This window comes from Pristiophorus japonicus, chromosome 16, assembly GCF_044704955.1.
Source record: "Pristiophorus japonicus isolate sPriJap1 chromosome 16, sPriJap1.hap1, whole genome shotgun sequence".
Lineage (NCBI taxonomy): Eukaryota > Metazoa > Chordata > Chondrichthyes > Pristiophoridae > Pristiophorus > Pristiophorus japonicus.
The window spans coordinates 42,877,972-42,950,060 of record NC_091992.1 but is presented as its reverse complement, the minus strand read 5'-3'; the positions used below and the strand labels follow the sequence as shown (position 1 = coordinate 42,950,060).

At 47.0% G+C, this 72,089-nt stretch overlaps 1 protein-coding gene across 1 annotated transcript; it reads right to left on the bottom strand.

Moving 5' to 3' along the window:
- Positions 1–41,786: 41,786 nt before the first annotated feature.
- On the bottom strand, positions 41,787–70,333 carry LOC139226466 (claudin-4-like). Its single transcript, XM_070857256.1, has 4 exons — positions 69,747–70,333; positions 58,973–58,987; positions 50,505–50,520; positions 41,787–42,122 (listed from the first exon to the last, which is right to left on the bottom strand). The coding sequence occupies exons 1-4, from the start codon at positions 70,331–70,333 to the stop codon at positions 41,787–41,789; spliced, it is 954 nt and encodes a 317-aa protein (XP_070713357.1).
- Positions 70,334–72,089: the final 1,756 nt, after the last annotated feature.

Sequence of the window (72,089 nt, the reverse complement as noted above, 5' to 3'; positions counted from 1 at the left end):
CAGACCTGAAACATTAACTGTTTCTCTCCACAGATGCTGCCTGACCTGCTGAGATTTCCAGCATTTTCTGTTTTTATATTATGTAACCTTGGAGGGGTGGGGAGGAGCGAGGTAAACGGGGTCTCTTTGTAATAGAGATGTCTCCAAGATGACACATCTCACAATAGTGGTAATCCGTATGTATTCCAGGGCACTTTTGTTTATTGACCAGCTAGTCTAACTCACTAATGTGACCTGTAGGGATAGGCCTGTCACTGGGATTCTTCGCACTTAGCTCCAGGCAATCATGCAAGCCCATGCTTTAATAGCTAATAGCTAGTGTGGTTCTAGCTGAACAAGCAGCAGAATGTTGAAGTTGAAGTTGAATTTAGCTGGTGGATGATTTAATGTTTCGGGTGTGGCTCCTTTGTTAAAACTGGAGCAAATTACAAATGAACAGCTTTGCCAGTTTCTTCTGCTGCCATTTCTACCCACTTCATCCCCCATTTCATTCAGCTATCCACATCTTTTTGTCTTGTAAATGTCTTTAATTACTCATTATGCCTCCAACTGTCTCATGCTAATAATCATTCCTGCCATTTAATCTTCTCTTGTTTTTCACTGAAACACAACAGATCATTCTATTTTTTTCTGGCGTGTGTTTCCCCTCCCTTACCTTTGTTCTGTTCCTTTTTAAATGCTGATAATATTCTCCAGTTTTGATGAAGGGCCCACAAAGCATTAACTCATGTGTTCCTTTCACAGATGCTGTCTGACCTGCTGACTGTTTCCAGCATTTCGTGCTTTCAGATATTCAGCTTTTGCTGCTTTTAAAAAACTTTTTGTTTGATTTTATTCAGCTAATTTTACTTCAAGGCCACGATGCTTAACATCCTTTCCCATTAACTTTAGAACAAAGTATCAAGACAGGCAGAAAAACCTTAACAGCTACATCTCCCTCACCCACAGTAATCCACAACATAAAAGAAAATCTGACACTCGACCTGACCCACCCTTCCCCCAACAAACAAATGAAAGAGCAGATTTCCAGTCAGAATTAGCAAAAGACCGACCTGTACAAATACAAGGAAAAACTGATTGCTCGCAATCTGAAATTTAAAAAAACAGTGCTGGAAATACAGAACATGTCATGTATCTTACATTATTATATATAACTGTATCCTAACATGCTATACATGATTGTAATAAGATATGACCTGTAACCACCAGCATACCTTACCACCAGGGGTGCACTTGCAAGAAACAGGTATATAAGGACAGGTCTCAGGCAAGTGCAGTACTCCAGAGCTGTGCAATAAAGGTGCAGGTCCAGAGTGACCTTGACTTCACTACATGCCTCGTGTGAATCTGTACTGAGGGGACAGGACTTTACAGTGGCGACGAGTTACGGGATTACAGAATCCACAGAATGGCGAACAACGGATCAGATGAAAAGCACAATGCGGGAGACAATTGGGAGGACTTTATAGAAAGGCTCCAGCAAAGCTTTGTAACCAAAGACTGGTTAGGCGACGATAAGGCAGACAAGAGAAGAGCCCATCTCTTGACCAGCTGTGGCTCGAAAACATACGCTTTAATGAAGGATCTGTTGGCACCTGAGAAACCAGCAAGCAAGTCGTTTGAAGAATTGAGCACACTGGTAAGAGACCACCTGAAGCCAGCGAGCAGCCGACACATGGCCAGACACAGGTTCGACAACTACAGATGCTGTGTGGGCCAGAGCATACCCGACTTTGTGGCGGAACTTCGGAGGTTGGCTAGTTTATGTGAGTTCTCCGATGAACTGAGGAGAGAAATGCTGAGAGACTTTTTCATTGAAGGAATAGGCCACGCAGGCATATTCCGAAAGCTCATAGAGACCAAGAACCTGACCTTAGAGGCAGCAGCACTGGTTGCACAGACATTTTTGGTCAGGGAAGAAGAAACGAGGATGATTTACAATGCAGGTACGACAATTAACGAAATATCGGAACAAGAAGTTCATAGCACTAAACAAGCTGCTACCCCCACACACAGACAAAACCGGGAGAACAGGCTCTCGACAGCAGGCAGAAGCCATCAAGGGCCACAGGAATGGCCGTTCACACCTCATCAACCCACAATGTGAGCAATCAACTACAAACTGAGAGAAGCTCAAGAGAGATCAGCCAGACGCAGCTCATTCTTTGGGAACACTTTGAACAATGGAACAGGTCTGTGCTGGAGGTGTGGGGGTGGGCACTCGTCAAGGGGATGTCGATTTCAGCAGGCTGTTTGCAGAAATTGAAAATACAGGGCATTTGGCCCGCATGTGCAAAAAGAACTGGCAGCTCGGCTGGTATATGAATCGGATGGGTCAGAAAGCGGACCAGAAGACGATGGGGACAGTACCCGGGACACTGATGTACAGCGGGTCAACACGATCAATGGCCGCTGCTCCTACAACAGGATGCCTCCTATAATGATGAGGGTCTTACTCAACGGGATATCTGTCAACATGGAGCTGGATACGGGAGCGAGTCAATCTCTCATGGACGCTCAACAATTTGAACCACTGTGGCCGCATAAAAGAGACAGACCAAAACTCACAAGGGTCGACACCAAACTAAGGACCTATACCAAAGAAATCGTACCAGTCCTCGGCAGTGCCATGCTCTCTGTCACACAAAAGGGACAGTGAACCGACTTCCCCTGTGGATTGTCCCCGGAGACCCCCTAGCACTGCTGGGGAGAAGCTGGCTGGCAAAACTAAACTGGAAATGGGATGATGTCCATGCCATGTCATTAGAGGAACGGACCTCCTGCTCAACAGTTATAAAGCGATTTGAACATCTCTTTCAGCCAGGTGTGGGCACTTTCAAAGGGGCCAAAGTCAAAATCTACCTCACACAGGATGCTAGACCAGTCCATCACAAGGCCAGAGCTGTACCCTATGTGATGAGGGAAAAGATTGAACACGAACTAGACAGGCTTCTGCGGGAAGGCATTATATCACCTGTGGAATTTAGCGACTGGGCAAGTCCCATCGTCCCAGTCATGAAGCCTGATGGATCCGTACGAATCTGTGGGGACTACAAATCTACCATAAACAGAGTCTCCCTACAGGACCAGTACTCGCTGCCCAGAGCGGAGGACTTATTTGCCACATTGGCTGGAGGTAAACTTTTCTCAAAATTAGACCTCACATCTGCGTATATGATGCAAGAATTGACCGAGGAATCCAAGCTACTCACCACCATCAACACACATCGAGGCCTTTTCATGTACAATCGATGCCCATTCGGCATCAGGTCAGCAGCTGTCATATTCCAGTGTAACATGGAGAGTCTGCTCAAGTCCATCCCGGGGACGGTTGTATTTCAAGACGACATACTTATCACGGGCAGGGACACCGACTCCCAACTCCGTAATTTGGAGGAAGTACTAAAGCGGTTGGATTGGGTAGGCCTACGAGTCAAGAAATCCAAGTGCCTGTTTCTCGCACCCGAGGTTGAATTTTTGGGCAGAAGGATTACCGCTGATGGAATCCGCCCAACAGAGTCCAAAACAGAAGCAATTCGCCTGGCACCCAGGCCCCGGAATGTCTCAGAACTGCGCACCTTTCTCGGGCTACTCAATTACTTTGGGAACTTTATGCAGAACTTAAGCACGCTGCTGGAGCCTCTCCACGTGCTACTCAGGAAGGGGTGCGATTGGTTTTGGGGGGACGCCCAGGAACGCATCTTCAATAAGGCACGCAACCTTCTGTGTTCCAACAGTGTTTTGACTTTCTTTGACCCAGGTAAAAAGCTAGTTCTCACATGCGATGCGTCAACGAATGGGGTCGGGTGCGTTTTGCAACATGTCAATAGTGCAGGCAAATTACAACCCATAGCTTATGCCTCCAGGTCACTTTCGCGGGCGGAGCACGGGTACGGAATGGTAGAGAAGGAGGCGCTCGCGTGCGTGTACGGTGTCAAAAAGATACACCAATACCTTTTCGGGGCCAAGTTCGCGTTAGAAACCAACGACAAGCCCCTCACGTCCCTCCTATCCGAGAGCAAGGCACGCAATAAATGCCAACGCCTCGGCACGAATTCAACGCTGGGCACTCATGTTGGCGTCCTACGACTATACCATAAGGCACAGACCAGGCACAGACAACTGTGCCGACGGGGTCAGCAGGCTACCCCTGGCGACCACAGAAGGGTCTGACGAACAGGACTGTGAGATAGTCATGGCAATCAATGCCTTTGAGTCCACAGGTTTGCCCATGACGGCTCGCGAAATCAGAGCCTGGACGGCCAGTGACCCCACGTTATCCTTAGCAAAAAGATGTGTCCTAACCGGTGACTGGGCAGAGGCTCGCGATGTCTGCCCCGAGGAATTAAAACCTTTCACAGGCACCTGCATGAGCTATCACTACAAGCAGACTACCTGATGTGGGGCAGCCGAGTAGTCATGTCTCTGCGAGGCAGAGAGGCATTTGTCCGGGAGCTCCACCACGAGCACCCGGGGATCGTTCTCATGAAGGCCATAGCCAGATCCCATGTCTGGTGGCCTGGTATTGATGCGGACTTGGAGCTCTGCGTCCGAAGGTGCACCATTTGTGCCCAACTCAGCAATGCCCCCAGGGAGGTTCCACTGAGCCCCTGGTCCTGGCCTACCAAACCGTGGTCGCAGGTGCACGTAGACTATGCGGGCCCATTCATGGGAAAAATGTTCTTCGTAGTTGTAGATGCATTTTCAAAGTGGATCGAATGCACCATTTTAAACTCTAGCACAACCTCCGCCACTGTGGAGAGCCTCGCAACCATGTTTGCAACGCACGGAATCCCTGACATATTGGTCAGTGACAATGGTCCGTGCTTCACCAGCGCAGAATTCCAAGACTTTATAATTGACCACGGCATAAATCACGCCAAGACGGCACCATTCAAGCCGGCCTCCAATGGCCAGGCGGAGAGAGCAGTGCAAATCATTAAACAAGGCATGCTTAAAATCCAAGGTCCCACGCTGCAGGGTCGCCTGTCGCGACTGCTGCTGGCATACAGATCTCGTCTGACTGACTGGGATCCCCCCCGCGCAACTTTTGATGAAAAGGATTTTAAAAACAAGGCTCTCATTAATCCTCCCAGACATGCACGAAATCGTTGAGGCAAAGCGCCATAAGCTGACTGAGTACCATGACAGAAATTCGAGGGGGAGATGGAATGAGATAGGGGACAAAGTGTTGGTACTAAACTATGGCAGGGGTCACAAATGGCTTGCAGGGACAGTAACGGGCAAGGAAGGAAACAGGCTACTGGTAGTACAAATGGACAATGGCAAAACCTGCCGGAGACATATAGACCAAGTCAAAAGCAGACTTACCAACAACACTGCGGAACCAGAGGCAGACTACAATGTGGAACTCGCACCACACCTGGTGGACAGACAGAGGGAACAACCTGAGGAAAGGGCAATCTCAACAGACAGCCCAGGTGAGTCAACAACAATCACACCAATCGAAACAGACAGCCCAGGCGAGATACCAGCAACCACACCCAAAGAAAAACAGACACCAAGGCAAACAACTGAACCACAACTCAGACGCTCCACGCGAGAGCGTAGACCACCTGAGAGACTAAACCTATAAAGACAATAAGACCTTGGGGAAGGGTGATGTTATGTATCTTACATTATTATATATAACTGTATCCTAACATGCTATACATGACTGTAATAAGATATGACCTGTAACCACCAGCATACCTTACCACCAGGGGTGCACTTGCAAGAGACAGGTATATAAGGACAGGTCTCAGGCAAGTGTAGCATTCCAGAGCTGTGAAATAAAGGTGCAGATCCAGAGTGACCTTGACTTCACTACATGCCTCCTGTGAATCTGTACTGAGGGGACAGGACTTTATAGAACAGGTCTTGGACAGAACAAGGAACTGGAAGATAAACAAACCCCTTTATAGAAAGGCAGCAGGACCGGTATTAGGGATTGAGTACAATGTTATTTTACCCATCCTCCTGTCCCTTGGGTTTGTCTGTTTTATAAAAGGGCTTGGTTATCTTTCAGATTCCACTCTGATTAAAGTTCTACACCCAAAAATATTAACCTTCTCTGATGCTGATGGCCCTGATTATATTTCTAGTATTTTCTCTTTTTATTTCCCACACAGATTATGTACCAGCTTCGGGAGAGCATTTTCCATGTTCCACTCTGCCTCTCTTACAGTTAGTCACCAGAATAAGCATATTGGACTCCCCTATAATAACAGAGAACCAGAATCCAAACATGCAGACTGGTTCCATGAGTTTACTTTATTTGAAGAGGTGCACAACCATATGATAGATTCCTGTGTCTTCCTGAAATATTAAATTGTCGACACTATATATAGCAGATGACAAAGGAAGAACAATACGTCTGCAGTCAGCTATAGTTTTGCATATAAAAGCAGCTTGTGTAGTGTAATAAGGTTGATCTGTGTACACCAGACAATGCCTCTCTGGGGCTCCTCTTTTAGTTGCATGACAAAAGCAGAGTTTTGTTTTTACATATACCATATGATGTTGCTCACTTTAACTTTGCCCATGGCTTGATTGTTCAAATGTAGTCAACAATGTCTCCTTCTTCTTAGGCAGTCCCCCAGAGTCAAGGGTGACTTGCTTCCACACTAAAATGAGTTCTAAGGTGACTGATGAGACCAATGCGAAATCTACAGTCTCTGTCGCAGGTGGGGAAGATGGTGGTTGGTGGGAAGGGTGGGTGGAATGCTTAATTTGTCGTACGCTGCTTTGAGGGTGTCCTTGAAGCATTCTATCCATCCTCCTGGGGCTCGCCTGTCATGACGTAGCTAGGAGTAGAGTGCTTGTTTCAGGACTCTAGTATCGGGCATGCAGACAATGTGGCCCACCCACCGGAGCTGATTGAGCGTGGTCAATGCCTCGATGCTGGGGATGTTGGTCTGATGTTGGTGCGCCTATCCTGCCAGATTTGCAGGATTTTGCAGAGGCAACGTTGGTGGTACTTCTCCAGTGCTTTGTGGTGCCTGCTGTACATAGTCCATGTCTCTGAGGCATATAGGAGGGTGGGTATCACTACAGTTCTGTAGACCATGAGCTTGGTGCCAGGTTTGAGATCCTGGTCTTCAAACACTCTTTTCCTCAGGCGGCCGAAGGCTGCACTGGCACACTGAAGGCAGTGTTGGACATCTTCATCGATGTCGGCCCTTGCTGATAGTAGGCTCCCAAGGTATGGGAAGTGGTCCACATTATTCAAGGTCTCGTCATGGATCTTGATAATCGGGGAGCAGTACTGTGCGGCGAGGGCAGGTTGGTAGAGAACCTTTGTCTTACTGATGTTTAATGTGAGGCCCAGGCTCTCATACGCTTCAGTGATGGTTTGGAGCGGGAGACTTGAAAAGAAGCGCCCGAGCCCAGCATGAGAACTGAGCCAATACAGACAATAGAAATCCTATGTTCAGCCACAGTATGCTATGAGCTGGGTCATCTTCAGCAGAGCAGTAATAAGGAAAGAACTTGGATTTTTATGGTGCCTTATTATCCTCGGGTCATTCCAAAATGCTTCACAACCAATGGATTACGTGCAATCACTGTTGTTTTGTAGGTAAATGCAACACCCAATTTGTGCATCGCACATTCCCACAAATAACAAATTAATGGATGGCCAGTTAGCTGTTTTGATCGGTGTTAGTTGGGGGAGCAATGTTGGCCAGGAGAATTCCCTGCTCACCTTCAAGAAAAAAAGATAGACTTGGATTTATATAGCGCTGTTCACGATCACCAGATGTCTCAAAGCGCTTTACAGCTAATGAGGTACTTTTGGCGTGTAGTCACTGTTGTAATGTAGGAAACATTAGTAGTGTCAGCAGGCAGAGAGGGCCTCTGTTTAATGCTTCATTCAACCATGCACTGCGCTCTAGATGCTACAGTAAAGCATCAACTGAAATTATGCGTTGAGCTTTGTATTGAGACTAGAATTTACAACTGTATGACTCAAAGGTAAAAGTGCTATCATAGCAGTACCCGTGGTGAGGTAGGGAGAAAATGCAACTCCTGATTGTTATCTAGTAACCCTTGCTGGAAAGTGCTCCTGTGTGAATATCTGGCAAGAACAAAATGTTCCCCTTGGATAAAGAGCCTCCTCTCACTGACTGTCTAGGCTCAGAGGTGAAGTATCTGGGCTAGAAATAAAGCCTGCCCCATTCTGCTAGAATGTCTAGCTGTGAACAGGTATACCCCTACTAGCCTCACTGCAAACCCTATCCTTCAGAAAACTGTAAACAAAATATAGCCAGAATCCCATTATACCGCTGACAGTGGCAGTCTGGAGGGAACTTTGCATTGAACTGAAGGTGATATTGGGCCTGAGCTGGAACCTTCCACTCCTGCCTATCACAAAATCCTTAACCATCTCCCGTAATGACTTCTTATGCCACATACAATCATCTGTAGTATGCCATCCACATCTTATCAAATGGTTTTGAAATAGCTAAGGATGAAGTTGAAAAAAAGACTAATGCTCAAGGGGAGAAATTGGGCTGTGTAGCGCCCATTTGTTAGGTGCTGCACAGCCTCCTAACAGTCGAAAATGGCATTACTCCTGGGGTGGTAGGGAAGCTCTGTAACTGTGGGGAATATTACAATTTGTTCTTGCCAGATATTCACACAGGAGCACTTTCCAGCAATGGTTATTAGATAACAATCAGGAGTTGCATTTTCTCCCGACCCTTCCAGGAGAACTGCTATTTTCGAATGTTCGCACACTTCCGACAGGAAATGCATCGGACGCATCTTGCTAAAGGGGTTGGCCATAACAACAGCTGGTAGCAAGCAGAGCAGGCAGATTATGAGAGAGAGGTTTTAAGGAGCGTTTTAAATGAGGATAGATCCTTGGGGACACCAGAGGTAATGGTGCAGGTATGGGAAAAGAAGCTATTGCAGGTGATTCTCTGGCTACGACTTGATAGATAAGAATCGAACCAGCTGAGTGCAATCCCACTCATCTGGACGACGGTGGAGAGGTGTTGATGAGGATGGTGTTGGTCAACCGTGTCAAAGGTTACAAACAGGTCGAGAAGGACGAGGAGTGATAGCTTACCTTTGTCACAATCACATAGGATGTCATTTGTGACTTTAATAAGAGCTGCTTTGGTATTGCGTCAGGGATGGAAATCTGATTGGAGGGATTCAAACATGGAGCTCCGGGAAAAGTGGGCACAGATTTGGGAGGCGAGAACACGTTCAATGATTTTGGAGCGGAAAGGGAGGTTGGAGATGGGGTGGTAGTTTGCAAGGACGGCAGGGTCAAGGGATGGTTTTTGAGGACAGGGGTGATGACGGCAGATTTGAAGGAAAAGGGGACAATACCTGAGGAGAGAGAATCATTAACAATATCAGCTAATAAGGGAGCCAGGAAGGGTTGGTTAGATGTTTAGTGGGAATAGGATCAAGGGAGCAGGAGGTGGGTCTCATGGGTAAGATGAGCTCAGAGAGGGAGATAGGAGAGAAACTAAAGAAAGATGCGAGTTGCGGACTATGACGGCGAAACCTCAGAGGAAGCTTGACCTGGTCGGCTAAAGGAAGGGAGGGCAGTGGCAGAGGCAGCTGAACGGATGATTTCATTCTTAGTGACAAAGTCGTCCATGAGCTCCTTGCACTTGTTGATGGAGTTGAGGGTGAAGGAGAAAGTGGAGAGAGATTTAAGAAGATGTTTTGCAGTAGAGAAAAGAAGCCAGGGGTTATCTTTGCATTCCAGGATGATCCTCGAATAGTGAGCAGTTTTGGCAGACATAAACAGGACCCGATAATGCTTTATGTGGTCCAGACAGATCTGACGGTGAATAGCTAAACCTGTTGTCAAACTGTTCAAAGCTGCGTCCCTTGGGCTTCAGGGAGCGGAGATGAGGGCCGTACCAGGGGTAATGGCTAGGATGAGAGTAATGATTTTAAAGGGGACTAGGGCATCAAAGGTGGAGGTGAGAATATGGTTGAGCAGATCGTAGCTACAGAAATGTGGTGAATGGAGGGCCAAAGGCTGGATAGTTGGAATTTTGTAAGTGAATTGGGAGAGAGTTTTTTCCAGGGGCGGAAGTCGGGTTGGGATGGGGCCCGAAATTCAGTACCGCTGGAAAGCTGGTGCTCCCTCCACCTTATTGTGGCCATTAGCGCCAATATTTTTTCATGGCTGGGCCACCCCATATTCAGCTCCAAAAGTGAACAAATGTGTACCAGCGCTAATGAACCCTTCCAATGTGGATTTTTCAGCAGTGTGGCAGTCTGAATTTGAGCGTTATCACCACTGAGAAATTCAGCATGCAGGTAAGGGTTTCTAAGGAGCCAGTTGCCCCCTTGCCTTTTTAAAGGCCAGAATTTGCAGCAAGGCCCTGAGCGGGGAGGAGGTTGGAAGGATGGCTGGTGTAAGAGGTGCAAGGAGAGCCAACAGGTTCACTGATATGGAGCTGGAGATACATAGACGGTGTGGAGGGCAGAAGAAGAATACTGCTTCCTGAGGTGGAGAGACCTGGCAGATAGATAGTACATAATGCATGGAGGGAGATTGCAAGGGAGGTGTCAGGCACCTCCATCTATATGAGGACACACCCTGCCAGAAGGGTGCTGGCCAGTCTGCACCCATCCTTTCCAAAGTGGAGATGTGTCGACGCCTCCTAGTTCTGGGGCGATGGGGATCCACCACCTCTTCCTGCGCCTCCTCCTCCTGCTGCGCCTCCTCTTCCTCCTCCTCAGGTAGTATGCTGGCTCGACCTCCCGTGACTGTCCCCTCATGATGGCCAGGTTGTGCAGCATGCAGCAGACCCATCATCATCATCATAGGCGGTCCCTCGAACGAGAATGACTTGCTTCTACATGAGTTCACAGATGTTTCAATGAAGGACCTGATGTTCCAGTCCTGAACTCCAATTGAGGGGGTGGAAGATGCCTGTGCATGGATTTTTTTAACATGTGGTGACCGTTGCACATCAACCACCACACGGGCTTGACAGAGCTCGGTCTTGGTCCAGTAGCAAGGATTATCCAAGATGACTGGAGACCAGTTCTGCTGCACGGATCAAGCGCGCGCACATATCGCAGTGTGGGCAGGCCCGTGCTGCCCCTGGGACTTTGGCTCTTCTGGGCCCCATACCCTCATTCGCCACACCTCCGCCATGATCTCTCACCGCTCCTCCGCCACAAACATTCGCCACACCTCCGCACTAAACATTTGCCAAACCTCCACCATGATCAGCCATCATATCTCAGGCACGATCCCTCATCGCTCCTCCGCCCTGATCACTCATCGCAAGTCCGCCACGACCTTCCCGCTCCTCTGCTGGACCAGAGCCCCGCTGATGTTCCTGCCCATTCTCCAAACGGCAACCTGGGTCCTGATGACGTCACCCAGTCACCCACCTCGAAGCCGGCGCACGTTTGTGTCAGCTCGCGCTGGAAGTTGCAGTGGCATGCTCCAGCTCTTTTTGAAGCCCCGACCGGACAGGTCGGGGCGGCCCACTATGTCCTAGGGCCTGGCACTCCAGCTCTATCTATAGCCCCGACCTGCGGAGATGTTTTCACACAGGTCGGGGTGGCCCACGACGATTATGGAGACCTGTTGAGGAGAGTACTGCAAGGTGCCACCAGAGCGGTCCAGGCACTGGAATCTCTGCTTAAGGATGCCTATGCACTGTTCGTTGATGCACCTGAAGGCACAATGCTCTGGTGCTGTCCTGGGGTTCCGCAGAGGAGTGAGCAGCCAAGTGGACGGGATATCCCTTGTCCCCAAGCAGCCAACTGCAATCCTGATTCGGGCCGGTGAAGACAGCGGGCACACTGGTCTTGTCATGTATACTACATGTTTACTGCTTGTACTATTACATGATGTACCACCAGAGGCCACTGCAGTGGGAGACTTGTAGGTTACCTGTACAGGTATGCCAGACCTAGTATAAAAGGCATGCCACCATGTGTGATCCTCACTCTAGAGTTACAAATAAAGAACTAAGGTCACTACAGTTCAAGTACAACACATTGCCTCGTGGAGTCATTATCAGAGCATCTAAAGACATAACAATTGGTGACGAGATTACGGACTTTCACGCGAAAATGGCTAACCTTGGTACATTGCAGCAGTTCGCCGATGGAGAGGCTTGACCATTTCTTCACAGCAAACGACCTGGCATGCGACAATCTGACCACACTGGCTGATAAGCGCAGAGCTATCCTGCTAACCAGTTGTGGGCCCACTGTCTATGGCCTCGTCAGGGACTTGCTGGCACCAGCGAAGACAATGACCAAGACGTCCGAGGAGCTTGTAATGTTGATCCAAGAACAACTCAAGCCCAAAAAGAGCATCCTCACAGCCAGACATCGGTTTTATACCCACCAATGGCCCGAAGGCCAGGAAATCGCGAAATATGCTGCAGGCCTCAGGAGGCTGGCGGCCAACGTGTGATTTCGGCGACCACCTCACCGAAGCGCTGCGGGATATCTTTGTCATTGGAATCGGCCACAAGGGCCGCCTTCACAAGCTGCTATCTGCGGATACCACAGTCACACTGCAGAAGGCCATCACCGTGAGCCAGCCATTCATGATCTCGACCTGCGGCTCCAGGCGGATGACACATCCTCAGCACTCAAACCCGACAAGTACTGTACACAGAATGGCGCCTTTTAGAAGCTGGACTGTAGAACGTGAATCTCCTCAGGGGAGAGAGAACAGGCCCCCGAGTCCCTTAACTCAGAATCCGCCGAGGGGAGATAATCCAGTAGCACCATGCTGGCGTTGTGGAGGAAATCACAGGACTCACCAGTGCCGTTTTAAAGACTATGTGTGTAAAGGGACACCTCCAGCGAATGTGTAAAAGAAATATGACTCATTGTGTTGATGAAGAGTCTGCAGATGGCCATGAATCCAACGCGGATTATGAAGCGATAGTCAGAGAGGCAGCTCCAACCCACGGTGAGGTGTATGGCATGTTTACCTGCACCACCGAATGTTCCCCGTTGAGGATGGAAGTTGAAATAAATGGTGTTCCAGTCTTCATGGAAGTGGACACGTGGATGGAAGAAAGATGGCGCCCAAACCACGAGGTGATGCGCTGAAGAAAAAGATGGCGGCGGCCAGACCACGAGATGCAGGGCTGATGGAGTAACACGTGGTACCCAGCGAAGAAGAGGATTGGGGTAAAGATAGCAAGGCTTCCTTAAAGGAGACCAGCAACCCATCACACTTAAAGGGACAGTTCCACATTCTGAATCAATGTAATAGCAACTGTGAGTTAGATGTAAAACGTGTAATTGATGATCAGAGTTATGTACATGCAATAAGCAAAAAAAAGTTGTGCGATTGCGATCGGAGCTACAGTTTATTTACAATGAGTAATGAAACGTTGTGCAATTTAGGATTTAAACTGCATTCAGTTAATGCAGCGGGCAAACACCCATCGGGAGCACACAGGTCCAGCGAGCGGAATATGGCTCGGGGAGGGAAAAGTACCCGACCGCAGCAGTCGATCGATTTTTTTCAATCGACCGCCTATACTCCACGGTAGTCATCCCTTTGGGGACGGTAAATTTCGGGCCCATGGTGGGAGTGCAGAACGATATAAGTAAGTGATCAGAGATGGCCTTATCTGTGATTGTCACGATGGGAGTAGTGAGGCCACAGGAGATGGCAAGGTCAAGGGGATGGCTGTGAATATGGGCTGGGGAGTTTATATGGAGGAAGAGATTAAAAGAGGATAGGAGGGCAGTGAACTCAGAGGAAAGTAAGTGTGATGAATTGTGATGGAGGTTGAAATCACCAAGGGTCAGATGTCACTCGTTGCAGAGGCTGAGAAACGAAAACAGTGACGATATCTCAGTGAGAACATTTTTATGGTATTTGGGTGGGCAGTGGAGAAAGAGGATTTTAAGTGAGAGGCAAGAGAAGTGGAACAAGGTGAGGTGTCCAAAGGATGAGAAAGTACCAGAGGAGTGGGGGGACAGGCCAAAATGTGACTTGGTGATAAGATCCACACCGCCACCACGGCATTCTGGGTGGGGCAAGTGGTGGAAGGTATAGTCAGGAGTGGAGGCTTCATTTAGGGGGAAGGTGTCTTCACCCCTCAGCCAGGTTTCCGTCAAGGCCATGATGTTGATACAATCATCCACAATGAGCTCAAGGATGGCCAGGTCCTTGTTCACAATGAACGATATTCTAGAGGGAGATGCAGAGAGGGGCAGTGATAGCGGTCTTCTGGCAGAGGCCACAGGGTCAGCATTGGGAGGAGTGAGTTGAACAGGAAGGAGTTTAGCAAGACTAGCCCCGAGCGGGAGCGCTGGATGGGAAGGCCGTCGAGAACGCTTTTGCTGCCTCAACCATGCTGGGGGAGCCCTGCAGTACTCAGCTGAGTGGCTATCAAGTTTTGTCGTAGTATGCTGCATGCTGCACAATATCAGCATAATGAGGGAACAATCTTTGCCACCAGCTATCAGGCCAGAAGCTGAGGAGCAGGAGCATGAGGAAGAGGAGGAGGAGGAAGTGCAACAGGAATTGGAAGAACAGGAAGCGGAAGAGAGGCTACAACATAGACAGCCCCTTTCTGCCCAGGCTCTACGTGCTGAAATAATTAATGAGCGATACCAGTAACGTCAACCACACCTCCCCATTCACCAACAATTCCACACTCCTTACCTTTCCTCTATCACTGACCATCACATCGTCCACTTTCCAACAACACAAAAATAAAAATCATCAGTATGTGCACTATCCAATCCAAATTTAGAACTTCAATCATGACATCATTCAAACAAAAATAGAATAATCACCTTTGTGCATTCCCTTAGTGCCCATCTTATGTGTGCCTTTGCCTATCCTAGTGCCCTTCAGAGTTCCTCCCCAACAGTTTCAGCGGGTGGTGGAAGGCTGCTGACCTTCAACTGAGGAGACTGTAGATGGCCTTAGAGGGCAGCCTCGGGCAGTGCTGGGCCTAAAAGACCCAACTTCAAACTGCACGATTGCAGCCTGGGCAGCAACAATCTAGGCTGCCAGGCAACAGTAAGTTCGATGGCAGAGTGGCAAGGGTTGGAGCAGGAATGTTGTCATCCTGAGAGAGGACAATAGGTGCGTATTCCATGGAGCCACTGCCACTCTCCTGGGGCAGCGGCTCAGCAATCCTATTGATTTGTTGAAGAACAGATTGATGAACTGCTGTGCGGCCCCAGAAGGCCCTTTGAACAGTGGTATCCAGACCCATGCGGGCAGCAGTCTGACCTTCCAATGCAGCACTCAGATCTTTGATGGAAGCTGCTTGTGCTGCGATGGAAGCTGCTTGTGCTGCAATGAAAGCTGTGACATCGGCCATCAGACACTTCATAATGGTGTGGTCCACAATGTGCTGATGGAGTTGACCACTCTTTCCATGTTGGAAAGGATGGGTTCCAACCTCTGCACAAAGCCCTGTGCCAAGTTGGTGCTGGACTCCTCCATGGTCCTTGTCATTGAGCACAGGCTTTCTAGCAGGCTTTCTCGAGCATTTGGTTGTGAGCACCCATCAGCCTTCTTCTGTGACCTGACCTATTAAATCCCTCATCTGAATCCTCTGCAGCAGAACTAGTGCGCGACCTCGCCATACAGCGAACAGGCACCTGTGCTATCCATCCTCCCCCGCCCTGGATCCTGCGTATTTGTGCTCGGTGTCTCATCACATTTAGGTCCCTCCTCTACGCTAGCCTCTAAAATACGCACAGTGTCAGTATCTGAGCTGGTGGCTACGATTGTCAGATCAAGTGACAGTGTCTGTTCATCTTCACTTTCTTCTTCCTCTTCCTCCACTGACTGGCCAGATTCTAGCTCTTGGGTATCTGAAATGAAAAAGAGACGAGGATTGGGTTGTGGTGAGGGAAGAGGAGAAAGTAAAAGTGCGTGCTGACACCCTTTTCAGCATCTCAGTCAGAAGACATTGAGGGATGAGGGAAAAGCGGGATGAGAGAAGGAGGATTAGGTATGCTGATACCCTCATCATCAATCGCTTCAATCATGCCAGTGGCCTCAGTGATGCCTATTCGCATGATGGCAGCACAGTCTTCTCCATGGTGGTTAAAAAATGCTGGCTCACTCATCCTCCAGTTCTTTGCTGCTGCCTGCTGTTATGCACCAGCTTCTCCTGCAAGAAAAAGAGAACTGAGTTAATGCGTGTCCTGCAATGTGTTTGGGTGATGTGGGAGTTATGGTTGAATAGTTGCTCGCGTGTACGAGTTGTGAGTTATGAGCGTGAAGCTTCCAACAGTGCTAAGTGTGTTAGGGTGAGGTAAAGCTTATGAATTTTAGGGTTGAGTACTGATTGATAGAAATTGTTAGTAGGTGGGCTGTATTGAATTAAGCAGTGGATAGGCTAGTGTTGCAGTTGGTAGGATATGCCATTTGAAGATGAACTCACAAACCCAGATAACTTGTATGAGATTTTTAATCTTCTTCCTGCACTACACTGTTCTTGGAGCAACACTCCTGGCATTGACCTCTGCCATTACTTCTTCCCACTGCCTCCTGAGCATGTGTCCGGAAGACATCCTGTGCCCCTGCTGATACAGGACTTCTATCTTCCTTTCCACCTCTTCCACCAAGACCTCTGGTGCAGTGTCTGAAAACCTTGGCACACGCTCTTTTGCATTTTAAGTATCAGCACAGAAACAGTTTCCAATTGACTCTCACCACTTCTTGCAGCCACAATGCACCTCCCCTTTATAAAGTTCAGGTTGCCTTTAAGCACTAGCCATTTGTGATATCGGACCCTTTTTTCCCCCAAAAATATACTTTATTCATATAAAATTTTCACAATACATTGGAAAATTGCTTAGTACCTTGCGGTCAACAATTCCATACAATTCGTTTGGACGCTGACAGCAGTTCCATACAATGCACTAGGTTGCATTTCATTTCAAGGTACAGTTTAATACAATCCGTAAATCACGTTACATGTAGTACTGTGCAAATGGGGATATTACATGGAGCAGATGAAAACAGGTTTACATTAGATTCCAGGATACATTTCAATACCGATTACGAATCACGTTACATGTAGCACTATGCAGATGAATGCAGTACACGCACTGGATGGGGATACATTTACATTTCCTTACAAGTTTCTAAACAGTGCAGAGATTTTCATTGTACATGGCACAACACAGGTGTTTTTCAGTACATGGTGCTCTATGTATACAAGTAAATTAACAAGTACAGCCTGAGGGAGTCTGATTCCATCCCCTGGGTTTACCGTGGCGGAAGGGCCTTACACTGTGGCTCTTCCCCATCGTGCCTTTGCGGTGACTGCACCAATCTTTAGTGCGTCCCTCAGCACGTACTCCTGGACCTTGGATTGCGCCGGTCTGCAACACTCGGCCGTGGATATCTCCTTGCTCTGGAAGACCAGCAAGTTTCGGGAAGACCAAAGTGCGTCTTTCACCGAGTTGATGGCTCTCCAGCAGCAGATGATGTCTGTCTCGGTGTGCATCCCTGGAAACAATCCGCAGAGCACAGAGTCCTGTGTTACAGAGCTGCTTGGGATGAACCTCCACAGCAACCACTGCATCTCCTTCCAGACCTGCCTTGCAAAGGGGCATCGGACCCGCTGCTGATAAGTGTAGCCAATGAACAGTGCGGGTTGCGCTGGCTGCACGCAGCAATCATTTAAAACAGCAGGCAGCATGAATTTACCGTCCAACCAATGCAGAGCAGCAGTAAGGAAACCAATAGAATGTTGCATCATGTAGCCAAACAGTAGAATATCAATCAGTAAAAATCAGATCTGCTGACTGAGATGCAAGGGATACATTCAGAGAAGAAAGAAAGAACTTGCATTTATAAAGCACCTCTCATGACCTCAGGACATCGCAAAGCATTTTACAGCCAATTAAGTCCTTTTGAAGTGTAGTCACTGTTGTAATGTAGGAAATGCGGCAGCCAAAAATGCATACAGCAAGCTCCCACTTACAGCAATGTAACAATGACCAGATAGTTTTAGGTGTTGGTTGAAAAATGTGGTGAAGATATAGTCAAAAGAACGATTTTAAGCAGATTTTTAACAGCATTTGGCAAGGTAGAGAATCAAGGGGGGGAGTTCCAGAGGGCAGTGGAGTAGTATGTATAGATATGCCTGCCAAAAATAACTAAGGTGAGGTGGGGGGACGGGGAGCCAGGGTGGAGGACGCGGAGTGGGGGGACATTGGACAAGGCCATGGTGGGAATTCTCACACAGGTCAGGGCCTCCAGGCTGCTCCCCGAGGCCTCCATGTCACTCCTTTTATGGCCCCGACCTACCAGCGGCAGGCCGGGGCCATAAAAGGAGCGGCATGGAGGCCTCGGGGAGCAGCGTGGAGGCGTACTACTCCAGGGAGCAGCGCAAGCTGGTGCAGGAGAGCGACGGCAGCAACGAGTGACGTCATCAAGGTCCAGGTCGCTGATTGGAGCGTGGGCAGATACAGCAGGAGCGGCGAGATCGGGGCGAAGCAGCGGCGAGAGACTGTAGAGGGACGTGATCGGGGCCCAGGGGAGGCGTGAGTTTGGGGCCAGGGGCAGCAGGGGCCAGCCCACACTGCGATATGCGTGCGCATTAGGCCCGTGCAGCAGACCTGGTCTCCAGTCGCCTTGGGTAATCCTTGCCACTGGACCAAGACCTAGTTCTGTCAAGCCCACGCACAGGCATCTTCCACCCTTGAGGATGTAGTTTGGGTCCTTCATTTAAACACCTGTGAATGCATCCTTTTTTGGCATGGAAGCAAATCATCCTCATTTCAAGGGACTACCTACCATGATGATGATGGTGAGAATTAAAAATGATCAATTCAGTGGGTCATGGAGAGTCAGTGGAGCTTGATGGGTGTGTGGGATTTTGTGGAAGTCATGACACAGAAATAGCATCAATTGTAATTTGTGGACTGTGGAAGCGAAGAGGCTAAGTATGTGATAAGATAAGTCGAGCCTTAAGGTAATAGTTTGGAATTGAGGTTTCAGCAGCAGCTAGGCAGAGGTAGAGGCAGAGGGAAGTAACTTTGCAGAGGTGGAAAATAGATGTCTTGTTAATTGACCAGAATTGACTCAACCTGATGTGACAACTGGAAGGTTGATAGAACCAAGGACAACATTTCCAACATAGGTGTTGGCAAGGGCCAAAAGAATGCTTCTGGATTTGCCTACACAAAGTTGTTGGAAATGTTGCCTCATCCATATTAATGTTGGATTGATCGTTGGAAAGTGTAGCAATAGCCTTTGGATCAGTGAGGGAGGTGGAGCAGCAAATATGCGTCTCTTCCACATAACCCTATGCTTCTGGATAATGTGGCCAAGAAATAACCTATAAATGATGAAGAGGAGGAGACCAAGAATTAATTTTGGGGCATTCTGGAAGTGACCATGTAGATAGAAGAGGTGATATAATGTATTTGCTGCAACAGGTATGAGTTGAAACAGGAGTGTAATGCTATGGAGGGAGACTACAGAGGAGAGATGGTGGAAAAAGATGAAGTGGTTGAAGATAGTAGAGATGAAAGAATGAGAAGGGACAGTCAACCACAACCACAGTTGTACAGATGTAATTTATGGCTTTGACCAGGCAGTCTCAGAACTGTGGACAGGACAGAAGCAGATTGGAAGGTTTTGAGCAGCGAATATAGATGTGAGATGTGAGACAACAAGTTCCAGGACTTTGGAAGGAATGGGAACCTTAGAGATAGAGCAATTGTTGGCAAAGACTTAGCACAAACTAGGGATGGAACTCTGATCCTTCCTGATTCCTATGGCTCAAAGACTTTATATTCAACTCACCATGCCAGTCCTGGGCATTTCCTGGTATCTGTTCATCTAGTGAGGGCTTTAACCTGCACTTGTCAGTTGCCTAATGACTAACTTGTGACTACTCTTCCTGTGCGTGGGGTGGAAATAATTGAGATCTCTTTGAGTAGAAATGGCCTGGAGTTGGAAGGTTAGAGCCATCAACCAATGATTGTTATTCAATGTCTGAGCTAGACAGATACTATAGGACACTGTTGATGATTGACCAGCCAGCAAAGTTCATTAATAGGTCTTGGAAGGGTAGATCTGTCACTGCAGACTGGGCTTTTACCCACTCAGCTCTAGATAATTCTGCAAGCCAAAGCCCTAACAAGTAGAGTAGTCGAGGCTGGGCAAGCAGTAGAAAGCTTATCTAGTTCTTTCCAAGCAGTATGCATGGATTTAGCTGGTTAAACTTATCAGTACCTCTGTGTTCACTTGGGGTCCCACTCTGCGCCTAAGCTCTTTGGACTTAGTATACTTTCCATAAGTGAACAAAAACTCTACCTCTGTGGATTTCTCAATAACTTCGCTTGGAAACTCTTAAGCATGATGCTGTGTGTCTCACACTAGCTTACCAAAAAATAAAATTACCTCTGAGGCACCAGGACAGATTATTATTTTCTTTGCTCATCAAGCTCTAATTGTTAACTCTCACTGACATTTGAAATGACTGAGGCCAATAATGTAAAAATAGAATAATTGGGGTAATTTAAACTTTTATCTCCAGTGAAAAATGGGCAATGGCGAATCGGGCGCCTGTTTTACACCACGTCCTATTTACATCCCTACATCAGGCGCGATGTAAAACTAGTGGCCCATTCACTGTCACCTGTTTTTTGCCTGCTTTAAAGTTAAAATTGCCCTCAGTGGGTTTAATGTTAATTTTTGGCGGTGGTGTAATTACAGGCGATATTGGATCGGCCACCCATTATACAACCTGCCCCCCCCCACTCCCCCACCTCATTTTTCTTTAAAGAAAATCAGGCGGCATTTCATCATAGGCGGTTCACAGGTGTATCGATGAAGGACCCGATGTTCCAGTCCTGAACTCCAATTGAGGGGGTGGAAGATGCCTGTGCGTGGATTTTTTTAACGTGTGGTGACCGTTGCTCAACAGCCACCACACAGGCTTGACAGAGCTAGGCCTTTAGCCAGTGGCAAGAGTTAACCAGGGAGACTGGAGACTTGCTCTGCTGCACGGATCTAGTGCGCGCGTATATCGCAATGTGGGTAGGCCCGTGCTGCCCCTGGGCCCTCGGCTCTTCTGGGCCCCATACCCTCATTCGCCGCACCTCCGCCACGATCTCTCGCCATTCCTCCACCACACCTCCGCTACGATCCCTCATCGCTCCTTCACCACAAAAACACTCGCCACATGTACTAACGCCTGTGTTTTGCCGGCGATAAGAGTTAAAATACCCCCAATTATTCTTCTTTTACATTATTGCCTCACATTTCAAATGCCATTAGGATTTAACAAGTAATGAGCTAAAAAAAAATCAACTGTCCCGATGAATCAGGGATATAATGGATGGCTAGAGGGGAGCGGGTAGGTCCGAGGGCCTCCTCGTAGGACTGCTCCTGGGCACGGCCAAGGGTGCCATCAGCCGGTCCAGGCAGCGGGCGGTCGAGGGGGTCGTTCAACCTGACTGCCTGCCTCTCTTCCGTGCGTACATCCGCGCCAGGGTGTCCTTGGAGATGGAGCACGCGGTGTCCACCGGTACGCTCGCGGCCTTCCGCGAGAGGTGGGCACCGGAGGGACTGGAGTGCATCATCACGCCCGGAAACCAAATTTTAATTTGATTTTATGTTTTAAAGTTTAATTTGTTTTAATTGCTGGTGTTTTTAGTGTCCCCCTCCCCTTTTATAGGGGGCACTTGGAGAAAAAATATGATTTTAGTGCCCAAAAAAAAACTTTAAAAAAAAAACACAAAAAAATATATAATGGATGGCTGTTCCGATATTGCCAATTTTACACCATTGTTGAAAGTTAAAATTACCCTCATAGGACTTTACATCACAGAAAGAGGCCAGTCAGCCCATTTCACCTGTAACAGTGCTATTCGCTCCAGTGGCAAACTCCAGCCTTTCCCCATACCCTTTTATTTTTTCTTTTTCAAATATTTATCCATTTCCCTTTTAAAGCTACTCCACTACTCTTTCTGATAGGGCATTCCATGTCCTAACAAAAAAAATTCTCCGATCCTCATCCTTCATTCTTTTGCTGTTGATCTTAAATTGGTGCCCTCCAATTATTGACTAACCAACCCTCCAGGTTTGCCTGGTGTCTCCAGGAATTAAAGATTAATATCCTGGACACTGCTGCATGCAACCCAGGAGAAAAATCATAGGAGCATTGAAAATACTTCTTCTTTACATTTTCTGTGAATACTTTCCTTTATTATAAAAATATTGGAAATAGGTAAAAATACTGCTTGAGGCAGTTGGAGACGGGTGGTCATGTGATGACATCTCCAGGAATGTGTCTAGTTGGCACCCCTACTGGACAACCAGTGGAAATACATTTTGTGAACAAAAAGTCAGTAGAGTCAAATCAAGAGCAAAAATACATTTCCAATTAAATCCCATTTATTGATTGGATGTGTTTTTCAGTAAATGAATGAATGTGCTACTTTGGTGTTGTTTAAAAAAGATATATGCTAAGAAAACCTCACCCTACCAATCCAGATTTGTAAATGGTGATATGCCCTGTTGGCCTCAAGAATGTCATCTTGCAGGTATTTCTACCTGTAAAGCAAAACTCATACAACAAAGGACTCAAACTTTTTAAACTACCCACATTGTGTAATCAGGCAACAATGAAATTGCTCGTTTTATAAACAAAAAAGAAACTTTGAAAACAGAAAGAAAAAAGTAAGACTTGCGTTTATATAGCACCTTTCACAATCTCAGGACTTCCCAGAGACGTTACAGCCAATGAAGTAGTTTTTGAAGTGCAGTCACTGTTGTAATGTAGGAAATGCAGCAGCCTATTTGCACACAGCAAGTTCCCACAAACAGCCCATCATCGTAGGCAGTCTCTCGAAATCGAGGAAAACTTGCTTCCACTCTAAAAGTAAGTTCTCAGATGACTATGCAGTCCTATACGGGAATTACAGTCTCTGTCACAGGTGGGACAGACAGTGGTTGAAGGAAAGGGTGGATGGGGAGTCTGGTTTGCCGCATGCTCCTTCCACTGCCTGCGCCTGCTCTCGGCGACGAGACTCAAGGTGCTCAGCACCCTCCTGGATGCTCATCCTCCAATTAGGTCAGCCTTGGGCCAGGAATTCCTAGGTGTCAGTGAAGATGTTGCACTTTATCAAGGAGGCTTTGAGGGTGTCCTTGAAGTGCTTCCTCTGCCCACCTGGTGCTCACTTGCCGTGTAGGAGTTCCAAGTAGAGCGCTTGCTTTGGGAGTCCCGTGTCAAGCATGCGGATGACGTGGCCTGCCCAATGGAGCTGGTTGAGCGTGGTCAGTGCTTCGATGCTGGGGATGTTGGCCTGATCGATTCCCCGCTGGAGTGGAACTAAACTATAGAACCAATGGGAACTTCGTCGCCTCCAAGCTAGATCCAAGGTCATCCCATCCTCAATCATCGAACTACAGTGCGCGGACGACGCTTGTGTCTACGCACATTCAGAGGCTGAACTCCAAGCCATCGTCAGCATCTTCACTGAGGTGTACAAAAGCATGGGCCTTACACTAAACATCCGTAAGACAAAGATCCTCCACCAACCTAACCCCGCCACACAGCACAGCCCCCCCGGTCATCAAATTCCACGGCGCGGCCTTGGACAACATGGACCATTTTCCATACCTCAGGAGCCTACTATCAGCAAGGGCAGACATTGACGATGAGGTACCAACACTGCCTCCAGTGTGCCAGCGCAGCCTTCGGTTGCCTGAGGAAGAGAGTGTTCGAAAATCAGAACCTCAAATCTGGCACCAAGCTTATGGTCTACCTCATCATCATAGGCAGTCCTTTGGAATCGAGGAAGACTTGCTTCCACTCTAAAAATGAGTCCTTAGGTGGCTGAACAGTCCAATACGAGAACCACAGTCCCTCTCACAGGTGGGGCAAATAGTCGTTGAGGGAAAGGGTAGGTGGGACTGGTTTGCCATACACTCTTTCCACTGCCTGCACTTGATTTCTGCGTGCTCTCGGCGATGAGACTCGAGGTGCTCAGCGCCCTCCCGGATGCACTTCCTCCACTTAAGGCGGTCTTTGGCCATGGACTTCCAGGTGTCAATGGGGATGTTGCACTTTAACAGGGAGGCTTTGAGGGTGTCCTTGTAACGTTTCCTCTGCCCACCTTTGGCTCGTTTGCCGTGAAGGAGTTCCGAGTAGAGCGCTTGCTTTGGGAGTCTCGTGCCTGGCATTTTTGAGGGTGTAACTACTAGAGTGGACAAGGGAGAACCAGTGGATATGGTGTATTTGGATTTTCAAAAAGCTTTTGACAAGGTTCCACACAAGAGATTGTTGTGCAAAGTTAAAGCACATGGTATTGGGGGTAATGTATTGATGTGGATAGAGAACTGGTTGGCAGACAGGAAGCAGAGAGTCGGGATAAACAGATCCTTTTCAGAATGGCAGGCAGTGACTAGTGGGGTGCCACAGGGCTCAGTGCTGGGACCCCAGCTATTTACAATATACATCAATGATTTAGATGAAGGAATTGAGTGTAATATCTCCAAGTTTGCAGATGACACTAAGCTGGGTGGCGGTGTGAGCTGTGAGGAGGATGCTAAAAGGCTGCAGGGTGACGTGGACAGGTTAGGTGAGTGGGCAAATGCATGGCAGTTGCTGTATAATGTGGATAGATGTGAGGTTATCCACTTTGGTGGCAAAAACGTGAAGGCAGAATATTATCTGAATGGCGGCAGATTAGGAAAAGGGGAGGTGCAACGAGGCCTGGGTGTCATGGTACATCAGTCATTGAAAGTTGCCATGCAGGTACAGCAGGCGGTGAATAAGGCATATGGCATGTTGGCCTTCATAGCTAGGGGATTTGAGTATAGGAGAAGGGAGGTCTTACTGCAGTTGTACAGGGTCTTGGTGAGGCCTCATCTGAAACATTGTGTTCAGGGCGCAACCGCCACGCGAATGCGCAGTACACCCAGGGCTGAATCAGCCATTTTATTATTCGATTTTCATGATGATGGAGGAGGAGGACACCAGGCAGCGTGCATGAAGATTCACACAGGAGGCTAACAAAGCTCTTGTGGGAGCTGTGGAAACGCCACAGCAGGGGTGGATCCAAACCCCAGCCAGTGATTTTTAACAAAATCTGGAGGGAGATTGCTGAGGAGGTCTCTGCCTCAGATACAGTAATAAGGACTACAACACAGTGCCGGAAAAAGTTTAACGATCTTTCGAGGGTCGTTAGAGTGAGTAAAATTGTTATTCATGCATTCTTTTATTACTTAAATTATAAATCTTACACACTATTTGTTCTCATGCTGTTGCTGTCTCTGAGCACTCTGTGGGTTGCCTCCTAAAATGCATGACACATAGGTAGACTTAGTGTGGCACCCTATTTGACATGAATGATTTTTACACATTATTAAGATTGCTTTCTGAGATGTCATAAGATAGCTACGCATTTCGATGTCCTCCTGATGAACCATGTGCAGCTTCCAAGGCCATTAACAGAGGACTCTATTACCTTCAGACAGTGTGGTATAAGTGCTTTGGTGACTATCTGTTTGTGCCATAAGAGCAGATGGACCCTCTGGTAACCATTCTTATTTTCATCTTTCCAGCGAAAGAAGTCCCACAACTGCTGGGAATAGCTGCGAACAGGCGGCGGTTCACCTCAGACCCTACCACTTATAGACTTGGAAGAGCAAGTGGCAGACTTCATCGGGAACTCGGGTTGGGCAACTGCCACTGGTGGCGCTGACCACCCTCCCCCCCCCGCCCTTGCGTCCTGAGGGTAAGTCCTGCACACTCCCTGGGCTGGGTTGAGGCAATGTGATGCAGTGTCTGTGGAATAGGGTTGGGGCAATGTGATGTAGTGACTCTGGACTAGATATAATGGAGTCGCGTCGGTCCTTCAAATGAGCCTGTGCTATGTGATCTTCCTCATGTACCCTGCCCCCTTCCCTGCTGGTAACCACTCATTGGTTGCTTTCTACTTCCAGATGACCAGTCAGAGGCGCCGAATCCTTGGGATCAACCCTCCACGTCAGCCCAACATGTGGAGAAGGAGGAGGAATTTGATAAAGAGGAGTTGACGGAGACCGATCAGCTAACTGCGGGAGGGGGGAGGGAGGGGTACAGATGCAGTCTGCACCTCTGTTAACACTGGTAAACATGTCGTCCGAGGATGATCAAGCATTCCTGGGCTTTGACATCTGTGAGGCTTCTGGGACTAGTAGCGTGCAGCAACGCAATTCTGGGGTCGAATCCCGTATCCCATCTCTCCGGAGCGTTAGTAGGCAAAGCCGGTCTGCTGATAGACAGGCAGACGCACAACTGGAGATGGTGGCACTGTCGAGGGAGAGCATCAGGCTCACCTGTCAGCTCCTTGTAATCCTGAGTAGGATTCCCACGAGCATTGACAGCCTGAAAGCGACCATAACGGAGATAGGGTCACAGATTGTCGGTGCGAGCCGCGAAACCTGCGAGGCCTTCAATGCCCACACAAGGCTGGTGGCCTCCACCAGTCACACTGGAGTCCCGAAAACTGTTGGGAGCAGCCATTCTGAGTTCTCCAGAGTGACACACAGACACACCCCCACACTACCTGTGACTGGTGATGCCAACGAAGAGGCTCGCCAATCACAAGCCGGGCCTTCCACCTAATGAACTGGTCCAGTGTATCCCCACGAGGCGTCTCCAATGTCTCTCCCCCCAACACAGCAGTGCCCTGACAACGTTGCTGCACGCTATCATGGTACCACTTTGGAGCAGGCAAGGGAGGTGGGCAAGGGTAAGGGGAGGGGGAAAAGCCGGAAAAAGACCATGAGGCAGGGGTGCTTCTTATCATGTTGGTTTTTTTGTTGTAGTATAATCACAGTTTGATCACAATTTATGTTATTTTCTTCAAGTTTCAACATTTTCAAATTATGTTCACAAAGTTATTACATTTTACAATGTTTGATAATTAATTTTGTTCACCTTAACCATTTCTGTGTATTGTCTAATTTGCAGAATAAGAGGGGAATAGTCAACATGGTGGGATAGAGTGGCCAGGCAATGGTGAAGCGTGCCGTTCACTCTTCAAGCAAAGTGTTAAATTATGATCTGCTGACGTAAGGCTTTTGCAGCGGCAAAATCTCCACATTGCCTCCCCTGTGGTTGTGGTGGGGGTGGTGATGCTATGGCTTCCTTGCCAGGCTCCTCTTCCTCGACCACCTCCTCCTCCTCCTCCTCTTCCCCTCTCTCCCGATGTTCTCCTGCAATCCCCATTGGCAAATCCTGTCTCCTCATGATGGCTAAGTTGTATAGCATGCAGCACACCACAATGAACTCAGAGACCCCGCTGAGGGGAGTATTGTAGGCAGACTCTAGAGGGTTCCAGGCATCGGAAGCGCTGCTTGAGCACTCCAATTGTCTATTCGATGATGTTGCATGTGGCTGCATGGCTCTCATTATAACGCTGCTCGGATTTTGTCTGAGTGTTCCGGAGGGGAGTCGTGAACCAGGTGGCGAGGCCGTAACCTTTGTCCCCGAGCATCCAGCTCTGGCCTTGTGGTTGAAGCTGGAACAGGCCTGAGACACTGCTTTCACGCAAGATGAAAGCATCATGGATGCTCCCTGGATATTGGGCATTGACTGCCATGATGCGCTGAGTATGGTCGCAGACGATCTGTATGTTCATGGAGTGGAATCCCTTTCAGGTTTGGTTTTGGAAAACCTCTGGGTTATGTAAAGGTGCTTGCAGGGTGATGTGCGTACAGTCAAGGATACCCTGAACATTGGGGAAGCCAGAAAATCGTGCAAAACGTACAGCCCTCTCATTTTGGCCTCCTTGCTCATTGGGAAGCTTATGAAGTCCATCCTACGTGCGTACAGTGCAGTAGTCACCTGGCGAATGCAGCAACGTGTAGCGTGCTGTGAGATGGAGCATATCTCCTCCGCTGATGCCTGAATGGAGCCGGAGTCAAAGAAGGCAAGTGCCACAGTCACCTTCACCTTGACGGGCAGTACAGTCCTGATGCCATTGGTAGGCTATAGGTCTGCCTTTATGAGCTGGCATATTTCTGTCAGCACTTCCTTTCGGAAGCGCAGCCTTCTAACGCACTATGCCTCAGAGAGCTGGCATGCAGGTACAACAGGTGGTGAAGAAGGCAAATGGCATGTTGGTCTTCATAGCTAGGGGATTTCAGTATAGGAGCAGAGCGATCTTACTGCAGTTGTACAGAGCCTTGGTGAGGCCTCACCTGGAATATTGTGTTCAGTTTTGGTCTCCTAATCTGAGGAAGGACATTCTTGCTATTGAGGGAGTGCAGCGAAGTTTCACCAGACTGATTCTCGGGATAGCAGGACTGACATATGAGGAGAGACTGGATCAACTGGGCCTGTATTCACTGGAGTTTAGAAGGATGAGAGGGGATCTCATCGAAACATATAAAATTCTGACGGGACTGGACATGTTAGATGCAGGAAGAATGTTCCCGATGTTGGGGAAGTCCAGAACCAGGGCACACAGTCTAAGGATAAAGGGTAAGCCATTTAGGACTGAGATAAGGAGAAACGTCTTCACTCAGTGAGTTGTTAAGCTGTGGAATTCTCTACCGCAGAGAGTTGTTGATGCCAGTTTGTTAGATATATTCAAGAGAGAGTTAGATATGGCCCTTACGGCTAAAGGGATCAAGGGGTATGGAGAGAAAGCAGGAAAGGGATACTGAGGTGATGATCAGCCATGATCTTATTGAATGGTGGTGCAGGCTCGAAGGGCCGAATGGCCTACTCCTGCACCTATTTTCTATGTATGAGCGCTGTTCCTTGTAAAGTCGTTGGGGGTAAGGCCTCCTCCCCATACGTCTGCGACCTCTTTGATTACGTTCAAAATGATCATCAATAAGCCTTCTTGCATCTCGATGCTGTATAAATACAGCAGCCAGGAATAATAGCTGACTTAGTATAGCCCCCATCTTTTAAAATGTCCTTAAATGTCCTTTAAAACGAACTATAAACTCACATAAAACTTCAGTATGAAGAACGCATCCTTCTTCTCTCAATCCTTTTATGTACTCAACTTCTGCTCCGTTTTCAAAATGGCACTATTAGCGCCGAGTGCGACTGCTTTTTGCTGGCGGCTTCCTGGGCAGACGCTAAATCAGGCGATATGTGCGAAAGTTCCACCCGGGGCGCTTGCGCAACATTGCACGTGAATTGACGTCATCCAAACGGTGAAAACATCGGGCAGGCACTAAGTTTTAGCACCGTGGCAAAACCACTGCCGAAACTTCTACCCGGATGCAAAATGTGTGCCTTGTTTCGCGCAAAAAAATGTTTTTGCACCGTGTAAAGGCGCTAAACAAGGCGCAAATTAGCCAAAAATCCAGCTAATAGAGCCTTTAACATAGTAAAACATCCCAAGGTGCTTCACAGGAGCGTTACAAGACAAAAAAAATAATAATTTGCCACCGAGCCACTTAAGAAGAAATTATGGCAGATGATCAAATGCTTGGATAAAGAGATAGGTTTTAAGGAGTATCTTAAAGGAAGAGAGGCGGAGAGGTTTAGGGAGGGAGATCCAGAGTTTAGGGCCCAGGCAGCTGAAGGCATGGCCACGGATGGTTGAGCAGTTATAATCAGGGATGCTCAAGAAGGCAGAATTTGAAGAGCGCAGATATCTCGGGGTGTTGTGTGGCTGAAGGAGATTATAGAGATAGGGAGGGGCGAGGCCACAGATAAATTTGTAAACAAGGATGAGATATGGCTTTATTCCTTTTAGCGGAACATATTGTTCCTGCATTCTGTTGAACACCGATTAAATGTTTCCAATTGCTGCTCTACATCGTTTTTTTGCCAATATTGTCCATTTTATTTTCTTAAGTTCTATTCTCAGCCCTTCAAAATCAGCTTTTCTGAATCTATTACCCTGGTTTTTGTCATACTTATGTCCTCAATTACCATCTTAAAGCATATGGTCACTCATGCCTAGATGTCCCCCAATTTTACTTCTCTTATCTGCTCTGGTTCATTCCCCATTACTAGATCCAATAGCGAATCCTCCCTTGTTGGGGTTTATTGGTTTAGAAAGGTGTCCTGTCCATTCCCTTATCCCCTTTACCTACCTCTTCTGGCCAATTAATATCAGGGTAGCTGAAATCTCCCATAATTATTATTCTATGTTTTTTACTAATTTCCCTAATTTGTCTGCATATTTATTTCTCTACCTCCACTATTAGATGATCTGTAGACTACACCTATTAGTGTGACTGATCCTTTATTATCTTTTATCTCTATCCAAATGGATTCTATTTTTGTCTTACTGATAGCTGCGTCACTTTTTTCTACTGCCATTATGTTATCACTAATAAGCACAGCTACTCCGTCTCCTCTTTTTCCCTCTCTATCTTTTCTAAATATGTTATACCCTGCACCATGTCTCAGTAATCCCTACCATGTCTGGTTCCTCACAATGCATGATTGCCTCCAGCTCCCCTGTTTTATTATGGATACTGTGTACATTGCTGTACAGACAGTTTAACTCATTTTAATAGAATTTCATCTCACTTTATGTTTAACCATCTTTTAGACTCTTCTTCCTTACTTTATTCTTTCCTATGCTCTCTTTTCCTGTTTTGTTTATATTTAAACTGGTTATATTTTTTGTCCCCCCATCTTACTAGTTTAAAGCCTTTGCCACCTCCCTATTTATCCTTTCCACTAGGACACGGGTCCCATCCCCAGTTCAGGTGTCAGCTCCTTCCTGTCCCAGAACTGATGCCAGTGAAAAGGAACCCCTCTTTCCCACACCAACCCTTTAGCCACGTGTTAATTCTCCTGATCTGTCTGCTTCTATGCCAATTTGCACGTGGCTTGGGCAATAATCTAGAGATTATTACTCTCAAGGTCCTGTTTTTTAATTTAGAGCCTAACTCCTGATACTCTTTCAGCAGGACCTCCTTCCTGTTGCTACCTATGTCATTAGTTCCAGCATAGACACGACAACTGGATTTACCCCCTCCCTTTCCAAGTTCCTCTCCAGCCACCTTGAGATATCGCTTACTCTGGCACCGGATAGGCAACTCGCCCTTCGGGATTCTCATTCTTGGCTGCAGAGGACGCTATCTATCTCCCTAATTACAGAGTCCCCTATCACTACTACATTTCTATTCTGCTCTCCCGCGCCCCCCTTCCCCCTTGGACAGACTTCTGAGCCACAGTGTCTTGGTCTGCATTGTGGCTGTCCTCCCTGCAGTCTCTCTCCTTGTCCTCACAGGTAGCGAGTACATCGTACCTATTGGACAGGACCAGTGTCTGCAGGACCTCCTTCTCAACCTCACCCAAATCTCCGCTACCCGGCTCCCTACCAGTCACACCCTCCCTTTCCTGATCCTGTGCTTTCTTCTGGGGTGTGACTATTCTGACTAAAACTGTCCAGAAATTCCTCCCCCTCCCTTATGTATCTGGGTGTCTCCAACTCGCACTCCAGCTCACTGACTCTGAGCCGGAGAGATTCAAGATGGAGACATCTCCTGCAGACGTGTTTGCTCGGGACAGTCTCACTGTCCACAAACTCCCACGTACTGCAGTCCAGACACACAACCTGACTGAAGGCTTTGTCAAAATCATCGGCTTTCAATCGATTTTTAACGGTGGAGAGGAAAGAAGGCAGTAACATGCGGGAGGCGGGACATTTTGTGCCAGGCAAGGAAGTCCCGCCCTGCTCGGAAAATTCAGGTTACCGCCCCCGAAAGGAAGTGGAGCACAAAATAATGCAATCCAATTCTCTTCTGGGGCGGTAGTGCGGCGGACGGGTCTGGAGCGGGGCACAGCACTACACACTGGGCCGCATAGCGCTGCCGCAGAGGGGGGGCTCCTCATTTCATTAAAGAGAAAAAAAGAAAGACTTGGATTTATAAAGCGTCTTTAACATAGTAAAATGTCCCAAGGTGCTTTATTATAAGACAAAAAAAAATTGACACCGAGTCGCATTAGGCGAGATTGCGGCAGATGCTTGGTCAAAGAGGTAGGCTTTAGGGAGCGTCTTAAAGGAGGAAAGAGAGGCGGAGAGTTTTAGGCAGGGAATTCCAGAGCTTAAGGCCTAGGCAGCTGAAGGCACGATCAACAATGGTTGAGCGATTATAATCAGGAATGATTCAAGGGCAGAATTAGTGAAGCGCAGATAACTCGGGGGATTGTGCAGCTGGAGGACATTACAGAGATAGGGAGGACTGAGGCCATGGAGGGATTTGAAAACAAGCATGAGAATTTTTAAATCAAGGCTTTGCATAACAGGGAATCAATGTAGGTCAACGAGCACTGGGGTAATGGGTGAACAGGACTTGGTGCAAACCAGGATACATGCAGCAGAGTTCCGCATGAGTTCAAGTTTACGTAGGGTAGAATGTGGGAAGCCAGCCAGGAGTGCATCAGAATAGTCAAGTCTAGAGGTAACAAAGATATGGATGAGGGTTTCAGCAGTGGATGAGCTGAGGTAAGGGCAGAGACAGGCGATTTAATGGAGGTTGAAATATGCGGTCTTTGTTATGCCGTGGATAAGTGGCTGGAAACTCATTTCAGGGTCAAATATGACACCAAGGCTGTGAACAGTGTAGTTCAGCCTCAGACAGATGTTATGGAGAGGGATGGAGTTGGTGGCTAGGGAACGGAGTTAGTGGTGGGGATCGAAAACAATGGCTTCGATCTTCCTAATATTTAATTGGAGAAAATTTCGGCTCATCCAGAACTGGATGTCGGATAAGCAGTCTGACAATTTAGGAACGGTGGAGGGATCGAGAGTAGTTGCAATGAGATAGAGTTGGGCGTCATCTATCATCATCATAGGCAGTCCCTCGAGACGAGGATGACTTGCTTCCACGCCCAAAAGGGATGAGTTCACAGGTGTTTCAATGAAGGACCTAATATTCCAGGTCCAGAATTACATGTTGAAGGGTGGAAGATGCCTGTGCGTGGATTTTTTTAACGTGTGGTGGCCGTTGCACACCAGCCACCACACAGGCTTGACAGAGCTAGGTCTTGGTCCAGTGGCAAGGATTACCCAAGACAACTGGAGACCAGCTCTGCTGCACGGGCCTAGTGCGCACACATATTGCAGTGTGGGATGGCCCATACTGCCCCTGGGCCCTCGCCTCTTCTGGACCTGAACTCACGCCTCTCCTGGGCGCCGATCATGTCATGCTCTTTCGCCCTGACCTTGTCGCTCCTACTATACCTGCCCACGTTTCAATCACTGACCTGGACCTTTATGACGTCCCTCTTCACTGCCGTCGCCCTCCTGCACCAGCTCGCGCTGTACCTTGCAATGGAATGCCCATGACCACCACTCGCCGTTCCTTTTATGGCCCCAATCTGCCGCTGATGGTCTCTCACAGGTCAGGGCCGCATCAGCATACATTTAGAAACTGACACTGTGTTTTTGAATGATGTCTCCAAGGGGCAGCATGTAGATGAGAAATAGAAGGGGGCAAAGGATAGATCCTGGGGGAAACCAGAGGTAACTATGAAGGAGTGGAAGAGACGCTGTTGCAGGTGATTCCCTGGCTACGATTAGACAAGATTGGAACCAGGCGAATGCTATCCCACCCAGCTGGACGACGGTGGAGAGGATTTGGAGAAGGATGAAGTGGTCAACTGTGTCAAAGGCTGCAGACAAGTCAAGAAGGACAAGGAGGGATAGTTTATCTTTGTCACAGTCACAAAGGAAGTCTTTTGTGATTTTGATGAGAGCCATTTCAGGACTGTGGCGGGGTGGAAATCTGATTGGAGGGATTCAAACATGGAGTTGCAGGAAAGCTAGGCATGGATTTGGACGGCGACAACACGTTCAAGGACTTTGGAGAGGAAAGGGAGGTTGGAGATGGGGCAGTATTTTGCGAGGACTGATGGGTCAAGTGTTGTTTTTTTGAGGAGCGGGGTGATGATGGCAAATTTGAGGGAGAGGGGCACACTACCTGAGGAGAGAGAACAGTTAACAATGTCAGCTAACATGGGAACCAGAAAAGGAAGTTGGGTGTTCAGCAGTTTGGTGGGAATAGGATCGAAGGAGCAGGAAGTGGGTCTCATGGACAAGATGAGCACGGAGAGGTCATGAGGGGAGATCGGAGAGAAACTGGAGAAAGATGTGAGCTCAGAGTTAGGGGCAGGGGGGAACGTTAGACGAAACTTGGCCCGGTGTACTAGGGGAAGGAAGAGAAGAGGCAGAATCAGACGAATGAATGGTCTCAGTCTTTGAGACAAAGAAGTCCATGGGCTCCTCGAACTTGTTGTCGGAGGTGAGGGTGGCGGAGACAGGGGAGAGGGATTTAAGAAGATGGTTAGCAGTAGAGAATAGAAGCCGGGATTTATCTTTGCATTCCAGAATGATTCTGCAGTACTGAGCAATTTTGGCAAACGAGAGCAGGACCCGATAATGTTTTATGTGGTCCAGCCAGATCTGGCAGTGAATGGCTAAACCAGTTGTCTGCCATAGATGAGGGCCGTACCAGGGGGAACGGCCAGTGTGAGAGTAATTGTTTTAATAGGGACTAGGGCATCAAAGTTACTGGTGAGGATGTGGTTGAGCAGATCGGTAGCTGCAGAAATGTCATGGTGAATGGAGGGCCAAAAGCTGGAGAGTTGTGAGTTCATAAATGCAGTTGTAAGAAAGTTGGGAGACAATTTTTTGATGGGTTGGACACAGAAGGAAGTATGGTTGGAGGGGGGTGGAAGAGGGATGTGGGAGAGAGCGATACAAGGAAGTGGTCAAAGATGGCCTTATTTGTGATTGACAGAATGGGAGTAGTGAGGGCATGAGAGATGGCAAGGTCAAGGGGGTGGCCGTGAATATGGGTTGGGGAGTTTACATGGAGGGAGAGATTAAGGGAGGATAGGAGGCTAGTGAGTTCAGAAGAGAGAGAGCATGATGAATTGAGATGGAGGTTAAAATCACTGAAGATGAGAGGTTGTTCAGTGCAGAAGCTGAGGGAGGAAAGCAGTGAAGATATCTCAGAAATAAAGTTTTTGTGCTATTTGGGTGGGCGGTAGAGAACGAGAATTTTAAATGAGCATTGAGAGGGGTGGAATAAGGTGAGATGCTCAAAGTAGGAGAAAGTGCGGAGGAGTAGGTGGACAGACCAAGTTGTGATTTGATGATGAGAGCCACACCGCCACCACGGCAGTCTGAGTGGGGCAAGTGCTGGAAGGTATAGCCAGACGGGGAGGCTTCATTCAAGGGTAAAGTGTCATCGCCCCTCAACCTAGTTTCCATCAGGCCCATGTTATCAATGCAATCATCCACGATAAGCTCATGGATGGCAAGGGCCTTGTTCACAATTGAACGGACATTCTGGAGGGAGATGCGGAGAAGGTCGGTGATGGCTGACCCACTGCCAGTGTCCACAGGGTCAAGTTAAAAGCACTATATAAATGTAAGTGGTTGCTTTGTATTGTGTACAATTCTGGGAAACTTATAGTTAGGATGTTAGAATCATGTAATGGCAGGGATTCATTAGAATTGCATCAGCAATGAGGATAATAGTTATGAAGAAAGACTTGAAAAATTGGACATTTTTCATGGAACAGAGAAAATTAAGGGGGATTTAATATAGGTTTTCAAGATTATGAAACATTTTACAAAGGTAAATAGTGAACGATTGTTTTGACTGGTTGGTAAATTGTTAACAAGGAGGACAGGATTCAGCATTATCACTAGAAGAACCAAGTGGGAAGTCAGAAGCTTTTTTTTTATATGGTGTTTATAGAACATTGACGCAGAATCTATAGCATGGTTTGAAAGGGAATCGGGAAGTATTTGAAAAGGAAAAAGAAATTAGAGTAGGTAGCTCCCATTGAAGATGTAGCATCAGTACAGGTGTGATGGGCCAAATGGACTCTCGCTGCTGTAATTTGTGCAATTCTGTACTATCACTCCCAAGTCTCTTTCAGTCTCCACCCTAACTAAGCAGAACACTATTAATTTAGTATGTCTCCATTTTTACTTCCAGTAAAAAATAAATTGCATTTATATTGCATCTTCCTCAAACTGTCCCAAAGCACTTCACAGTCAATTAATGACTTTGAATGTAGCTACTGCTATTTTGTAGGCACATTTCATCAGACTATTTTGCACACAGCAAGGTCTCACAAAAAACACTGATAGAAATGACCAGCTAATCTGTTTGTGTTGGAAAAAGTGGTGGCCAGGACATCGGGAGAACTCTCCTGCTCTTTAACTATGCCATGGGATCTTTTATGTCCACCTGAACACGCAGACAAGTACTCATGTTAAGACCTTGCATTTTTCAACTTTGAATTCATCTGTAATAATTCAGTCTGCTTGAAAATGTTATCTACATCATCCTGTAGCTTCTTGGTTGGTTCTTGAAATTGATAGAAATGACCAGTTAATCTGTTGTGTTGGAAAAAGTGGTGGCCCATCTCCAATTTAGTGTCATCTACAAATGATAAGTAATTTATGTAGATTAAAAATAATAGGTTCCCCAGCACTGTGTCCTTGGGTACCATACTTAACTCAGCCAGACATCACTCTCCTAAACTAATACCCATCACTTCCTATCTGTCCACCAATTTATTATCCACCTTCAAGGTTTAAAATGTTGCCTAGCTTCCCTTTCACAGGAGACCCAGGGCGAAACTTTTGCCTTCATTTTTGGTGGTTTTCTCAGTGGTACAGCAATTTTTGTGAGAGAAACCGCCCGGCAAAAGTTTCCCCCTTACTTTTTGAATGGTGCCGACCACATCTCGAAACGCCCACCGGGACCAAACCGCCAATGTGCACCGCCGAGAAAATAGCCAGGGCGTAAGTTTGGCCTCAATAGAAGCCCATCCAGATTGCCGAGGGAATCGCCCTGTGAAAGTTGCTTAAACAGGGCGGTAGGTGAGTACTCTGCAAACAAAGGTAAGTTAAAGGTGTTGTGTACGGAGAAAGAGTCAGACTGAACACTGTGAGCTCAAAGTAAAGTGTGACCTTAGTCTTTTATTGCAAGTCTCCAGAGTGCCTCTCCAACTTGTGAAACCTCCTTAAATACAGGTGCTCCCAAGAGATTATGGGATCCCTTGGGACTCCAGGGGATGAGCCCTCTGGTGGCTGTACAGAGTAAATACAAGTATAAGTATACAACAACACACCCCCCACCCCACCCTCGCAAAAGTCAATAGTGTAACTATTTACAATGTAAGTCAATCTGGGGCCCTTCTTGCCCTGGTTGATCGTCTCGGTGTGAAAGCTGGTGTTGTTGAATCATTTGTTGGGCCCTCGCTGGGCTGCTGTGCAGCTGGCCTTGCTGGGCTGCCTGGTGTGTTGGGCCCTGCTGGGCTGCTGTGGATGATGGGTTCTGCTTCGTGGTCAACCGTGGTGCCGGTTGCCACTGGTGTGTATATTGGGGGATCAAAAAAGGTAGGGTCCAAGGTGGGTTGCTCAGGATAGTCCATGAATCTGAGTTGGATTTGGTCCAAGTGTTTCTGATGAATGAGTCCATTTGAAAGTTTGACCCGAAACACCTGCTCCCCTCTTTGGCCACGACAGTGCCGGGAAGCCACTTGGGACCTTGTCCATAATTTAACACAAATACAGGATCATTGATTTCAATCTCGCGTGACACATTTGCGCTATCATGGTATGCACTTTGTTGAAGCCGCCTGCTCTCTACCTGTTCAGGTAGATCAGGGTGAACTAACGACAGCCTTGTCTTAAGTGCTGTTTTCATGAGCAGTTCAGCAGGTGGGATCCCAGTGAGTGAGAGGGGTCTCGTGCGGTAGCTAAGCAGGACTCGAGATAGGCGAGTTTGCAGTGAGCCTTCAGTTACCCTCTTCAAGCCTTGCTTGATGTTTTGCACTGCTCTCTCTGCCTGACCATTGGATGCTGGTTTAAACGGGGCAGATGTGACATGTTTGATCCCGTTACGGGTCATGAATTCTTTGCACTCAGCACTGGTAAAACATGGCCCCTTGTCGCTCACCAGGACCTCGGGTAGGCAAACATGGCCCATAGGTTTTCAGTAGTGGCAGCGAACGTGCTAGCCGACATTATCTCACATTCAATCCACTTGGAGTACGCATCTATAACCACAAGGAACATTTTACCCAAGAACGGGCCTGCATAGTCGACGTGTACCCTAGACCACGGTTTGGAGGGCCAAGACCATAAAGTTAGCGGCGCCTCCCTGGGTACATTGCTTAACTGCGAGCATGTATTACATCTGTGAACGCAGGACTCTAAGTCCGCATCGATACCGGGCCATCACACGTGGGATCTGGCTATCGTTTTCATCATTACAATGCCTGGGTGGGTACTGTGGAGGTCATTGACGAAAGTGTCTCTGCCCTTCTTGGAGACCACTACTTGATTGCCCCACAGAAGGCAGTCTGCCTGTATAGTCAATTCATCTTTGCGCTGCTGGAACGGCTTTATCACTTCCTGCATTTCCACTGGGACACTGGACCAGCTCCCGTGAAGCAAACAGCTTTTAACTAGAGAAAATAAGAGGTCCTGGCTTGTCCATGTTTTGATCTGCCGGGCAGTGACAGGTGATTGCTCACTCTCAAATGCTTCCATAACCATGGCTAAATCTGCGGGCTGCACCATTTCCACCCCCGTAGACAATGGCAGCCTACTGAGAGCATCGGCACAGTTTTCTGTGCCTGGTCTGTGGCGGATGGCATAGTTGTATGCGGAAAACGTGAGCGTCCATCTCTGGATGAGGGCCGATGCATTGGTATTTATCCCTTTACTCTCGGAAAACAGGAATATAAGTGGCTTAAGGTCAGTTTCCAATTCGAATTTTAGCCCAAACATGTATTGATGCATTTTCTTTACCCCATAGACACACGCTAACGCTTCTTTCTCAATCATGCTGTAGGCTCTCTCAGCCTTAGACAGACTCCTGGATGCATAAGCAACCGGTTGTAGTTTCCCGAAATCATTAGCTTGTTGCAATACACACCCACGCCATATGATGACGCATCACATGCTAGTACCAAACGCTTACATGGATCATACAACACAAGCAATTTGTTTGAGCATAACAATTTTCTCGCTTTTACAAAGGCATTTTCTTGGCTTTTGCCCCAAACCCATTCATGCCCTTTTCATAGTAAGACAAGCAGTGGCTCTAACAGTGTGCTGAGACCCGGTAAGAAGTTACCAAAGTAGTTCAGGAGTCCCAGAAACGACCGCAGCTCCATCACGTTCTGTGGCTTCGGTGCGTTCTCGATTGCCTCCGTCGTCGTGTTGGTGGGCCTGGTGCCATCCGCCGCAATCCTCCTTCCCAGGAACTCCACTTTAGGTGCCAGGAAAACGCACTTCGAGCATTTTAACCTGAGCCCCACGCGGTTGAGTCGACTAAGAACCTGCTCCAGGTTCTGCAGATGCTCGACTGTGTTCCGAACTGTGACCAAGATGTCGTCCTGGAAGACCACGGTGTGCGGGACCAACTTCAGTATGCTTTCCATGTTTCTCTGGAATATCGCAACTGCCGATCGGATTCCAAACGGGCATCTGTTATAAACAAAAAGACCTTTGTGCGTGTTGATGCAGGTGAGGGCCTTCGATGATTCCTCCAGTTCCTGCGTCATGTAGGCTGAAGTCAGATCCAGCTTCGTGAACGTCTTTCCTCCAGTGTTGCAAAGAGGGCATCGGCTTTTGGTAGTGGGTATTGGTCCTGCAGGGAGAAACGATTGATAGTTACTTTGTAATCGCCACAGATTCTATCGGTGCCGTCTCCCTTGAGGACTGGGATGATAGGACTGGCCCACTTGTTGAACTCGATCAGGGAGATGATGCCCTCTCTTTGCAGCCGGTCTAGCTCGATCTCTACTCTTTCTCTCATCATGTATGGTACTGCTCTTGCCTTATGATGGATGGGTCGCGCTCCCAGAATTAGGTGGATCTGCACTTTTGCTCCTTGGAATTTCCTGATGCCTGTTTCAAACAGCGAAGGAAATTTGTTTAAGACCTGTGCACACGAAGTGTCGTCAGCGGGCGATAGCGCTCAGATGTCGTCCCAGTTCCAGCGTATCTTTCCGGGCCAGCTCCTGCCGAGCAGCGTGAGACCATCGCCCGGTACCACCCAGAGTGGTAGCTTGTGCACTGCTCCATCATAGGAGACCTTTAGGGTAGCACTGCCGATTACAGGAATCAGTTCTTTAGTGTAAGTTTTTAGTCTCGTGCGAACTGGAGTTAAGACTGGCCTTGAGGCCTTGTTGCACCACAACCTTTTGAAAGTCTTTTTGCCCATGATGGACTCGCTTGCACCCGTGTCCAGCTCAATTTTCCCCCTCACACGGCCCAACTGCAGCCTCGGGGTAATTTTTTTTTTAACTTAAGTACCGCCCATTTCACCTAGTTTCGCTTTTAACTGCCGAGAAACCACCGAGAATATTGGTGCAAGGTCCATTTTCTCGCCGGGCGATTATTTTTACCTTAATTATGGAAAGTCTCGCCAGTGTTAGTTGAAAAACATTAGCATTTTTTCTGGGCGGCGATCGGGCATTGAGGGGCTCTCGGGAAAGTCTAGCTCCCACTGCCTTATGGTTGTGTAGAAGTCTTTCATGTGGGATTTTACTGGAGGCTTTGTATACATCCAGGAACACTACATCACTACTCGGGTTTTCCAGTGTCTTTGGGATTTCACTTCCTCAAAAGTAATGGAGTTTGTTCAGGCAGGATCTATGTTAACCATATTATCTGCCATTCACTCGGTTTTTTGTGTATCATTAATCCTCAAATTTGTTCCTAATTATTAATCATCGACAAGCTAATGAAATCAACATAAAACTAATGGATCTGTAGTTACATGGCTTTCTTTTGTTTTGTTGCATTTTTTGAAAATAGGTCCCAGGTTTTCAATCCAGTGGTGATGATAATGAGTACTTTGTAGATTCTATCCCTGTTATCACAGTATGCATGTCCCATATTTTTCCCATATATACATTTGAATACATTCATTTTTATCCTGTGCAGATTGTCTTGAGTGTTACTCCCCATTCAATTGTTGCAAGTTCATCCATTGTTTCCTTGACGTTAGCCTTAGTACCACAGTATGTCACTGCATGATTTTAACCACAGATAAGAGTATTTTTAAAATTTGGATGATTTTATTTTGGTCCTTGTCATTTATATTTTAATAAGTTGCCAGCTCATTGAATGGAAAATGTCCAATTACACAGTGAATTGGGGAAAGAGTAAGAAAATATATGAATGGAAGTAGCAATAAATAAACTCTGGAATAATGTAAAATGAAAACACAGAAAATATAACCATGATGTCATATGATTGTAAATGAAATAAGCTTGGCTTCAAACGACTAGTCAATTCAGGTAAGGGAGAAGAGACCCATTTACAATGGTAATTTTCTCACTCTGCCCAAAATGGCAGCAGCAATTTCTTCCCAGTTGCTCCATATAATGTCTGTTCATAGTGCCCAGTAGTGTTATAGTTATTATACAGGTACCCAGGAGTGTTATAGTTATTGTACAGGTGTATAAAGTATGAAGGTACCCAGGAGTGTTTGCTACTAATTGGTAAATACAATTCCTTCCCATCGCTTGTCATACATTATTTCATTAACCGGTGAACATAGCTCTTTTAGAAAAGTTGCTCCCCTCCTTCAAAGCAGCGCACTGACTGTACATTCTCTTGTTACAGGCACATCATTCAAGTACGGTTCAACACTTGTTACACTGAAGTGCTTAAGCTAATTGCTTATCAAACATGTTACGTTAATTTTACTCCAATTAGCAACGTAGAATAAGAGTGCTGGCGTGAGTCTCAACCGTGTTTTCAAGAGATAATGTATATCCAACGTACACGTAGTTCTGGCTCGGGGCTGTAGTCCAAGCAGCAGAATACTTTGCTGTGTTTGAGTTTTAATTCCTGGGAGGACAGGTGCAGCAGAGCAGAGCCCCTCCGAGGAGCAGCAGACCCGATGTTCCCCAACCGATGTACAAGGAGGCTCCAATTTCTCTCCTCTGGGCGTCCGTCACCAGCGGGTTGTAGAAATCCCTGATGATGGTGTTCGCTGACCAGGACACTGGGATCAGGGTCAACAACCCTGCCAGGATGAAGATAATTCCCGATATGATTGTGACCTTGGCCTTTGTTGCCTCGTTTTCTATACAGTTGGTGCATTTTCCTCCCGCGATGGAGATAAGGATGCCCATGATTCCCACCACGAGGGAGATAACTGTCAAAGCTCTGGAAGCCTGGAGATCTTGAGAGAGCGCTAACAGCGAGTCGTACACCTTGCATTGTATCTGCCCGGTGCTCTGAACAATACAGTTCATCCACAGACCTTCCCAAATAATCTGCGCCACCACAATATTGTTTCCAATGAAAGCGGTCACTCTCCACATGGGCAGGACGCAGGTGAGAAGAGCGCCCATCCAGCCCAACACACACAGGGCTATGCCCAGAATCTGCAGTCCCATTGATGCCATTCTCGTAGTTTTGTGCAAGCAATCCGCGAGGTTCCAGGAGAAACAATTTTTAATCGACCCGGAAGAACGTGCGGATAATCAGTGAGCAGACATTCGCGCCTGTTCTTTTCTCAACACAGTTGAAAACAAGCACCACCTGTTAAACCACAATCCAAAATTGCTATTTTTATTCAGCCAGCTTTAATGACTCTGAAAGGGCACCCGGAATAAATGATTCTCCAATCATTCGTAATGTTTATGGAATCTGTCGTGAAAGTTAAATGTATTTCACCTTTAAGGAAAGAAAACCTTTTCGGTAAAATATTGCCTTACGTAGCTTGAAATACCACCGTATTTATGGCAAAAGTGAATGTTCTGTCCTTCCATTCTATCACTTTTCAGCCAACCATCTGGTCATGTGTTGCCTTTTCCCCAGAAGCCTTTACTGCAAAGGCAACTACTTTATTTCTATGACTCTTAATTTATGAGGGCTTTTCCAAGAGGACACTGCATTTAGCAGCATTTTAATTTTTTTGCCAAACCCTAATCGTGCTGTTACCTGGTGATGTTATTTCCAACTGAACACATGAATTCATTGAAAAAATGTTATATTGCATTTCGACCATAGTGAGCCATCGCTATTCTTCCCACAACAAAGACTGGTTGTGCCTTTTTTAATTGAAGCGAGCATGGGTCACTAGAAATAGCATACCAAAGTGGTCCCAATTACCATCCTTCTATATGCAGATTCTTGGGCACAATGGAAAAGAAAGACTTGCATTTATATAGCACCTTTCAGACCACCATACATTCCAAAGTGCTTTACAGCCAATTAAGTCCTTTTGTAGTCTGTGTTGTAATGTACGAAATACAGCAGCCAATTTGTGCACAGCAAGAACCGAAAGATAGCAGTGTGATAATGATCAGGTAATCTGTTTTAGTGATGTTGATTTGAGGGATAAATATTGGCCAGGACACCGGCGGTTAACTCCCCTGCTCTTATTCCAAATAGTGCCATGAGTTCTTTTAAATTCACCTGAGAGAGCAGATGGGGCCATCCCATTTGAAAGATGGCAACTCCAACAGTGCAGCACTGCACTGGAGTGTCAACCTAGATCTTTTGTACTCAAGTCCCTGAGTGGGACTTAAACCCACAACCTTCTGACTCAGAGGCAAGGGTGCTACCAACTGAGCCAGATCAGTAACAATATTTACACATCATGCTGTGGAAATGACTCAGAATCCAGCAAATCCTTTAGGAGACATCTACAAGATGCCATCACCCCTGTGCTCGCTCACCTACATTGGCTCCCGGTCCGTCAATGCCTCAACTTTAAAATTCTCAACCTTGTTTTCAAATCCCTCCATGGGCTCGCTCTTCCCTATCTCTGTGACCTCCTCCAGCCCTACAACCCTCATAAGGTTTAGATTAGCTATGGAAAAGGGCATGGATATTTAATTGGAGGAAAGCAGATTTCAGTGGGATGAGGACGGATCTGCCCCGAGTAAATTGGAATCAAAGACTTGCAGGCAAAACTGTGGTGGAACAATGGGCTGCCTTTAAAGAGGAAATAGTTTGGGTATAATTGAGGTATATTCCAACTAGGGGTAAAGGAAGGGCAACTGAAGTCAGAGCTCCCTGGATGACAAAAGAGATAGAGAGTAAAATGAAGCAGAAAAAGAGTACGAATGGCAGATGTCAGGTCAAGAATACATCTGAGAATCAGGCTAAATATAGGAAGTTCAGAGGAGAAGTGAAAAAGAAAATAAGAGGGGCAAAGAGAGGGTATGAGAATAGAACGGCAGCCAACAAAAGAGAATCCAAAGTCTTCTCTGGACATATAAATAGTAGATGGGTAGTAAGAGGAGGGCTGGGGCCGATTAGGGACCGAAAAGGAGACCTAGGCTTGAAGGCAGAGGGTATAGCTGAGGTACTAAATTAATATTTTGCATCTGTCTTCACCAAGGAAGAAGATGCTGGTATAAACATAGTGAAGGAGGAGGTAGAGGAGATACTGGATGGGATTATAATTGATAAAGACACGGTACTAGAAAGTTTGGCTGTACTTAAAGTAGATACGTCACTAGGACCGGATGGGATGCATCCGAGGATGCTGAGGAAAATGAATGAAGAAATCGTGGAGGTACAGGCCATAATCTTCCAATCCTCCTTAAAGGTAAGGGTGGTGCCAGAGGACTGGAGAATTGCAAATGTTACACCTTTGTTCAAAAAAGGGAGTGAAGATAAACCCAGCAATTATAGGCCAATCAGTTTAACCTCGGTAGTGGGGAAGCTTTTAGAAACAATAATTAGGGACAAAATTAACAGTCACTTGGACAAGTGTGACTTAATTAAGGAAAACCAGCATGGATTTGTTAAAGGTAAATAGTGTTTAACCAACTTGATCGAGTTTTTTAATGAGGTAACAGAGAGGGTTGATGAGGGCAATGCGGTTGACGTGGTGTACATGGATTTCCAAAAGGCGTCCAATAAAGTGCCACATAGTAGGCTTGCCAGCAAAGTTGAAACATTGGCAGCATGGATACAAAATTGGCTAAGTGATAGGATACAGGGAGCAGAGATAAACGGATCTTTTTTGGACTGGAGGAAGGTACACAGTGGTGTTCCCCAGAGGTCGGTACTAGGACCACTGCTTTTCTTCATATATATTAATGACTTGGATGTGGGTGTACAGGGCACAATTTCAAAATTTGCAGATGACACAAAACTTGGAAATGTAGTGAACAGCGAGGAGGATAGTGATAGACTTAAAGAGGACATAGATAGGCTGGTGGAATGGACGGACACATGGCAGATGAAATGTAATGCAAGAAAGTGCGAAGTAATACATTTTGGTAGAAAGAATGAGGAGAGGAAATATAAACTAAAGGGTACAGTCCTAAAGGGGGTGCATGAGCAGGGAGACCTAACAATATATGTGCATAAATCACGGAAGGTTGAGAAAGCTTGCAGGATCCTGGGCTTCATGAATAGAGGTATCGAGTACAAAAGCGTGGAAATTATGATGAACCTGCATAAAACACTGGTTCGGCCTCAACTGGAGTATTGTGTCCAACTCTGGGCACTGCACTTTAGGAAGGATGTGAAGGCCTTGGAGAGGGTGCAGAAAAGAATTATGAGAATGATTCCAGGGATGAGGGACTTCAGTTATGTAGATAGACTGGAGAAGCTGAGGTTGTTCTCCTTAGAGCAGAGAAAATTGAGAGGAAATTTGATAGAGGTGTTCAAAATCATGATGGTTGTGGACAGAGTAGATGGAGAGAAAATGTTCCCATTGACAGAATGGTCGAGAACCAGAGGACACAGATTTAAGGTGATTGGCAATAGAACCAAAGGCGATATAAGAAAAAATCATTTTACTCAGCGAGTGGTTAGGATCTAGAATGCACTGCCTGAAAGGGTGGTGGAGGCAGACTCAATCTCGGCTTTCAAGAGGGGGTTGGATAAGTACCTGAAAGAAAAACATTTGCAGGACTACAGGGCAAGGATGGGGGAGTGGGACAAGCTGAAGTGCTCTTGCACAGAGCCAGTATGGGCTCGATGGACCGAATGGCCTTCTTCCATGCTGTAACCATTCTTTGATTCTATGAACCCTCCAAGATCTCTGCACTCCTTCAATTATGGCCCCTTGTGCATCCACAATTTTAATTGATTGACCTTGACGGCTATGCCTTCATCTGCCTAGGCCCTTAGCTCTGAAATTCCCTCCCTAAACCTCTCCGCTCCTTAAACCCTACCTCTTTGACCACGGTTTATGTCACCTGCTTTAATATTGCAGTGTCAAATTTTGTTTGATAACGCTCCAGTGAAGCAGCTTGGGATATTTTACTATATTACGGCGCTATATAAATGCAATTTGTTATTATCTGTGTTCTTCCTAAAAGAGCACACAACTTTCCCATTCAATGGTCTAAGGCTATCTACAAACAAAATTAATACTGACTCCCAAAATGGGAAAAGTATTATTTACCAACAGTAAGGCAAACGGGAAATCATTGTTCAGGCTCTACTATTTTTTGTGAAAAATGGTTTGTCCTACCTAGCAACAAGAACAACAACTTGCATCTATATAGCATCTTGAACATAGTAAAACATCTCAAGGCATTTCATAGGAGCACCAAAAAGAGAGATGCCCCAGTTCTGACCAATTTAGCAGAATTACTTTGCATAAATCACTGCTTTAAATGCTTTGTTTATCTTTTGGGATGTTCCAAACACACAAACACAAACACTGTTCACTTCATTTGTTTGTATTGTCTTCCCCCATCTGTTGCAATTTTCTCCCTTCACATTTGCACTCCTGAAGCCCGTGACATATGTAGAATTATGGTTGGATGGATATTAGTAGCCTTCTGGTACATCACCAAGTGGTCATTTGTCATACTTGATCCTGGACAATGAACATTGGTAGGTTATTCGAGCATTGAGTCCAATCACGTGGATCTTCAAGCTGAGCTCACAGATTAGTTATCAAGCTGTTCATTCATGGAGGTCATCACAGCTTAAGTTACTTCTGTCCTTATTCAATGTGCACACTTTCCAGTAGTTGGCACAACAGCAATCCCAAATGGTAATCTTGGCTTACATTTTCAGTTCTGCAGTCTGGAATGCTGAGGCTAATTACAGTACCACTTCTGCATCCCCAGTTGAGACCAGTTAACATGGCACAATTTGGGGATCAAACCTGGGAATGTGATGGTGTGTGGCTGGTCCACATTGTGCAATGCAACTACTAACTGAGCCATTGGGAGAGCTACTCTGACCAAAGGTAATGCCCAAAGTAATTTGAACCCATGGGAAACCGATTGGGTAGCCCCAGAAAATGCGCATGGGGTTCACAATGTGCAATTACCCTATTCAATGTGATGCAGGCAGCACACCAATTTAATTTTGCCTGCTCATTACCATGATTGTAGCATGCAGCCAGTGCTAATCGCGCTGTTGAGTGGCTACATGCCTCAGCAGGGGGCCCAAAGTCGTGAGAGGCTAGCACAAGTTAAAGCTAGCCTGCATTACTTAAAGAAACCCTGCACCTCTTAAAAGGAAGGTGCATTGTGACTGAAGAAGGTGATGGAAGTCCTTGTACAAGTAACTCGGACGTGAAAATGGCACAACTGAGAGAGAGCTTTCTCCAAAGTTCTCAGAAGCTGCACTGGAGGACTTGGTGGAGGAGGTGGAAAGGAGGTGAGAAGTACTGTTACCACAAGGAGTCAGGAGGCCCTCCAGACATACGCTTAGAAGTAGGACCAGATAGCTGTGGTGGTCAGTGCCAGGAGTCAAGCCCCGAGGGCCTAGATGTAGTGCCGCAAAAAGTTCAATGACCTTGCTCTGAGTTCTCTGCAGCAGAACCCGTGTGTAACCTTGCCCCCTAGTGAGCTGGCACAATCCTTGTCCCCTGCTCTGGCTGCAGGCCACTCATGCTTGGTAACTCACCATGTGCAGATCCTCCCTCTATGCTATCTAAATTACACGCAATGTCAGTATCTGAGTGCTCAAAGCCAGTAAATTCATCTTCAAATGCCATATCACACCAACTGCACAACTAGCCTCAGACACTGCTCAAAGCACCACACCCCGATTATTCACCTACCAACAATCTCTATCAATCAGGACTCATACCTAACATTCATAGCTGCACCTTACCCTTACACACTTAGAACTGCTACAAGCCTCACACCCATATCTCACAGCTTGTACACACTGCCAGCTATTCAAACATGACAGCCACATCAACCAAGCAGATTACACCACACTCACTGACACTTTCCTCTCTGTTGCAGGAGAAGGTAGCACACAACCGGAGGCAGTAGGAGCTAACCGGAGGGGGCAAGTCACGTTCTTACCCCCATGGAGGAAACATCATTGGAGCAGCTTTGCTGAGGCTATGGCCAGTGGCGGGGCTGAAACCATGGAAGATGACAGCATACGCATACCTAATCCTCCTTCTCGCATCCCACTTCTCCCTTCCTCCCCTCCCCTCACCACAACCTTACCCTTGTGCCTTTCTCTTTCAAATACCCAAAAACTGTCACCTGGCCAAGCAGTTGTGAAAGAGCAACAGGTGGAAGAGCAGCAAGACACCGATAATGAAGAAACACCGTCACTCGATTTCACACTCGCAGTCACCAACTCAGATACTGGCACTATGTGTAATTTAGAGGATAGCATAAAGGCGGGATCTGTACATAGTGAGACACCAGGCACAAGTGGCCTGCTGCCAGGGCAGTGGGCAAGGGTTGCACAGGTGCCAGCTCACTGGAGGGTGAGGTCGCACATGAGTGCTGCTGCAGAGGACTCAGATGAGCACATCGATGGTGCGGGCTACAGAAGAAGGCTGATGGGTATGCACAATGAGATGCCTGATGCCTTGGCAAACCTGCCAGAAACCATACGTGCAATGTCAAGGGACATGAAGGAGTCCAGAACCAACTTTGCATAGAAGAGCAGAGCTTGCAGCCCATCTTTTCCAGGATAGAAGTGGTGGCCAACTCTTAGCACATTTGTGGACCCAACCATGATGCAGCGTCTGATGGCCGATGTCTCAGCTTCCATTGCAGCAGTGGAAGCTCAGACTGCTGTCATGCAACCTCAGTTTGCTGCCATGCAAGTTCAGACTTCTGCCATCATGGCTGCAGATACCAGTGTTCAAAGGGACTTGCAGGGTGTCACAGAAGTCCAGAAATCTGTCCTCCAACAGATTACTAGGATTGCTAACAAGCCACCCCAGGGAATGGCAGTGGCTCCAAGTAGCATGAACTCGCTGACCCTTTTTAGGATGACAGCATTCGTACTCCCACCCCTGACACTCTGCCAGTTCCCTTGCGGTTGCCTGTCAGTCACCGAGCCCAGACTGCTGCTGCCCATGCCAAGATGGTGCAGGCGGAAACCAGGTCTTCTAGGCCGGCGGTCATGTTGCAGCCACTGGAATAGTACTGCCTAGGAGCACTAGGACAGGCAAAGGCTCACAGAGCACAGGCACCAAGGGAATGTGCAAGGGTGATTAGTTGTTTGTATGAAATATGGCATGCTTTGATTCATAAATTTGGTTTGGAATGTATATTTTGGTATTTAATATGTCCTTACTATACAGTATAAATGCACACGAGGCCCATACTTGAGAGAAGCTCACTCTGTGACCAGTAACCTTTATTAGCCAGCACTGAAGTGATGAAGGTGGGTGGAGCTTCCCCTTTTATACTTGAAGGTCCAGGTTAGGAATGTCTCCCACAAGTTCACCACCTAGTGGTCAATGTTCTCACGGTGTACAACTTAGGTCAGTTTATACATGGGTTACAATAGCAGTTAAATACATGACATCACCTCCCCCCAAAGTCTTATTGGGATCATAGGTTAAGTCTCTCTGGTGGTTTACGCTCCCTTGTGGAACGCCTGAGTTGGGGCTCCAGTTGTTGGGCGCTGGCCTGAGTGTCTGCTGTTTGCAGTGCCTCAGATCTGTCCGGACTGCCCACAGTGACTGGGCTCTCCTTTGCTTGGTTCTGGTGTTCGGTCACCTGTGGAGGAGTGAGCTCTACATCGTGTTCTTCCTCTGCTTCTTCTATGGGGTTGCTGAACCTCCTTTTTGTTTGATCCACATATTTGCGGCAGATTTGGCCATTGGTAAGTTTAACTACCAGAATCCTATTCCCCTCTTTGGCAATCACAGTGCCTGCGAGCCGGTTAGGCCCTGCAGCGTAGTTGAGGACAAAGACAGGGTCATTGACATCAATACATCGCGCCCTCGCATTCCCGTCATGGTAGTCACATTGTGATTGGCACCTGCTCTCAACAATTTCTTTCATGGTGGGGTGTATAAGGTATAACCTGGTTTTGAGCGTCCTTTTCATTAGCAGCTTTGCGTGTGGGACCCTTGTGAGCGAGTGTGGTCGGGATCTATTGGTCAACAGGAGGCATGATAAGCGACTTTGTAGGGAACCCCCTTGGATTCTGAGCATCCCCTGTTTGATTATCTGCACTGCTCGTTCTGCCTGGCTGTTTGAGGCCGGCTTGAACGGTGACGTTCTGACATGGTTGATACCATTTACTGCCATGAAGTCCTGGAATTCAATGCTTGTAAAGCACAGGCCATTGTAGCTGACCAAGACGTCCGGTAGACCATGGGCGGCGAACGTTGCCCGTAGACTTTCTACCATGGCAGAGGATGTGCTTGAATTGAGAATGTCACACTTGATCCATTTGGAGTAGGCGTCTACGACAACCAAAAACATTTTTCCCATGAAAGGACCTGCATAGTCCACATGGATGCGTGACAATGGCTTGGCAAGCCAGGACTAGAGGCTAAGGGGGGCTTCCCTGGGCGCATTGCCCAGCTGGGTACATGTATTGCACCTGCGAACTCAAAGTTCCAGGTCTGCATCTATCCCTGGCCACTAAACGTGTGACCTGGCAATTGCCTTCATCATGATAATGCCCGGGTGCTCATTGTGGAGTTCTCTGATGACCATCTCTCTATCCATCTGGGGCATAACTATTCGGTTTCCCCATAGTAGGCAATCGGCTTGAATCGAGAGTTCATCCTTGCGCCTGTGAAATGGTTTGAATTCCTCAGGGCATGCCTCATACGTGGCTGCCCGTTCCCCATTCAGGACACATTTCTTGACTAAAGACAGTAACAGGTATCTATTTGTCCAGACTTTAATAGAAACATAGAAAATAGGTGCAGGAGTAGGCCATTCAGCCCTTCTAGCCTGCACCGCCATTCAATGAGTTCATGGCTGAACATGTAACTTCAGTACCCCATTCCTGCTTTCTCGCCATACCTCTTGATCCCCCTAGTTGTAAGGATGTCATCTAACTCCTTTTTGAATATATTTAGTGAATTGGCCTCAACAACTTTCTGTGGTAGAGAATTTCACAGGTTCACCACTCTCTGGGTGAAGAAGTTCCTCCTCATCTCGGTCCTAAATGGCTTACCCCTTATCCTTAGACTGTGTCCCCTGGTTCTGGACTTCCCCAACATTGGGAACATTCTTCCTGCATCTAACCTGTCAAACCCCGTCAGAATTTTAAACGTTTCTATGAGGTCCCCTCTCATTCTTCTGAACTCCAGTGAATACAAGCCCAGTTGATCCAGTCTTTCTTGATAGGTCAGTACCGCCATCCCGGGAATCAATCTGGTGAACCTTCGCTGCACTCCCTCAATAGCAAGAATGTCCTTCCTCAGGTTAGGAGACCAAAACTGTACACAATACTCCAGGTGTGGCCTCACCAATGCCCTGTACAACTGTAGCAACACCTCCCTGCCCCTGTACTCAAATCCCCTCGCTATGAAGGCCAACATGCCATTTGCTTTCTTAACCGCCTGCTGCAACTGCATGCCAACCTTCAATGACTGATGTACCATGACGGACCATGATATAATCTGACGGGCTGTCACTGCTGATCCTTCGCTTTTGTAAGCTTCAACAGCCATGACCATCTCAGCAGCATGCTCAGTTGCCCTCTCGATGGTGGCTAGTGGGAGCCTGCTGAGTGCATCCGCGCAGTTTTCAGTGCCCGGTCTGTGCTGAATTGTATAGTCATAGGCGGCTAACATGAGTGCCCGCCTCGTTATGCGGGCCCTTGCATTTACATTTATGGCCTTATTGTTGGCCAAAAGGGGCATTAGGGGTTTGTGATCTGTCTCCAGCTCAAATTTCCTGCCAAACAGGTACTGGTGCATTTTTTTTACAGCATATACACATGCAAGCGCTTCCTTTTCTACCATCCTGTAGCCCCGTTCTGCCTGGGACAGACTTCTGGAGGCATAAGCTACTGGCTGTAACTGACCCTTGGCATTAACATGTTGCAACACACACCCAACTCCATAGGATGACGCGTCGCATGTTAAAACGAGTTTCTTACATAGGTCATATAGCGTTAACAGATTGTTGGAGCATAACAAATTTTGTGCTCTATCAAAAGCCCTTTCCTGGCTGTCCCCCCAGACCCATTCGCGACCTTTGCGTAGGAGCACATGTAGCGGCTCTAACAGCGTGCTCAATTTGGGAAGAAAGTTACCAAAATAGTTCAGGAGCCCCAGGAACAAACACAGCTCCGTCTTGTTACGGGGTCTGGGTGCTCTCTGGATCGCTTCTGTTTTGGACGCAGTAGGGCTGATCCCGTCTGCTGATACCCTCATCCCCAGGAATTCTACCTCTGGAGCTAGGATGACGCACTTCGCCTTTTTCAGTCGCAGACTACCCGGTCCAGTCTGCGTAGCACCTCCTCCAGGTTGCGGAGGTGTTCTTCAGTATCACAACCCGTGATGAGGATGTCGTCTTGAAAAACCACTGTCCTTGGAATCGACTTGAGGAGGCTTTCGATATTTCGTTGAAAGATCGCGGCGGCCGAGCGAATCCCAAACGGACATCTGTTGTACTCAAACAACCCCTTGTGTGTCGTGATGGTGGTCAGCTTCTTTGACTCAATCGCCAGCTCCTGGTTCTTGTAAGATGAGGTCAGGTCCAATTTTGAAAAAAGATTGCCACTGGATAGCGTCGCAAAGAGGTCCTCCACTCTCGGTAGCGGGTACTGGTCTTGGAGTGACACCCGATTGATGGTGGCCTTTTAATCACCACCTATCCTGACCGACCCATCCGCTTTGAGCACCGGCACAATCGGGCTCGCCCAGTCACTGAATTCGACTGGCGAGATGATGCCTTCCCTCAGCAGGCGGTCCAATTCGCCTTCTATCTTTTCCCGCATCACGTACGGCACCGCTCTGGCCTTGTGGTGTACTGGCCTGGCATCCGGGTTTATGTGAATCACTACCTTGGTCCCCATGAAAGTGCCAATGCCGGGTTGAAATAGTGAGTCAAATTTGTCCAGGACCTGTGAGCATGCTATTCGCTCCACAGAAGAAATTGCATTGACATCGCCCCATTTCCAGTTCATGACAGCAAGCCAACTCCTCCCCAGCAGTGCAGGACCATCCTCCGGGACAATCCAGAGTGGCAACCTGTTCTCCGAATCTTTGTGGGTCACGACTACCGTGGCGCTGCCTAGCACCGGAATGATCTCCTTTGTATATGTCCGTAGCTGTGCGTCAATTGGCAATAATTTTGGCCTCCTGGCCTTAGACGTCCACAACTTGTCGAACTGTTTGATACTCATCAGGGACTGGCTGGTACCCATGTCTAGCTCCATTAGTACTGGGATGCCATTGAGGAGCACTTTCATCATTATCGGTGGCGTCCTGGTATATGAACTGTATATGTGCTCCACATGAACTCGCTGAACTTCAGCTTCCAGCGATTTACCTCAGTGTCCATTTGGCCTCGTAGAGCTTACATCGTCCCCGTCCTCCTCATACATCAACCTGGCTGCAGGCTTCCTGCACATATGCGCCAAGTGACCGCTGACATCGCAGTTTCTGCAGGTATATTGCTGATACATGCAAGCTCTGGCTGTATGTTTGCCTCCACACCTCCAACATGAGCCATTGTTGGAAACAAAAGTACATTACCAGTCGATAGTCTCTGACTGTCTCTGTAACTGTCCTTAAGCGCACCATTGACGGTGTTGATGGCCCCATTACTGGCCGCATTGTCCCTTGCGATGACATGAATCGCCGTTCAGCTAGCCATCGTCTCTGTTGAATTCCTCCTTTGGGTTCGACTACATGCTCGGGCATGCCCCATTGCCCCTGTCTGCCTGGAGAACTGTGTGTCACATTAACAATGTTGACTCCCTGTCCATTTACTGCATTTAAACCAAGATTTTTGTCAAACATCATTCTGGTCTCTTCCTCCCCTGAGATAAATGTCTGAGCCATCAAAGCCGCCATTTCCAGGTTCAAGCCTTTGGTCTCGATCAGTTTCCTGAAAACCCCAGCGTGCCCAATGCCCTCAATAAAAAAGTCTCACAGCATCTCCACTCTGCATGCATCTGGGAACTTACATAGGCTCGCCAGTCGCTGAAGGTCTGCCACGAAGTCTGGAACGCTTTGCCCTTCTCGCTGCCAGTGCGTGTAAAACCAGTGTCTCGCCATGTGCATGCTGCTCACTAGTTTAAAGTGTTCCTCGATCAACTTACTGAGCTCTTCAAAAGTCTTGTCCGCCGGCTTCTCTGGCACTAGAAAGTCCTTCATTAGGGAGTACGTCCTGGATCCACAAACCATCAGGAGACGAGCCCTGCATTTGTCGGCCGAATCCTGTCCCAGCCATTCCTTAGTGACGAAACTTTGCTGTAGTCTCTCAATAAAATCGTCCCAATCATCACCAACACAGTACCTCTCGTCTGTGCTGCTAGTGGCCATGCTCGCGTGGTTTAAATCCCAGTTTTTCATCACCAATAATATGTCCTTACTATACAGTATAATTACACACGAGGCCCATACTTGAGAGAAGGTCACTCTGTGACCAGTAACCTTTATTAGCCAGCACTGAAGTGATGAAGGTGGGTGGAGGTTCCCCTTTTATACCTGAAGGTCCAGGTTAGGAGTGTCTCCCACAAATTCACCACCTAGTGGTCAATGTTCTCACGGTGTACAACTTAGGGCAGTTTATACATGGGTTACAATGACAGTTAAATACATGACAGTATTGGCTTTTATTTTTGTATTGTGGCCAAGCAAATCCTTTGATCATCAGCGACAGAGGGAAGGGAAGGTGTGGACTGTTGGTGAATGGAGAATTGGTGTTGTGGTTACTGGTATCACACTCGGATGAGTTGTTCACATACAGCCCAGCCAGAAAGGGGCTGTCTAGGTTGCCTCCTCCCTTTGCTCCTTCTCTTCCTCATCCTGCTCCTCCTCCTGCTTCTCAACTGCTCACCGTATGGTTGGTGGCAGGGTCTGTGCCCTTATCATGGTGAGGTTGTGCAGCATGCAGCAGACCACCACGAATCTTGACACCTGCTCTGCCGAGTACTGCAGGGCACCTCCAGAGCAGTCCAGGCAGCGGAAGTGCTGTTTCAGCATGCCAATGGTCTGCTCTTTCAGATTTATGTATAGCAGCATGGCTTTTGTTGTATGCATGTGTGCATGGGTTGTGCATCGGAGTTATGTCATCAGCGACTAGCCCTTGTTGCCCAGTAGCAACCCTTTGGCTTGTTGTGGTGGTTCAAATGCAGATGGTACAGCGAACTGCTGCAGAATGAAAACATCATGACTACTGCCAGGATACCAGGCATTGACCTGCATGATTCACTGCCTATGGTCGCACACCAGCTGAACGTTGAGGGAGTGGAATCCCTTTTGGTTGCAGTACATCTCAGATTTGACACGCGGCACCCACAAAGCGATGTGCATGCTGTCAATGGCACCCTGCATCATGGGAAGTCTGCAAATCCATGTGCTCACTCCACCTGCTTCTCTCAGGCAAGAGAGAATGAAATATACTCAGCTCGTTTTGAATACAGAGCTTCAGTGACCACCCTTACGCAACAGTGGATGGCAAACTGTAAATGTCTCCAGCCCGGCACATAAAAGTTCATTTCCACGGTCAACTTCACACCCACTGGCAAGCAGGATGAAATGCGATTGCTTAGACCAGGAGAAGGCCTTTGACAGGATATCGCACACGTACCTGATGGACGTGCTCTCCAAAATGGGGTTTGGGGAGGGTATCCGCAATTGGATCCAACTGCTCAACAGAGACATCAGTAGCGCAGTTCTAATCAACGGGTGGGAAACTGAAAGCTTTCCGATCAGATCTGGAGTCAGGCAAGGCTGTCCTCTCTCGTCTCTCTTGTTTGTGTGTTGTATCGAGGAGCCCTTTGCCGGGTCCATCAGGAAGGATGCGGGCATTAGAGGGGTGACTATCCCAGGCAGTGGAGGCGCTCAGGTCAAAACCTCCCTTTACGTGGACGACGTGGCCATCTTTTGCTCAGATCTGCAGTCGGTCCGCAGATTGCTCACAATCTGCGACCAGTTTGAACTGACCTCGGGAGAGAAGGTCAATCGCAGCAAAAGCGAGGCCATGTTCTTTGGCAACTGGGCCGACCGATCCTTTACTCCCTTCACCGTTAAGCCAGATTACCTGAAGGTGTTGGGAATATGGTTCAGAGCGGACGGGGCGTGCGCCAAAAACTGGGAAGAGCGTATCGCCAAAGTGAAGCAAAAACTCATCAGGAGTGAGGTGCTCTCGGGTTTGCTGCATGTGGCACAGGTCTGGCCGATCTCTCGCTCCTGTGCCGTGGCAGTCACCAGGGCCATCTTCCACTTTGTCTGGAGGTCCAAAATGGAACATGTCCGCAGAGACACAATGTACAAATCTCTCGACAGTGGAGGAAAGGATGTTCCGAACATGGCCCTCATCCTGACGGCCACCTTTGTGTGCGGCTGCATCAAGCTGTGCACAGACCCCCAGTACGCAAACACCAAGTGTCACTACGTGCTGAGGCTCTACCTGTCCCCGGTATTGCGAAGGATGGGCCTGGCCATGCTGCCGCAAAACCGCCCCACTAGCTGGACCATGCCTGTACATCTGTCCTTCATGGAAAAGTTTTTCACAAAAAACTCCTTTGACCACAAGGCCATAAAACAGTGGTCAGCACGTAACGTCCTGGATGCCCTACGAAAGAAGGAGGGGGTGGAGCCTGTCAGGTGGTTCCCTGAGCGGACTGTCGAACTCGTTTGGCAGAACGTCTCATCGCCAGAGCATTCACACAAGCACCAAAACGTAGCTTGGTTGGCGGTGAGGAGGGCCTTACCCGTCAGAGCGTTCATGCACAGCCGACATCTCAGCAGCACGGCACGGTGCCCCCGAGTCGGCTGCGGGGCGGACGAGACTGTCACCTATCTCCTTCAGGATTGCGCCTTCGTAAGGCAGGTTTGGAAAGAGATGCAGTGGTTGCTATCAAGGTTCATCCCGAGCAGTTCCGTAACACAAGACTCTGTGCTCTACGGGCTGTTCCCAGGGACACACACCGAGACAGACATCACCTGCTGCTGGAAAGCCATCAACTCGGTCAAAGACGCTCTTTGGTCTTGCCGAAACTTGCTGGTCTTCCAGAGCAAGGAGATGTCCACGTCTGCGTGTTGCAGACTGGCGCAATCCAAGATCCAGGACTACGTGCTGAGGGACGCACTTAAAATTGGTGCAGCCGCCGCAAAGGCACGGTGGGGAAGGGCCACAGTTTAAAGCCCTTCTGTCATGGTAAACCCGGGGGCAGGAATCAGTACAAAACGCCCCTCGGGCCGTACTTGTAACTTCTTTTTTGTGTACATGGAGCACCATGATCTCTAAACACCTATGTAGTGCCATGTACAATGCAAGGTCTGTTTCGTAATGCATGTTGAAAAGAAAAAATGTAAATGTACCGTCACCCATTCCGTGTACTGTATAGTGACACATGTAATGTAATTTGTCGAATGTACTAAAATGTATCCCGTATCGTCCCGAATTGTACTTGAAATGAAAAGCAAGAGAATGTATCGAACGGAACTGCCGTCAGCACCCAAATGTAGTGCATGGGATTGCTGACCGCAGCTAAATGTACTGAACTGCTTTTGAATGTACTGTACAAATTTTTATATGAATAAAGTATAGTTTGAAATTTAAAAAAAAGGATGAAACGCGATTGCTCACAATCTGTGACCAGTTTGAAATGGCCTCGGGAGCGAAGGTCAATCGCAGCAAAAGCGAGGCCCTGTTCTTTGGCAACTGGGCCGACTGATCCTTTATTCCCTTCACCGTTAAGCCAGATTACCTGAAGGTGTTGGGACTATGGTTTGGAGCGGGTGGGGCGTGCGCCAATAACTGGGAATAGCGTATCGCCAAAGTGAAAAAAAAACTGGGATGGTGGAAGCTGCGCTCCCTCTCCATCACAGGAAAGAACCTGGTCATCAGGAGTGAGGTGCTCTCGGCGTTGTTCTACGTGGCGCAGGTATGGCCCATCTCACGCTCTTGTGCTGCGGCAGTCACCCGGGCCGTCTTCCACTTTGTCTGGAGGTCCCAAATGGACCGTGTCCGCAGAGACACTGTGTACAAATCTCTCGACAGTGGAGGAAAGGATGTTCCGAATGTGGCAGTCATCCTGATGGCCACCTTTGTGCGCGGCTGCATCAAACTGTGCACCGACTCCCGGTACGCAAACACCAAGTGTCACTATGTGCTGAGGTTCTACCTGTCCCCGGTGTTGCGAAGGATGGGTCTGGCCACGCTGCCGCAAAACGCCCCCACCAGTTGCACCATGCCTGTACACCTGTCCTTCGTGCAAATGTTTTTCAGAAAAATCCCCTTTGACCACAAGGGCATAGAGCAGTGGTCGGCACGTAAGTTCCTGGACGCCCTACGAAAGAAGGCGAGGGTGGACCCTGTCGGGTGGTTCCCCGAGCAGACTGTCAAACTCGTCTGGCAGAACGTCTCATCGCCAGAGCTTTCACACAAGCACCAAGGTTGGCAGCAAGGAGGGCCCTACCCGTCAGATCCTTCATGCACAGCCGGGGTTTCAGAGACACGGCACTCTGCCCCCGAGTTGGCTGTGGTGCGGACGAGACAGTCATCCATCTTATTTGGGATTGCCCTTTGCAAGGCAGGTCTGGATGGAGATGCAGTGGTTGCTGTCGAGGTTCATCCCAAGCAGCTCCGTAACACAGGACTCTGTGCTCTACGGGCTGTTCCCAGGGACACACCCCGAGACAGACATCATCTGCTGCTGGAGGGCCATCAACTCGGTGAAAGACGCACTTTGGTCTTGCCGAAACTTTCTGGTCTTCCAGAGCAAGAAGTCCACGACTGCGTGTTGCAGACTGGCGCAATCCAAGATCCAGGATTACGTGCTGAGGAACGCACTAAAAATTGGTGCAGTCGCCGCAAAGGCACGGTGGGGAAGAGCCACAGTTTAAAGCCTTTCCACCACGATAAACCCAGGGGCTGGAATCAGTATAAAACTCCCCTCGGGCTGTACTTGTAAACTTTTGTATACATAGAGCACCGTGATCTGAAAAAACCTATGTAGTGCCATGTATAATGCAAGTTCTGTTTAGTAATGTATGTTGCAAAGAAATGTAACTGTACCCTCACCCATTCCGTGTACCGAAAAGTGCCATTAGTAAATTAATTTGATGACTGTCTTACAATGTATCCTGGATTGTATTGAAATGTACCTCGAAATGTAAAGCAAGCAAATGAATTGAACGGAAATGCCGTCAGCATCCAAATGTATTGCATGGAATTGCTGACCGCATCCAAATGTACTGAATTGTCTTCCAATATATTGTGCAAATTTTTTATATGAATAAAGTATATTTTGAAATTTTAAAAAAGAGACGTGTTCACGCTTCTTCTTCCAAAAGGTACACAGGGGGAGCTCTGTGATCACCAGCCTAAAGGAAGAAGATGGTTCTGTGACGTCTTCGCAGCCTGACATGCTGAGGAACAGCAAATCCTTCTATGCCGGGCTGTGGCCTCCCAGTCCCTCCTGTTGTCTATCTCGGAGGTCTTAGACGACAGCGAGTGGGAGAGTCTGGACCACTCACTAACTCTAGATGAGCTGACAAAGGCCGTCCGGTCCCTCGAACGAGTAAAGCTCCCGGAAGCGACGGCTTGCCGGTCAAATTGTATTCGGCTCTGTGGGACTGGATAGGCCCAGACCTGCCGGAAGTATATGCGGGTATGCTTCTGGCTGGCAGCATGTCAGAATCGATGAGGAAAGGCATCATCAACCTCACCTACAAGCAGAAGGGGGAGAGGGAGAAAATCAAAAACGGGCAGCCCATTTCTCTGCTCAATGTGGACTACAAGATCCTGTCGAAAGTCATCGCAAACGGGATCAAGTCTGCTCTGGAGCTGGTGATCCACCAGCTTGGACCAGGAGAAGGCCTTTGACAGGATATCGCACATGTATCTGATGTATGTGCTCTCCAAGATGGGGTTTGGGGAGGGTATCCGCAATTGGATGCAACTGCTCTATACAGACATCAGTAGCACAGTTCTAATCAAGGGTGGGAAACTGAAAGCTTTCCGATCAGGTCTGGAGTCAGACAAGGCTGTCCCCTCTCCTCTGTCTTGTTCGTGTGCTGTATCGAGCCCTTTGCCGAGTCCATCAGGAAGGATGCGGGCATTAGGGGAGTGACAATCCCACGCAGCGGAGGCGCTCAGGTCAAGACCTCCCTGTCCATGGACGGCGTCACCGTCTTTTGCTCGGATCCGCAGTCGGTCCGCGGATTGCTCACAATCTGCAACCAGTTTGTACTGGCCTCGGGGCCGAAGGTTAATCGCAGCAAAAGCGAGCCCATGTTCTTTGGAAGCTGGGCCGACTGATCCTTTATTCCCTTCACCGTGAAGTCAGATTACCTGAAGGTGTTGAGAATATGGTTCGGAGCGGACGGGGCATGCGCCAAAAACTGGAAGGAGCGTATCGCTAAAGCCAAACAGAAACTGGGATGGTGGAAGAGGCGCTCCCTCTACATTGCAGGAAAGAACCTGGTCATCAGGAGTGAGGTGCTCTTGGTGTTGTTGCACGTGGCACAGGTCTGGCCCATACCTCGCTCCTGTGCTGTGGCAGTCATCCGAGACGTCTTCCACTTCGTCTGGAGATCGAAAATGGGCCGTGTCCGCAGAGACACGATGTACAAATCTCTGGACAAGGGGTGAAATGACGTTCCAAACGTGGCCCACATCCTGACGGCCACCTTTGTGTGCGGCTGCATCAAGCTGTGCATAGACCCTTCGTACACAAACACCAAGTGTCAGTACGTGCTGAGATTCTATCTGTCCCCGGTGTTGCAAAGGATGGGACTGGTCAGGCTGCCGCGGAACACTCCAACCAGTTGGACCATGCCCCACCTGTCCTTCGTGGAAAAGTTTTTCAAGAAAAACACCTTTGACCACAAGGCCATAAAGCAGTGGTCGGCACACAAGGTCCTGGACGCCCTATGAAAGAAGGAGATGCTGGATCGTGTTGGGTGTTTCCCCGAGCAGACTGTCGAACTCGTTTGGCAGAATGTCTCATCGCCAGAGCTTTCATACAAGCACCAACATGTAGCTTGGTTGGCGGTGAGAAGAGCCCCACCCGTCAGATCCTTCATGCACAGCCGGGGTTTCAGAGACACGGCACTCTGCCCCCAAGTTGGCTGTGGTGCGGACGAGACTGTCATCCATCACCTTCAGGATTGCCCCTTTGCAAGGCAGGTCTGGAAGGAGATGCAGTGGGTGCTGTCAAGGTTCATCCCAAGCAGCTCCGTAACACAGGACTCTGTGCTCTACGGGCTGTTCCCAGGGACACACGCTGAGACAGACATCATCTGCTGCTGGAGAGCCATCAACTTGGTGAAAGATGCACTTTGGTCTTCCCGAAACTTTCTGGTCTGCCAGAGCAAGGAGATGTCCACGGCCGAGTGTTGCAGACTGGCACAATCCAAGGTCCAGGAGTACATGCTGAGGGACGCACTAAAGATTGGTGCAGTCACCGTAAAGGCATGATGGGGAAGAGCCACAGTTTAAGGCCCTTCCGCCACAATAAACCCAGGGGATGGAATCAGACCCCCACTTGGGCTGTACTTGTTAATCTGCTTGTATACATAGAGCACCATGTACTGAAAAATACCTGTGTTGTGCCATGTATAATGAAAGTCTCTGCACTGTTTAGTAACTTGTAAAGAAATGTAAATGTATTCCCATCATTCCGTGTACTGCTTTCATCTGCATAGTGCTATATGTAATGTGATTCGTGATCGATATTGAACTGTATCCTGGAATGTAATGTAAACCTGTTCTCATCTGCTCCATGTAATATCCTTATTTGCACAGTGCTGCATGTAATACGTGATTTACGGATTGTGCTAAACTGTACCTTGAAATGAAATGCACGCCAGTGCATTGTATGGAACTGCTGTCAGCATCCAAATGAATTGTATGGAATTGCTGACCGCAAGGTACTGAACTATTTTCCAATGTATTGTGAAAATTTTATATGAATAAAGTATATTTTTGGAAAAAAAAAGTCCTCGCCCTGCTCTGAGGTTGCAGTTGTGCCTGCAGCAGGTGGCAGATTTTATTGAGGACGTCCTTAGTGAAACATTGACATTTCACACACTGTTCTTCACTGAGGTTCAGGTAGGAGAATTGCTCGCTGAACACACTAGGTGAATATAGTCTCCTGTTGACATCCCTTCTTCCCCCTCCTCCTCCTCTCTGTTCGAGCAGCTTGTCCTGCTCCGGGTCACCTCTGTTCATTCTCCCAGTCATGCTGTATTCCATGGGGAATGTCTACTACATGTCTGGTAACAACTGGTTTGTACAAAAGCCTTGAAGTCAGGAGATGAGCCTTCAGCACCTGCCACACCACTCCCTGTAAACTTTAGCAACTTTAAAGAATGCTAGAAAGCACCAAACACTTGTACAATCGCAGCAACATCCAGTAGAAATCAAACAACAACTAACTGAGAGTAGTTGATGATCCCTTTTAATAGCGCTGGTTGAGGGTGCTTTCTGCTACTGAATGCGAGTTCAGCTGTGCGAGCTTAAGAGAATATGTTAACTGGAGCGTTGAGCTACAAAATGGCAGTGCTGGTGTCAAATCAGCCTTACATACTTATCAATGTTATGATCTGCCTACTCTGCATACTTCCGGCAGACGCGTGCTAACACCCTCACGAATATGACATAGGGCGTGACTTGCACCAGAACGGTGCGCAGGCGGACACTATTTTGGACCTTTAAGGGCACTCGGTACCACCCAACCATGGGCACTTCGGATCTGAATTTTGCGCTCATCGTATCTTGTTTAATAATGAAATGTGTCTGCTCAAGTTCCACTTTTAAAAAATTAAATGGTGGAAATATTTCTCAGTTATCTCAGGGAATCATTGATGTGACAAAGTTTTATTCAACATGTTCTCGTGTTGGAAAGGAAGTAACATTTTGTCAGGTTAGCCTGACATCGGTAGTGGGGAAAATGTTGGAATCAATTATTAAAGATGTAATAGCAGCGCATTTGGATAGCAGTGATAGGATCGGTCCAAGTCAGCATGGATTTATGAAAGGGAAATCATGCTTGACAAATCTTCTGGAATTTTTTGAGGATGTAACTAGTAGAGTGGACAAGGGAGAACCAGTGGATGTGGTGTATTTGGACTTTAAAAGGCTTTTGACAAGGTCCCACACAAGAGATTAGTGTGCAAAATTAAATCACATGGCATTGGGGGTAATGTATTGATGTGGATAGAGAACTGGCTGGTGGACAGGAAGCAAAAAGTAGGAATAAACGGGTCCTTTTCAGAATGGCAGGCAGTGACTAGTGGGGTACCGCAATATTCAGTGCTGGGACCCCAGCTATTTACAATGTACATTAATGATTTAGACGAAGGAATTGAATGTAATATCTCCAAGTTTGCAGATGACACTAAGCTGGGTGGCAGTGTGAGCTGCGAGGAGGATGCTAAGAGGCTGCAGGGTGACTTGGACAGTTTAGATGAGTGGGCAAATGCATGGCAGATGCAGTATAATGTGGATAAATGTGATGTTATCCACTTTGGTGGCAAAAACAGGGAGGCAGAATATTATCTGAATGGTGACAGATTAGGAAAAGGGGAGGTGCAACGAGACCTGGGTGTCATGGTACATCAGTCATTGAAAGTTGGCATGCAGGTACAGCAGGCGGTGAAAGGCAAATGGCATGTTGGCCTTCATAGTGAGAGGAATTGAGTATAGGAACAGGGAGATCTTACCGCAGTTGTATAGGGCCTTGGTGAGGCCACACCTTGAATATTGTGTACAGTTTTGGTCTCCTAATCTGAGGAAGGACATTCTTGCCACTGAGGGAGTGCAGCGAAGGATCACCAGACTGATTCCCGGGATGGCAGGACTGGCATATGAACAAAGACTGGATCGACTAGGCTTATATTCACGGGAATTTAATAGAATGAGAGGGGATCTCAAAGAAACATATAAAATTCTGACGGGATTGGACAGGTTAGATGCAGGAAGAATGTTCCCGATGTTGGGGAAGTCCAGAACCAGGGGTCACAGTCTAAGGATAAGGGGTAAACCATTTAGGACCGAGATGAGGAGAAACTTCTTCACTCAGAGAATTGTGAACCTTTGGAATTCTCTACCACAGAAAGTTGTTGAGGCCAATTTGTAAGATATATTCAAAAGGGAGTTAGATGTGGCCCTTACGGCTAAAGGGATCAAGGGGTATGGAGAGAAAGCAGAAATGGGGTACTGAAGTTGCATGATCAGCCATAATCATATTGAATGGTGGTGCAGGCTCGAAGGGCCAAATGGCCTACTCCAGCACCTATTTTCTATGTTTCTATGACTATATGCTTTTTAATGTTTATGGGCTTATGCACCAACCTCTGCAAGTTTGAAGCAATGCATTAGAAAAACAAGTTACTAAAACTGAAAAACTGGGCTATGGACTGTCTCTTTAAGGCATTATTACCTTCATCTTCAGGTTCCTGGAAAGTGGTGCTGAAACAGACCCACAATCTCTCACTAATTTACATTGTGATCTGTAAACCTTGTACCAAGAATAGCAATAGCCATAGGAGCTTGCAGCAATCATGGCCCTCTCCTGTACTCTATCCAGAATAAAGAAATTGCTGCACAGAAGAAAGCCCTTTACCACATCAGATCTGTGTTGGTGCTTGCTCTTCAACTGCAGCTATCTAAAACCATTTCTCTTGCCTTTCCTCATATCCTTTTATATTCTTCCTTTTCAAATATGTATCCAACTCTCTTTTAAATAATGTTATACTCGCCACTTCAATAGCCACATGTGGTAAAGCATTCCATGTTTTAATGTATGTGTGAAAAATGTCTTCATTCCCCCTTTGTTCTTCATGTTAATCCCACATATGCCTTCATAGTAGAATCAGGATACAGATGGAGTGAATGGTGCAATTATATGTTTAATGAGGTGATAGAAGGAACACAGAAATCAGAATTTTTTTTAAATCACAAAATCAATTAAAGGAAATTTACAAAAATATCTTTACACAAGATTTTTAGAATGTAGAATTCTCTGCTAGAAACAGCTAGAAAAGTCCATAAAATCCTTAAAAAGTCGTTGCTTGTAAAATAAATTAATAGGTATTAGAAGCAAATGGTTAGATGAGGTGGCCTCTTCCTATACTGTAATATCCTACTGAAATTAAACAATGTCTATAAATCCTCCCCTGCCTCAGGTCATCTGCTGCTGAAACCCTCATCTATGTCTTTGTTACCTGTGTTACCATTCACTAACCATGGAAACAATCTTTCACTTTTACCATTTCAACATTTTTCATAATCTTCAAAACCTCGACCCTTAACCTTCTGTTTCAGCCGAAAAGATTCAGTTTTCATGCTTTTCTTTATGACTATAATCTCCTAAAATGGCCTGTGCTGTGGGTTTAAGTGTTTATGATCCATTGGAGTTGTTGGGGTTTAATAATGCTAGAGTAGAAATAAAGTGCAACCAGAAGTAAATCTTTCAAGAATAAAATGCCCCTGGCAGAAAACATTCATATATAAATTGTACTTTACCACCACAATTGGAACATATGCTTATGTAAAACCTAGAACTATTTTCTGCCATTGATGAAGCTCACTGGACTGTGACCCCCGCCCCCATAATCTGAATTTTAATTATTTAAAGGAACTGACTATTTAGTCAGTACAACTGAATATAATCTAGCTTTAATGATCAGCCACAATCACAGCAATAATGCAGTAATCTTGATTTTTAAGAAAGCAAAATAAACCTTTATGTTCCAAAATGATTAATTAAGCACTGGAAATGAACCATTAATACTGAGAACATAATGTTAAGAAGCAATCTTACTTTCATCTCTAATTCATGATTGATTCACGTAACTAATGGAAGTTCTTGTACATTTCTAGATCCAATAGTTCTTTGTGTTTCCCATTCATACTGAGATTGTACACCATCAAGCCAACAAACATACCTAGGAACAGGCAACATTGATCTCATAAACCCACTGGGGATCTTCTAGTTCTTACTGTGGTCCAGGTGCTGCAGTTGGATGCGTGCTTGGAGAAAAAAGTTCGATCATGGACTAGGGCTTGGAGGGACTGAGTGGCCAAAGCCTGGCACTGATAAGGAATAGGATATTGGAGTCCTGAGGCCGAGGCTGCAATTCATCATTAATCCAGGTGAGATTCCTGTTGCTGTTCCATTGGATCAGGAGCTGCACCTTTGACCAGTACTGGCATGTCTGGGAGCTGTCTATTGCAACAAATATAGCTGAGAAACTTTGGACTGGTGGCTCAGAGGGTTTGGTGGGCTAAAGCATGGATTAGAAGGGAGGGCCAGTTTGGAACCATGATCAGAAAGCCTGGCTGTTACAACAGAAGCAAGTGTACTGGTGCCTGGTAAACATGTGTCAGATGATATATTAAGTCATGTGGTTAACATGTCACTCAATTATGACCAACATGCATGTTTTATTATTTACGTAGTTAAGATATATTCATGGGTTTTGGACTGTTTGCATCTATGGATTGTCTACAGACCTAGAGAATCAGGATACAGATGGAGTGAATCGTGGAATTATATGTTTAATGAGGTGATAGAAGGAACACAGAAATCAGAATTATTTTTTTAAATCACAAAATCAATTAAAGAGAATTTACAAAAATATCTTTGCACAAAATTTTTAGAATGTAGAATTCTCTGCTAGAAACAGTTGTTGAAGAAAAGTCCATAAAATCCTTTAAATGTAGTTGCTTGTAAAAAAGATATTAATAGGTATTGGAAGCAAGTGATTAGATGAGGTGGCCTCTTCCAATACTGTAATATCCTATTGAAATTAAACAATGTCTATAAATCCTCCCCTGCCTCAGCTCATCTGCTGCTGAAACTCTCATCCATGTCTTTACTACCTTTGGATCTGACTATTCTAATGCTCTCCTGGTTGGCTTCCCATCTTCCACCCTCCGTAAACTTAAACTCATCCAAAACTCTGCTGCTTATAACTTAACTCGCACCAGGTCTTGATCATCCATCAGATCTGTGCTTGCTGACCAGTCTGGCAAAACCTCGATTTAAAAATTCTATACTTGTTTTCAAATCCCTCCATGGCCTCACCCCTCTCTGTCTCTACAACCTCCTCCAGCCCTACAACCCACCATGATCTCTGCACTCCTCCAATTCAGGTCCCTTGCTACTCCAATTTTAATCATTCCACAATTGGCAGCCTTGCCTTCAGCAACTTAGGCCCTAAACTCTGGAATTCCCCCCCTAAGCTTCTCTACCTCTCTATCCTCCTTTAAGTCGCTCCTTAATACATACCTTTTTCACCAAGCTTTCGAATGTCTGTCCTAATATCATCTTATGTGGCTCGGTATTAAATTTTGTTTGATAACGCTGCTGTGAAGTGCCTTGTAATGTTTTGCTATGTTAAAGGTACTACATAAATGCAAGTTGTTGCTGTACCAGCTCTTCAGCCTCGAGGTTGATTAGTCCCAATTTCTCTGCCAATGAAGAAGGGCACATAATTGAGTCTTATATCATATTTACAGTGCATTCGGTCCAACAGGACTATGTGGTGTTAATGCTCCACTCAAACCACCTCCCACCCTTCTTTATCTAATCCCATCAACATATCCTGCTATTTCTTTCTCCCTCACGTACTTATCTAGCTTCCCCTTAAAGACATCTATACTAGTCGCCTCAACTATTCCTTGTGGCAGCAAGTTGCACATTCTAACCGCTCTCTAGTTAAATAAATTACTTCTGAATTCCCTATTGGATTTAGTAATGACTATCTTTTATTTATGGACCCTAGTTCTGGTCTGTCCCCAAATGGAAACATGTTCTCTATGTCAAACCTATCAACCCTTTCATAATCTTAAAGACCTCTATCAGGTTGCCCTCTCAGTCTTTTCTAGAGAAAAGAGCTCCAGTCTGTTCAATCTTTCCTGTAAGATATAACCTCATAGTTCTGGTATCATTCTAGTAAATCTTTTTTGTACCTTCCCCAGTGCTTCTCTATCCTTTTTGTAATATGGAGGCCAGGGGGCCGAAATTCACCCCTGACGGAAACGGGTCCCACCTACTGTTTTTCTTGTGTTTTGACCGCCGCAAGAGATGCGGCGGCCCATCTTGCGAAATTCAGCTCTTTGTCATTTTTTTTCGAGCAGGGCGCGAAGTCAATAATAATGAGGGTGAAAGTAGGGACGGGAACAGAGATACCGTCATAATGGGGGCTGAAGTGGAGGCCGGAAGCAGTGTCCACCGCTGTCACTCATCAGCTGGAAAAACCACCGGGGAGAATTTCGCGAACAGCGGCTATTCGACTACAACTCGGCAGCCATTCGGCACTGCCATGTGGCCGCTGCTTTCCGGCGCTAACAGGCCATATTGGGAGGCTGAATTTCGGCTCCTAGAATTGTTCACGGTACTCCATCATCATCATACTCCAAGTGCGATCTAACTAAGGTTCTATACAAGTTTAACATTGCTTATCAATTCTACCCCTGCAGCAATGAACCCCAGTGATTTGTTTGCTTTTTTATAGCCTTATTAACCTGTCGCTACTTTCAGTGATTTGTGTATCAGTAGCCCAGATATCTCTGCCCCTGGTTCTTTGCTTTAGTGCTGTTTTTTTTTTACCCACACATAAATAAAGGAGACACAAGAGTTTGTGAAAGAGATTTGAATTTTATTTCGGTTCTTGTGATTTACAATTTTACTAAGTCCCAGATCACTGAATATGCAGTGCCCAAGATACAACGAGGCATGGAAAAGACGGTTAATAAAATCTTTAAAATAAAATATATGAATTGAAGTAGCAGTAAGAAAACAATATTAAATGAAAATGCAAGATATAACTTCAATCACATGATTGCAAATGAAATACAAGTTTAGTATTAATATCACGCTGTTTAAAGAACTAAACTTTTTAGGTAGGGAAGAGAGCCATTTTACAGCTATCACTTTCTCGCCATATGCGAAATGGCGGCTGTTTCTTTCCAGTTGCTCCAGGTAGCCCGAGTGCCCAGTAGATATTATAGTTACTGTACAACTTTATAAAGTATGACATCATAAAGGAGGATTTCCGACTAATTGTTCAATCAATGTTATCGCCATGCATTATATCATCAACCACTGAACATTGGTTCTTTTACACAATGTTAGCATCTCCTTCACAACCACCTTTACATTCAAACTCTGGCCAGATTCCCAACCTCTCTGCCTGAAGTTACGTTGAATGCAAGCGCACTGACTTGAAATTCTTCCCGCCTTTGATAACTTTAGTTGAAAACAAGCACGTACGGTTAAATAATAGTTCCTGAAGTTTTCAAGATAATAATACAACTAACTACTTAATTATCAAACGCTTTACAGTAATTTGGCTTCATTCTTCAATTGGAAAACAATATAGAAAAGGTACAGTATTAGTGGGATATTATCTCTGGAATCTGGTTCAGATCTATTTCTTTCCAAGTTACACATAGTTCTTGCTCGGAGCAACAGACCGAGGCGCAGAATACTTTGCTGAGTAGGAATTATCGTCCTTCGGAGGGCAGGTGCAGCAGAGCAGAGCCCCTCCGAGGAGCAGCAGACCCGATGTTCCCCAACCGATGTACAAGGAGGCTCCAAGTTCTCTCCTCTGGGCGTCCGTCACCAGCGGGTTGTAGAAATCCTTGATGATGGTGTTCGCTGACCAGGACACTGGGATCAGGGTCAACAACCCAGCCAGGATGAAGATAATTCCCGATATGATTGTGACCTTGGCCTTTGTTGCCTCGTTTTCTATACAGTTGGTGCATTTTCCTCCCGCGATGGAGATAAGGATGCCCATGATTCCCACCACGAGGGAGATAACTGTCAAAGCTCTGGAAGCCTGGAGATCTTGGGAGAGCGCTAACAGCGAGTCGTACACCTTGCATTGCATCTGCCCGGTGCTCTGAACAATACAGTTCATCCACAGACCTTCCCAAATAATCTGCGCCACCACAATATTGTTTCCAATGAAAGCGGTCACTCTCCACATGGGCAGGACGCAGGTGAGAAGAGCGCCCATCCAGCCGAACACACACAGTGCTATGCCCAGAATCTGCAGTCCCATTGATGCCATTCTCGTAGTTTTGTGCAAGCGATCCGCGAGGTTCCAGGAGAAACAATAGTGTCTGCTTTCACGATCCGCAGCAACCTGAGGACAATCAGTGAATGTGGTGACAATTATAGCCCCTCACCGGTGGGCGGGCATTCGCTCCTGTTCTCAGTGAACATAGCTGAAGACAGACAATACCCGTCGGACCACATTCCAAAGTTGCTTTTACCATTTTCAGGTACTTTTGGCAATTGAAGTGGCGCAAGAATGGGATGATTAATAAAGCACTTGTGTCGTTCTTGGCGTCTGTGTCTGCCGCTAAATGTATTTTCTTCTGGTAAAAAATGCATTATTTATTGGTAAATTGCAGTGCTTACTGTAACTCTAAGTAATATTCTATTTCGAGAACAAGGGACCTCCTCCTGGTAACTCTTTCACATTATAAACATCCATCTGAGTTAATGTAAACCAAATCCCCAGAGGCTTTTACTGCTACTTATTTCCTCCTCTGAATCCAATGATAGGAGGAGCTAACTAAAAGGTGATCTTTAGTACTTTCTTTTTCTGGCCCTACTACTGACTGAACTGGTTTGTACAGAGCATCAGCAGGCACCTGCTAACAAGAAGAAAAAAAAAGACTTACAATTATATAATGCCTTTCACGACCACCTGATGTCCCATAGCGCTTTACACCACTTTGAAGCGTAGTCACTGTTGCAATGTAGGAACCCACAACCTTCTGAGAGGCGAGAGTGCTACCCACTGAGCCATGGTCATAGAGTTATTATGGCACAGAAGGAGGCCAGTCGGCCCATCGAGTACATGCCTGCTCTCTGTAGAGCAATCCAGTCAGTCCCATTCCCCGCTCTATCCCGTAGCCCTGCAAGTTTACTTCCCTCAAGTGCCTATACCATTTCCTTTCGAAAACATTGTTCATCTTCGCTTTCACCGACCTCATTGGCAGCAAGTTCCAGGTCATTACCACTCGCTGCGTAAAAAGTTCTTCCTCACATCCCCTCTGAATCTCTTGCCCAAAACCTTAAATCTGTGTTCCCTAGTCCTTGTACCATCAGCTAATGGGAACAGCCTTTCTCTGTCTACCTTATCCAAACCCATCATAATCTTGTACACCTCTTATCAAATCTTCCCTCAGCCTCCTTTACTCCAAAGAGAACAACCCCAGCTTCTCCAACCTAACCTTGTAGCTAAAGTCCCTCAAATCTGGAACCATTCTGGTAAATCTCCTCTGCACCCTCGCAAGGACCTTCACAACCTTCCTAAAGTGTGGTGATCAGAACTGGACACAATACTCTAGTTCAGCACAAATTCCCTGCTTTTGCACTCAATACCTCTATTTATGAAGCCCAAGATCCCATATGCTTTGCTAACTACTCTCTTAATATGTCTCCAGGTCTCTCTGACCCTGCACACTCTTGAGAACGGTGTCATTAAGTTTATATTGCCTCTCCCGATCCCTTCTGCCAAAATGCATCACTTCAAACTTCTCTGTATTAAATTCCATCTACCACGTGTCTGCCCATTAAGCTCTCCTATCTATGCCCTGTTGCAGCAGTCGATTGGTATCATCCTCACTGTTTGCCACACCTCCAAGTTTGGTATCATCAGCAAATTTTGAAATTTTACTCTGTATTTCAATCTCCAAATCATTTATATAGTAACCCTACCATAGACCCTTGGGAAACACCACTGTTTACCATCCTTCAGTATGAAAAATAAACATTCACCATAGAAACATAGCAAATAGATGCAGGAGTAGGCC

Coding starts and splice junctions, on each gene's coding strand:
- LOC139226466 (XM_070857256.1), bottom strand. CDS start 70,333: ATGGCATCAATGGGACTGCAGATTCTGGGCATAGCACTGTGTGTGTTC.